Source organism: Adiantum capillus-veneris, chromosome 9 (assembly GCF_014529385.1).
Source record: "Adiantum capillus-veneris isolate H3 chromosome 9, ASM1452938v2, whole genome shotgun sequence".
NCBI classification, from domain to species: Eukaryota; Viridiplantae; Streptophyta; class Polypodiopsida; order Polypodiales; family Pteridaceae; genus Adiantum; species Adiantum capillus-veneris.
In genome coordinates this window covers 94,973,944-95,046,032 of record NC_140939.1, presented here as the reverse complement: position 1 = coordinate 95,046,032, position 72,089 = coordinate 94,973,944, and the positions used below count along the sequence as shown (strand labels likewise).

Sequence of the window (72,089 nt, the reverse complement as noted above, 5' to 3'; positions counted from 1 at the left end):
TCCTCATGAGTGAGGGTTCTCTTTATGACTACCCCTGCTCCATCTTGCTCACCTTTTCCATGTTCTGATGCTGAAAAGTTATGCATCATCCACAGACCTATCAACCGATAATACCTAGTGACAAAGTAGAAAGGTCTTCGTACTTTAAACTGAGACGCTGCACCATCTGACCACACCCAATGACGTCGTAAAGAATGGACTTTTTGTTTCAATCAGTTGTCATGAAGAAGAAAACAATGTTGTACAAATAGAGTGTCATGCAACATATCATCGTAACCAAATTAGACCACCAGTGCATGGATTGTATCTCATTTTGTATTTTGAATCGATAATTCTCGGCAAAGTCAATGACCGAAACAACAACATCTGATGGAAACTTCAGTAAGCACTCTTTAAATTGTTATGCCTGCCACCAAAAAATGTAGTTATGCTTGATGAAGCTCTTAAGATGAGATGAGAATAGGTCAATAAAAGTAGAGCTTCTTATTCGTTGCACTACCAAGTCCTTTCTTTTCTTCTCAGACCCATCTGCATCAACTTGCCCAGTTAAAACATCTGTGAAGATCTTCACAGCAGTGACCTCCCCACTATCCACTGAAATCTCATCAAGACACAATCTCAACCTGTTTATGCCACAGCTAGAGCAATCCCCAAACAAGAATTTTTTTGCATAGTATTCTGCATCATTAGCCTTTGGACATAAAAGTGATTCCCACATATCAGTGATGCTACGACACACTGATTGGTTTGCACTACACTTACCTGAATCATCACTGCAACAAACGGAACATGTCAGGCATGATCTTTTCCATGATTTCCAAACTTGTTTTCTCGCATCTGATTAAATGCCTCTTTAAAATGTATCATCTGGACATGATATACACAGCAACACGTATATTGCTCCTTCAATTTTTGGACAAAGTGAGGCTTTAAAGCCTCAAAACATCTAAGAGAAATTTCCACTTCTGGATGGGCTTTCTTGAATCTTTGGTACAACTCAACCTGTGGCATTAAAACAAAATAGCTTATGAGAGTAAAATATTAGCCATTTTGTATAGTATCATCTGATACAATACAATAGAAAATGTGGGGCTATAAAATATTAGCCATTTTGTACATTACATTTGGTACATTACAATATCATTTGGTATAGAACAGTACCATTTGGTCCTGTATAGTACCAATTTTTGGTCCTATATATAGTACCAATTTTGGTACTATACCAATTTTGTTACATTTGGTAGAGTACAGTAGCAATTGGATTTTGTACAATACCAGATTTGGTATAGTAAGACATTAGCTATTTGGTACTTTACCATTTGGTGCAGTGGAGTACCAATTTGGTATAGGGTGGATGCCATAAAGTACCAATTTGGTGGTGTATAGTAGCAATTTTGGTATTGTAAGGCTTTATCAATGAAAGATATTTTTGTTTTGTACTAGGAAATGTACTATTGGAATACCTTCAAGTACTATAAGTAGAGTACATTACACCTGAGAAAATAAACAGGCACAAAAGACATTAGCAACGGTTTGAATTTACCTGAGAGTCATTGAGAAGATGCACTGGATGTTTGACAACACTGACAGATGTCCTTTTTGTTGGGCGAAACTCGAGTCTCTGAGCTCCAAAAGACATAAACTAGATCTCTTACTTCACCTGTGACAATGTTACCTTGAGGCAATTGTCTTTGGCAAGCACTCAATGGCAAAACTTCCTCATCATCTTTAATCTCAAGATGATAATTGGCTGCAACAATGTTTCTCCAATGAACACCCAAAATTCATGCTATCCTTGTATGGTTCATTTGTGTTGTGCCATCAGTATTATTCATTACCATCATCAAAGGGGCGTCAAAGAAGACCTCTTTAAGAAGAGCTCATCTGTTGAGCGGGGCACCTTGAGCCGTGGTTGCGGGTGTTACGGATGTTAGATAGAAGAGTGCTTTCAGCATTAGTTGTTGATGTTTGTAGATCCGTAAACGTAGGATGAAGCAAGAGTTATTGAAATAACTCTATCTGGATACTTCTTGTAAGCCCTAGTGTCTGCGTGCACCAAATATTTGCCATATCTGAATAAATCTGATTTCTTGATTTGGATTTATCCATTAAAGATGGATCTTGCAACCTGCTGCTTTCTTTTTCTTTCCTTCTCTGTTCTCGTTTCTTAACATCCCAATACTCACGCATAGAAGCATTGTACATGCTGTGAACACTTGCATTCCTCTCCATAGTCCAATCCCTATTTAGGTAGCCTTGCATAGTAGTCCAATCCCTGTTTGGACAGCCTTGCTCATTCACCATGCCAGGAGAAGTAGTTGTGAATGACATGCGTTGAGGATTATCCATGTTTACGCAGCCCTGCATATTCTCTATGCTAGGAAAACCAATTGTATTCTCTGGTCAATCTGTGAATTCCATGCTCGAAAGAGTGTGGGTAGTGTAGAGAGGTAAAGAGCTACAACTACAGAATTGGCTATGTCGTGAACACAGAGGAAGAAAGACAGGAAGAACTTAGAGAGAGAGAGAGAGAGAGAGAGAGAGACCATGACTCGTCTATAATCATTACATAGAACTATGTTGTTACAAACCAAACTTTTTTTTTACATAAAAGAATTTCCCAAAAAAAAGATAGAAACAAATTTCCAAATAAAGTGTATAAAAAAGACTTCCCCAAAAAAGGCTAATTTTCTACCAAAAAAGTAGTGTCCTTGACAAGTCAAAATATTGTACCACCAAACCATGGTTTCAACCATCCCTAAAGATACTCAGAGTGAGAAAGCAGCATCCACAAAACCAACACAAGTGGAACAATTCTTGCAGCACCACTGACAGCCATAGAAGACATGCTCAAAAGGATGAACGAAATGATGAATAATGTACAGAAAGCTCAGAGAGGATCTGGGCAAGGAATACCTCAACAGGGACAACCAATTAGGCCATAGAAATGGTGTGCTATAGAGGGTAAATGGACAAACCATGAGACCAATGAGTGCTATTACTGACCAAAGTACGATGGAAATGTTCAATATGTGCCTATGAGACCACAAGGACAACCCATGTACAGATATCAGCCTAACATGGCCCCAGCACAAAGACCATCGATGAGTGTTGGATCAACAACCTTCATTTCTTGGACAGAGTGCAGTGCCTATAAAGTACATACATTCAAAAATAGTCATAGATGAACAAGCACTAGTGTCCGGTACACCTTATGTTGAGCTAGTCCATCTACAATAATGGTAGAAGGAGAGTGGTATAATTCACATCCACCTTCAATGGAAGAGCCTGTAACTTATGCTACACCGATGTACTTTGTAACTAATCAAGGTGTTAGACCTCCAATGGTAAGACCCATGATTAAGCCAAAGACTAGAAACTGCCATAATTCTGGTGCAAATGATCATTGGAAAAATGAATAAACCTAACAAGAACATTTAGCCAGTTGAAGCTTTTTGTACACAATGTTGCAAGAAGGTTGGATACTTCCTTGAAGACTGTCCAAAGAATCCGATAAACAAAGGAAAAGCAGTGGTGAATGTAGTACAAGTAATACCTAGTAGCTCTTCGGAAAGTGAACCTTTTGTTCCAATCAAGGTGATCACGCACTAGAGCCCAAGCTAAGAAAAAGAAACATAACTTCTTTGATAAATCAAAGAATACTAAAACTTCCTCGCAAAAGACCAAGAAAAGAAGACGTCAAAGATATGAGATGAGAAAACAGAAATAGAAGGAATAAATTCAAAAAGCTATTCCAAAAAAAAGTGAAAGAAACTAAGAGTGAAATTAAAAAAAACCCAATAAAATCTGGAGGATCAATTTTGGTAGACAAAATTTTTGAGCCAATCAATGTAGCCTTGGAAGCTTTCCAAGCGGGGCTTAAGCAGGCCAAAATATGGAAAACAAATGGAAAAACTATCCTTCTCCAGATGTAGAAGCAACTAAGTTTGAAGCTTATCAAAATTTGGTAAGAATTACTCAAGAAATACTGGAAAAACAAAAACCCAAAAAGCCGGAGGAGCTTGTGGTAGAAACAAATAAAGAGACATCCAAAGTGGTGGTGGAACGCCACCTTGAAACTAAAGAGCCATAACTCATAGTGCCTAACAGTGGAGATGCTTTAGATGGAATTCTGTTTGTGGAAGAAGACTAGTCATAACATTTATGGGAAAAAGTGAGAGAGGTTAATGATGGGAGTATAACTTTAAAATTAGCTCCTATAGAGGAAGTTTGGTTAGAAAATTCACCTCTTGATATGGACACGGATATACAATCCTTGTATGGGGATTGCGATTCTGAAGCATCAAGAATGTCTAAGCCATTGAATCTAAAAACACTACCCTCTTACTTAGGAGACAACAAAGATAAGTCCATAGTGTGCAAAACTACTCAGGTAAAAAGAGAGGAACAAACCCTAGAGGTAGAAAACATCCATTCAATCATGTCAACACCCATTCAATGTACTTTTACTTGGGAGAACTGTTAAAAATCATATCATATCTATGGAATGATTTACAGAAAAATCTAGAGGAAGTGAGGATAACAGGGCTAATAAAAAAAAATTGGGTAAATTGAAACATGAATTGGATAACAAGGAGATTAGATCCATCCCTATGAACAAATTAGGAGAATACTACGAGGTTGAAGAAGGAAACACAACCCTTCCGGTGAGAAATAATGATGTAGAAACCATGGCAATACTAGACAATGGTGCAGGCATAGCCATAGCCACAAAAGCAGTATGGGAATCATGGGAAAAACCAGCCACCATTAGACAAACTTAAATGAAGCTACAATTGGCTAATGGACACATAGAAAAACCCCTAGGTCTGCTTGAAAAAGTTATAGTTAGTTCCTGTGGAATTGATTATCAACATACTTTTGCAATAGTGGACTTTGGAAAGAAACTTAATTATGAAATCATCTTGGGAAGGCCATTCATGCGGCAAGTACAGCTCATTCAAGATTGGGAAAACAATTACCTGTACTTGAAGCAAGTGGGAGGGTTAATTTGAAGGATCAAACTTATAGAGATGTAATGAAAACATCCATTCAAGCACTTGACTAGTCACGTCGTGCATGAGACTTGTGAGGAAGAGTGCTCACACACCTCACTGTTATACATGTACGCGCCATAAAAGCTCCACTACTTATCGTTCCTAGAGTTATGTGCGTCGATGGCGATGTGGCACACATGCATTGGCCATTTTGTTCAATAATCTCCTTAATGATTAATCAAGTTGGCCCTTTTCCCCATAGAAACTGGTACTGATTCTGAAACTCCACTGGCTTTGTCTCACTGGCACTGGTTTGTCATACTAAGACTTTACTGGTTCTAATTACTGGGTTGACATGGAAAAGATTTAGAACAGTCGGGTTTGACAATCCCTAGTCATCAGTACCTAGAATACCAGTATCATCACCTCTGGAGGTATCCTTGTCATTAGAATAATGTAACTTGATCTTGGTCCCATTATAAACACCTGGTAGCAGTAATCCAAATAAGTCTTTTAGCCTCACTGTGCCATTTGAAAATACCCAATCAACTTCAAATGGACCAGACCAAGCTATCTTCAAATTTGGTTTCCTAGGGCCCAGTTTGGACTGATATAGAAAAACTAAGTCAGCCTTATGAAACTCCCTAACCTTTGTCCTTCTATCATGCCAGTGCTTTCTACGCTGCTAGAACAATCTCCTGTTCTAGCATGGCTCTTTGTCGTAACTCATCCAGTTGCAATATTTCCTCCAGTCTTTGTTTGAGATTATAATTAAAATCTAATCCATATTCAACTGCCATTTTGAGACTGGGAATTACAAATTCAATAGGCACTACAGCTTCAGTACCATACAACATTCTGAAAGGTGTCATTCTAGTGGTGACTTTATAAGCTGTTATGTAGGCCCATAGAGCAGTCTGGAGCTTGACATCCCACTGGTGTGGCTGCTTCTGAACAATCTTGGTCAAAATATTCTTGGTGGTTTTATTACTGCTCTTTGCTTGACCATTGCACCTGGGATAATACGGAGTCGATTTCCCGTGCTTAACTGAGAGCATCTCCATCAGAATTCCCATTGTTTCATTAATGAAATGTGTCCCTTGATCAGAGACAATTTTAATGGGGCATCCATAGCGACAGATAATGTTTTCAAATAGAAAAACAACAGTGGGCTTGGTAGTATTATCTGGAAGAGCCTTGGCCTCTACCCATTTAGTGACATAACAGGTAGCCATCAAGATGTATCGGTTCTTCCTTGAAGTGACATTCTTGAATGGTCCCATGAAGTTCATACCCCATTTCATGAATACTCCCAGTGGATGTACTGGAGTGAGTGGAGTCATATCAGCTACTATTGGTATGCCCATTCTCTGACATATATCACAAGTCTTGCAGAAAATTCGAACATCCGCTATAAGGGTTTGCCATTATAATCCGGCTTGCAGAATCTTCTTATAAGTGATATCAGTGGAGAAGTGTCCTCTAGAATCCCCATCGTGTGCTTGAGAGATGACTTGCATCCTGCCTTCCATTGGCACACACCTTCGAAGAACGCCATCTATGCCCAATCTATAGAGAAATCCTTCTATTATGGTGAACTTCAGACTCTGAGTCCAATTGTCTTTGAATCCTCCTCTTGAAAGGAACTGATATACATCATACCATTCAGGGTGTGAATTCTCCTCAGCTGTCATCTGAAATAGCTCTGCATCTACTGACTCATCCCTCAAGGATATTTCAGAGTAGTCTTTAGTACTTCTGGAAAGAAAATCAGCACCACAATGAGATTTACCAGGCTTGTGGAATATGCGGAACTCGAACTCCATCAAGAACATCATCCATCTGATTAATCTTCCTTAGATAATAACTTTGTTGATAAAAAATAGTAGTGCTTGATAATCCACATAGAAATGAAATAATTTTCCCAGTAAGTAATGCCAAAACATGGTGGCGTTGAAAACCATTCCCAGTGCTTCTCTCTCCATGGTAGTATATCCTTGTTCAGCTAGATTGAATCTTTGACTGGAAAATAAACTGGATAATCCGTCCTTCCATCTGGTTGAGCCAGTATTGCCCCCATTGCCAGCCATGAAGCATCGACATGCACATGGAATATAACATTCCAATCTAGTTGTCGGAGTACCGGCTTATTGATAATGGCATTTTTAAGACATTGAAAGCTTTCTTCACATTCAGAAGTCCAGATGAACTTATTGGTTTTCTTGGTAAGCTTATATAGAGGTGATGCCTTTGTAGCAAACATGTGAACAAATCTTCTGTAAAAATTTATATAGCCCAAAAATTGTTACCATATACATGTGGTAGTGATGTGTGTGAACACACTAGGACCGCCGGGGCATTTTTTCCCTCTTTAGGAGGTTTTTTCCCCCGTGCATTGTATATACGCCCATCACTCTAGGGCTATCTATCTTTCCATTGCACACTAAGGAAAACACTCTCTATTGTGTGCCTTGAGCTTCCTTCGTCTTCTCCAAGCTGTGTGTGTTTCTCTGCAACCCTAATTCCAACAATTGGTATCAGAGCAGGTCACGTCCTCCCGGGCTTAGTCGCCAGCTGCTCCAGCACACGCCTGCTCACTTTCTCCGATTTCAGTGAGCTTTGGCAAGCGTTCGCAGGTCGAAAAATATTTTGGGAAAGCTCGAGGAGCTTGGTCTGCTCAGAATTTTGATTTGGGCTCATTTCGGCCTCCGTTTCCACTACGGGCAGTACTGCACAGGTTATTTCGTCATTTTGTGCAGATTTTCTGTCAGTGCCGTTTTCTGCATAACAGGTGCCTTATAGTCTTCTACGGTTTGTGCTATACAGCACAAGTTGTTCCCGCTCCATTTCTCCTATTTTCGGGCAGTTTTCACATCAGGTGCAGCATTTACCATGGCTGACAACAACAACACAGATGTGTTCAAGATGTTTGCTGCTGAGGATAGGTTGGATGGGGACAACTACCCTATGTGGGCTTATATGATGCAACACGTTCTTGTGTCAAAAGGTGTCTGGAACATTGTGCAGGGCATTGATGTACGTCCTGGTTCTGAAGATGTAGGCGATATTGAGGATGTTGCAGGTCTTGCTGCAAGGATTGCAGCTGTTAGAGTTGTTTTGCCTACAGCAGAACAAGCTCGTTGGGATGTTAAGGATGCGCAGGCTCATGCATTGATTGCGTTGTCTGTGAAGCACACCATTATTCCTCACATCCGTTCAGCAAAATCTGCAAAACAGGCTTGGGATATTCTAGCAGGTCTTTATGCAAGCCGCAATGAGGCTAAAATTGCTTTGCTGCGTAAAGAGCTAGAGTCGAAGATTATGCATGAGGAAGATGATATGGACACTTTCCTTGCTAGTGTCAAGGATATCAATGAGCAACTCATTTCTGCAGGTGAAGTCATTTCTGACAGTTCCCTTGTGCAGACTGTTCTTGATGCCTTACCAGATTCCTACCAGACTTTTGCTAGTACTTGGAGACTGATGACCCAAGGAAATCCTGAAGTTGTCAAGTTTGATGCATTATGCACATTGCTGTTGCAAGAGTCACTTTCTAGAAAAAACAGGACTAGGCAGCGTGCAGTTGAACAGGCTTTTATTGCTTCTCAAAGAAAGGGTGGTAACAGTAATGCAGCCACTTCTTATGGTTCTGCTGCGAGTGGCAAAAATTCTGTTCCTAATGCTTCTGCTGGCAGCACTTCGTCTGGCAATTCTGGTGATAAGGGCAAAAAGAAGATGCGTTGCCATTATTGTAAAGCCAATGATCACTTCATCAAGTCGTGTCCTAAGTTGAAGGCCAAAGAGGCTAAGAAGAAAGAGGGTGGTTCCACTGCAAATGCTGGTTCCACTACAAATGCAGCCATTGTTGAGTCTTCTGTGAAAGGAGATTTTGATGCTGATGTTGATGCAGAATGGGCTTTTAGCGCAGAGTGCACTTACAATCCTGCTGTCCATGATGCATGCTTGTCAGTTGCTGCAGATTCACATGTGTGGTATTTCGACAGTGGTGCTACAAAGCACATTACCTCACATCGTGAATTGTTTACCTCTCTCGAGTCTGTCCCTCATGGGAATTCAGTCACTTGTGCCAACAACGCCTCTTATCCAGTTCAGGGAGTTGGAAAGATTGTGCTCACTGCTGCTAATGGCAGTTCCTTCACACTTGTTGATGCACTTTATGTACCTGGGATCAAGAAGAATCTATTGTCTGTATCCGCACTTGCTAGACTTGGACTTGTAGTCAAATTTGTGGATGACAGATGTACAGTTCATGATCTCAGTTTTGGTGATGAAATTGTTGCATCTGGGCTTTTGTGCCGTGGGCTGTATAAGCTCACTTTGTATGACAAGTGTGGACAAAATTTTGCAAATGCTGTTGCAGATTCAAGGGCTATTTCAGATGCAAAACTTTGGCATGCACGTTTTGGTCATCTGAATTTTGCCAGTTTGCTGCGTTTGCAGAAATCTGATATGGTTGCTTCTTTGCCGCCTCTTGAAGCACCTATCGAACATGTTTGTGAAGGCTGTATTCTGGGTAAAATGCAGCGTTCTAAGTTTCCAAAGAATGGTTCAGTTAGGGCCACATGCAGGTTGCAGCTTGTGCATAGTGATGTTTGTGGGCCCATGCAAACTCCGTCCTTGGGCAATTACCTGTACTTCGTGACTTTCATTGATGATTACTCCATGCATGCATGGGTATTTCCGCTTAAAGCAAAGTCCGAAGTTTTTATGTGCTTCAAACAATTTTTGGCTATGGCTGAAAATGTCTCAAAATGTAATATGGGCACCCTCCGTTCCGATCGAGGGGGGGAGTATATGTCTCATGAATTTAATGCATTTCTGGCTAGTCGTGGGATAAAACACCAATGTACAGTGCCTTATACACCTCAGCAAAATGGTGTTGCTGAGAGGAAAAACAGGTCACTAACGGAAATGGCACGATGTATGGTCAAAAGTCAAGCTTTGCCGCATTCTTTTTGGCTTGAGGCCATCATGTGTGCCACTTATGTACTTAACAGGTGTCCTACGAAAGCTTTGCAGTCTATTACTCCATATGAAGCATGGCATGATAGAAAACCTTCTATTGAGCACATGCGTGTTTTTGGCTGTTTGGCATATGCTTTGGTGCCACAAGTGCAGCGCAGAAAATTGGATGATAAGGCTGTCAAATGTATTTTTGTTGGTTATAGTGCTGAAAGCAAAGGTTACAGGTTGTATCATCCGCAAACAAAACGTATTTTGGTTTCACGGGATGTAGTGTTTGTGGAAGATTCTGTTCAACCCTTGCTGTCATGTACTAGAGACAGTAATGTAAGCTCACAGGACATTTATGACACTTTGTTGCCTCTTTTCAGTGGTGGAAATACGAATGTAAGTTCCAATGAGGCAAATGTACAGCCTATGGGGGTTTCTGAAAATGTTTTAGAACAGCCTATTACTGATGCAGATGTACATGATGTACTTGATAAGGAAAGGGCTGAAAATGAGCAGGCTAGAGGTATGCCAAAATGGCTGGTGCACACTTTGCGTGACAGTAAATTGGATGCACCTTTATCTAGTCGTACTCGTTCAGGCTCTCGCCATGCATCTTATGCATCAGATTGTTATGCTTTGGCTGTGTCTAGTTTACATGATGTTGAGGAGCCTCTGTCTTTTGATGAAGCACAGAATTCAGAAAATTGGATTGCTGCCATGAAATCAGAATATGATGCACTTATAGAGAATGACACATGGACTTTATGTGATTTGCCTCCTGGCAAAAAGGCCATTGGTACGAAGTGGGTTTACAAGTTGAAACGCAAGCCGGATGGTGAGATCGATCGCCATAAGGCTCGACTTGTTGCAAAGGGTTATGCACAACAAAAAGGCATAGATTATGAAGAGACTTTTGCTCCCACTTGTCGTATGACTACTGTGCGTTTTCTATGTGCATTGGCAGCTCATTTTGGTTGGGATGTACATCAATCAGACATTGTTACTGCTTTCTTGAATGGTGACATATTTGAGGAAGTTTATGTAACGCAGCCTCGCGGTTTTGTCATAAAAGGACAAGAGGACAAAGTGTGCAAATGTAAGAAGGCTTTGTATGGGTTGAAGCAATCTCCTCGTGCTTGGTATGAGAAAGCTGACACTCATTTGGTTAAACGAGGCTTTCGTAACAGTCCAACAGAAAGCACATTGTATGTAAAGCGTGAGGATGATGTATTTCTCATTGTGGTTCTCTATGTTGATGATTTGCTGATCACTGGACCAAATGAGAGACATATTGTTGAATTTAAGGCTGATTTGAATGCTACTTTCAAGATGAAAGATTTGGGGCTGTTGCATCATTACTTGGGTATACAGTTTAAGCAGTGTGATGGTGGTATTGCCTTGTGTCAGAAAAGTTACATAGAGACATTGCTATGTAAGTTTGGACTTGAGGATTGCAAACCTATTGCCACTCCCATGGAAACAGGTTTGAAGTTGAGTCTACATGATGCTGGCGATCCTGCTGATGTCACTCTTTACCAAACTGCTGTTGGCTGCCTCATTTATGTATGCAACACGAGGCCAGATATTCAGTTTGCAGTCTCGCAGGTCAGCACATTTATGCATAGCCCAGGGTCTAAGCATTGGCAGGCTGTCAAGAGGATTTTCCGCTACCTTAGTGGCACTTTACATCTTGGCTTGTTTTATCCCAAGGGGGGATCATTGCCGCCAGACTTACATGCTTTTTCGGACTCAGATTGGGCTGGTTGTTTTGACACGCGAGTGTCCACAAGTGGTTTTTGTTTCATGCTTGGCAGTTCATGTATATCATGGTTGAGCAAGAAGCAACCTAATGTGGCCACTTCGAGTTGTGAGGCTGAGTACAGGGCAGTCTTCACAGCTACGGTTGAGTGTGTATGGCTCAGACGCCTTATGGCTGACTTGGGTGTTGGACAGGACACTGCCAACACTATCTACACTGACAGTCAGAGCGCATTGGCAGTTGCGAGGAACCCAGTTTTTCATGCTCGCACAAAGCACATTGAGGTGCATTACCACTATGTCAGGGAGAGGCTCTCAGCAGGAGAGATCAGCTTGGCTTATGTGCCAACACAGGACAACCTTGCAGATCTTTTCACAAAGGCATTGTCTCGTGAGAAGCTTGAAGCTTTCCGCAAAGCTTTGGGCTTACTCCCCTTTGTGGATTGATCCTGTCCTCAGGGCATGGCACTTCCCTTTACTCATGTGCCAGCTCTCGTTCACCGCATCACTCCAGGGGGGATTTGTTACCATATACATGTGGTAGTGATGTGTGTGAACACACTAGGACCGCCGGGGCATTTTTTCCCTCTTTAGGAGGTTTTTTCCCCCGTGCATTGTATATACGCCCATCACTCTAGGGCTATCTATCTTTCCATTGCACACTAAGGAAAACACTCTCTATTGTGTGCCTCGAGCTTCCTTCGTCTTCTCCAAGCTGTGTGTGTTTCTCTGCAACCCTAATTCCAACAAAAATGAACTCAATTCAAACGTTGTGTGTGGTGCCTTGAAAGCTGGCATGCTGCACACACTTGACTTTATCATTAGCCATCTCTATGCCATTTTCGGACACTATAAGCCCTAGTAATTGTCCCTTCTAGACTAGAAAGACAGACTTGAATGGATTCAAGGCAGATCCTCTTCTCCTAACATTGCTAAAAGACCATTTTCAAAAATAGTAGATGCTTCTCCTCGATTGAGAATACAGTGAAGTCATCCATAAATATAGCTAGAAATCTATGCAAAAATTCACCGAATATCTCCATCATGCAACGCTGGAATGTTGCTGGAGCATTGCAGAGACCAAATGGCATGAATAAAAACATGAATGCACCCCATTCAATAATAAAAGTGGTTTTTCTCCTATCTTCAGGAGCAATCTTTAACTGGTTGTAACCACTGTAGCCATCCATAAAACTATACATATCATGGCCTGCAATATCATCAAGAAGCATATCGATGAAGGATAATGGAAAGGGATCTTTGATAGTTTGAGCATACAATTTCCGGTAGTCCACACAGACTCTGAGTTTCCCATTCTTCTTCGGTACGACCACTATAGGGAATAGCCACTCGCTGCTGGCGACTTCTAGATGAATCCGGCTTTCAAAAGGTTGTCAATTTCCTTTTTGACCTTCTTAGCATAGTTCATATTCATTCTGTACCTTTGCAGACGTACTGGTATGGCATCTGACTTCAGAGGAATTTTGTGATGGCAAACCTCTGGATCTACACCTTTCAAATCAGTATGTTCCCATGCAAATACATCTTTGTATTTTTGGAACATAAATCTGGCTTTTTCCTTCATTTCTGGGTTCAGATGCTTATTCACCTTGATTAATCAAGGACTTTCTTCAGAACCCAAATTCCACTCTTCAATCTCTTGATCATATGGGAGCATCCAATTTGGGCCACCTCCCTTCCTTTTGGCTAGTGACTCCGTAGCATAATCCGCGAACGGATCTGTTAGTTCTGGATTCTCATTCTGAACTCCAATTACCCCTTCCGTGTGCACTGGTGTAGTGGAATCTGAATATCCCTCTTTGGAGTCAGAAGGTTCCTCTGGCCGATTAGTCAACTGAACTGGTCCCTCTCCAGGATTCGGTTCAGTGAACTGATCTGGAAATTGCTTTCTCTGTTTCTTAGCTTGAGCCTTGTCGAATAATACTACATTCAAGTCGATTTCAGCTAACAAAATAATGTTCATGGCTGCAAGCATCCGTTCTTAACCCCATATTTTTGGCAAAGTTCCTCACAAGTCAAAGTGCTTTCTTCCAGCTTCTGGTGTTATTTGTCTGGAGCTGGATTCTCCTAGTGGTTCCCTGAATGGTTATGGTATTATTCGCATAATCATGAACAACCTGCGCCGTCCGAAGCCATGGTCGTCCCAGTAGCATACCATATGCTCCTTGGACATCCAGTACCAGAAAGCTGGTTTTGAATTTCTCTTTACCCACCCTAATCTACATATTCTTGATCATACCAGTTGCCTAAACAACTCTATGATCGGTCATTCTAAGCTTAAAGGGTGCTGGCTTTAAATCAGTGATACCAAGCCTTTGTTGAAGATGAGCCCCTATATTATTCACACCTGCCCCTCCATCCAGTATAAAACCGGATAGCGGCTCCCATTGTTTCTTGAACTTGTAATCCACTTGGATTACTGACACCTCATCATCTCTGACAGCCGACAAATTAACTGCTCTGGCATCATGTGCAACTTTTCTTCGCTGTCTGCTAAAATTTGCTGCTTTAGGCAAAGTCTTCCTGATATCATCTAATTCGACCGTCAATTTTTGGATTCGTTCACAGATTTTGACATAGATCTCTTTTCTCTCCTAGTCAGAATAATCATTAGAACTCGAGGAATCAGGACTATCTTCACATTAGCAATCCTATGTTTTGGTGGCTGTATTGAGCCTTGACTGACACTAAGAAAGACACTGTGCTTTCCTCATTTCAGTGTTTTCTATTACAGCCAAATCTGATTTGACCTGCCCTACATCATCCACTAGTCCTTGAACTGCAGCAAGCATGGTCTCAGAGATTCAAGATCTTGACTGATCTGGCTACCTTTTCTTAAAAGGAAGGGCTGGTATCTTCTGAATAACATGAGCATCAGAACTATTTGGCTGTTCTGGTAGCTTCTTAGCTAGATCCTCTGTGATCGTAGCTGCTAGTTCTCGCTCCTCTTGCCATTCATCAAATACCTTCTCCTTGCCCTTAGCCTTCTAGACTTCTCTCTACTGAGTCCATTTACTAGTTTCACAGGCTCGTTTGAAAGTTCTTCAATAATCACCCTTTACTTTGAATGACTGCCCATATTGGAACTGGTTCTGGCGCTTTTTCCTCAGTAGCCTCAGTACTGGGTGCATCTGGACACTGAGCTGCAAAGTGCCCATATTTCCCACAACTATAGCAGTTAAGACTTCGCTTTCGGAAATTGCCTTTGAAGCCGTCTTCGGCTAGTACCCTCTTGGTATCTGTCGCGCCCAGTAACAGTCCCAGTGGTACCTGAATTTTCCTCTTTAGGTCCACTAGTCGTCTCTACCTTAGCTGATTCGGCATTTGTAAATGCAATTAGAGCCAGATCCTTACCTTTCTTGAAATGATGGATTCAAATGCCACAATTATTCCACAGATGGCCATACGCTTTGCGGTACGTGCACTGTGGGCATTCATTGGAAACATGACCTTTGGATTTGCATTTGGAGCACGAGGTTTCCATCTTCCTAGTGGTATGGTCTGGCTTATTTCAGCAATCTGCCTGGCCATTTCATCGATTTTTCGGGACCAAGACCCTTTCTTAGCCTTGTTCTTGCTCTTTTCCTCTGAACTACTATTAGAACTTTTGGAAGTCTCACTGGAGTTAAAATTCTCCGTAGAAGAGCTGCTACTGCTAGATCTCCGCTTCTTATGGCTTCGCTCCTTCTTGACTTGGTGCTTGAGCTTCAGAGCTCTCTGCACCAAGTCATTAAACTTCTTCGTGGGTGCAGGTATCTCTTGCTCTCTCAAATTCTTGCTACGAAATCCATTCAGAAACCATGCACACAGTCTTTTTTCTGAAGGTGGTTCTTGTAGCTGCCTGGTCAACTCTTTGATCTTTTCCACATAGCTTCTTACAGACAATTTTCCTTGCCTGATCTTGTCCAACTCACAAAGAATGTCTTCATCGCCTCTGTTGTCTGAGTACTCAAGCCTAAAAGCCTTGATCAGTTTATTGTAAGACCTGAGCTGGCAAGCTGGATAGTGGTAATACCATTTTCTTGCCGCATCCTTCAGTGCTTGAGGAAAATACTCTCCCCAGTCATCTTCATCAATATGCCTTGATTTAACATATTGCTCAAAGGCATGAATGTGAACATCAAGATCATCTTTTTTCCCGCCTTTGAAAACTGGAAAAGATATCTTTAAAGAAGCAGTGTAATCATGCCCGTCTGTATCATCTTTGGTTCCTCTGTTCTTGGTAGCCTAATTGCGTTTGGATGACTTCCTATAATGATCAATGTCGGCATCCCAGTGACCTTCCTTTTCAGTTTTAGTCTCAATCTCTACCTTGGCCTTCCTGCTTGTACTACGATGATTGTCTTTGCTACCCTTGGCCTCAGTTGTCTTGTCTGTGTACCTAGAACCTTGAGTCCTGGTTTTGCGTTCCTCACGCTCAGCCCTCCTCCGCCTTGAGTGACTGGAATACTGAGAGTCTCTGGCCTCTTCAGCATTACTTTGCTCCTCCTGAGCCTTAGTCTCGCTCTCGGGGTCCTTCTCAGTATCAGACTCTCTTGCTGACACTTCTGGAATAGGGTCGACTCGTGTGGAATCGGTGCAAAATCGGGTTAATGATTTTCGACCACAACTAACTCTAGGCGACATGTTTGTAGCTAAGAATTTTAATTGGGAGACAGAGCTCCCTGGTCTAAGAGCAATCAACTCTAGCCACCATGATCACCAAACTGGAATGAGAGGTTGCCTCTTCAGACAACTATTCCAGTGTTAGAGCTCAGAGCTACTGATTATCTAGGCAGTTCAGTTAGTGAGAACTGGAATTAAATATTGGACTGAACCAGAGGACTGAACTAGAATAATGTATTGAAATTGAAGACACGAACTGGACGACTGGGAATGGTATTGTAGATTTAGATCAGCAGTACAAAGATAATCTATACAGTGTACAACATGCTTAAGCTCAGATGAAGTCTGAGGATTGATTACAGGAGTAAGTGATTACAAAGTTGAAAGCCAAAAGCTTATGAAGCTAAAAGTCTATAAGCAAAAGACCGTAATCCAAAAGTCCAAAAAGCCCCGGATATAGTGTAGCGGCTGCTATTTATAGGCTTACAGAGTTACTACAGTAATTGATGTAATCACTGTCAGTGTAGCCGTTCCCCCTAGTCGGCCTTCTAAGGAGCAGTTCTCGCTTGCTGGGACTGTCCTCGCCTTCTACAATGGTCCCTTTCAGATTCTTAGGCCAATCAAAGAGATGACCTATCAACTCAAGTTGCCGAGCCATTGGCTCATACACAATGCTTTCCACGTGAGCCTACTAAAGCCTTACAAAGGAGATCCACCTCAAGAAGCAACCATTGAAGACCCACCGAAGATCGAGGACCAAGAAGAAGTGCTACAACCCGAGTCCATTCTATGACATGAAGACAAGGTATTATGAGGCGGTAAGACTATCCGACGATATCAAGTTTAAAAATTATCCTTTTGAAGATGCTAGATGGATGCAAGGCATACAATTAAAGGATAACCTAAACCTTGTCAATGCTTACAATGATTCCCTGGAGTAAGCAAATGTAAATACGTACAAATGAACAAAGTTTTTGTCTTATAAGATGCTCTTTTCTTTACTGTGCACAAATGTTAACAAGTATGCATGCTTAGGATCATGTTTGTGGAGACGACGTCTCCCGAACACCAGGTAGAGTTTATCACTCTACTGTGAAAGATTGATACTGACTAATGTGCAGACATGCTTGCGGTAGCTAAGGCTCTCAAGCACCAAATGGACTAGTTGTTGGGTACAAGCCCTTTGTCCGATACTTTGTCCAACTTTGCGGGAACACACTCTTAAGATGACTCATAGACACCACACCTTTCCTACGTAAAATTAGGCACATGCAACCACCATTTGTCCTATATATGTAAGGTTATTTCACAAACAATCAATGATATAGAGTGTTGTTTTTGCAAGTCGAGTCTCTTCTCTCTCTCCTCTTCTCGCTTTCTCTGTTGTAGCAAGCCTGCACCACCATGGCTCCCTAGCCGCCTTCCCAACACTAGTCATCCATTCTGGAACGGTGTCGTAGGGTAAAATAGGGATCCTCTACCTGCTAGCAAACGGATTAATGACTAGGCTTTATCTTCTCTACCTCATAGTCGAGGACGACTATGATTTCAAGAGAGAGGCAATGTCATAAAAACTAATATCTAATTCTCCCAAATAATTTTCTCATGTTAAACTGATCATTTAATATGGGGAAGTACCAGGGGAGTAAAAGCTAGAATATTGGTAAGGCTACTAGACCAATTTCAGAAAGGATCCAAAGGGGGATAGTCTGCAAAAGAGCAATGTCCTAGGTGTAAATTGCTATGTTGCTTTCTCAAATTAAGTACTCTCTCTATGCTCATTAGGAACTTGTTCTTAATGAAATGCTCACTATGTTATCAATTTCTGCTACACACAAGTTACTAGTGCATTAAAATGTTACAATCTCAGCCTGACAAGCTAAAGAGATTTCCTTTGTGTGACTATCATGTCATCTGTGTCCTCGATTGACATTATGTTGATCTAGGTTGTGTTGCATACACCTTATGGGTGGTGTGATTCGCTCCCGCAACAAGTATCTAATACAAGTGTCAATTATGGGACACTCTATATGCATACAAGAAATTTATCAAACAAAAGCATGCAGTGTGAAAGATGGAGTTGATGGGTGCTTCAAGGAATAAATATAGCACATGTGACATCAAAAGATGTTGCAATAGATTCCATGTTTCCAAAATGGTTTTTGATGTAGAAGCTTCTCTATTCATACCTCATTGTGCTCAATGTATGTCTTTTGGACTTCCTCCTTCATTTAGTGGCTTAGCTTCCCGACTCTCATTCTTATGCCATGTATTTTTAATAGCAACTTGGATGTACTTGTTCAAGGCCAAAAATCCAATTCAATAGGTTCTTGAGGTTTAGGCGTCTTTCATTGTTTTGGACTTTGGATGCCACCATTTTGTTCAGTAGGTTGGCATACTTCTACTCCTCTTGATTTGTTTTTCTTTATGTTGGTACTGCTTTGTAAAATAGGCTCTACTCATTGTCATCTCGCGGTCTTTCAAGAATAAAATCCTCTTTGGCTTAACTTCCACAGTCTGAAGCTCCACACATCCAAAGGTGTGTTTTGGTTTGTAGCCATGCTAGGATTTTTGGTCCGTTTATGGTTGTTGAATCGAACTCCTCAACAGGTGTCTTTGTGACATCTCTACACCTATGGTCTTCTATATTCACAAAATGGGTTACTAGATTGATTACAAGAGGTTTATAGACTAAATACACATAGTTCAAGGAGCTGACATACAAAACAATATCTACTGGGGTTTGCTGAATATTCTGGTATGCATTTTGGGTGGTGTGCGCTTGTAAATCCTATAAGAGCTGAGTCACACCTAGAGTTTATGGGGGGAGTGGGGGAGGAAGGTATCCATCTTTAGAAAATTTGATTTTTTGTGCAGGATTGTAGAAGCTTTGCTAAAAGTGCGTTAATCCCTACGTTTTTCCAAAGTTTAAGCTATCATTCCGGAAAGAAATGCAAAAGCGTTTCTTCTCTCTGGATTTGCCCAATCAGAGTGTTCGTTTTTCATCGATAATTTCTCCTTCTTTGTAGCCAAAATTGTCTTTCTCTGCGTGTGCGACCAAAGGTCCGCCGGACATGGGCTTCTCTCAATTCCGGAGTTTAGCCTTCATGTCGCAGATTTTGACACGTGTATAGGGCTCCCACTTCCGCCATATTTAGACTAGTTTAAATGTAGACATGGTATGTCCTGACGATTTCAAGAAAATCTGAATTAAAGCGAATCTTCAGTAGATGCCGGTTTTGCCAGCGAAGCCAGAGGCGTTAGGCGAGGCAGAGTGCAGGTGAGGAAAGGATGCAACATGTCGGGCTGGGCTTAAGGGTTGTGCGCAGAAGCTACTGCAGAAGTGTTGGTGAACTGCGGAACAATTACTTTTTTATATTTACGCAGCTGCTTCTTGAGCACGGAAATCCCTTGGGTGAGATGGTTACCATGATGAGTTTACGCTACTGGGTGATTCTGTCCGAGCTTGATCTCAACTTGCAAATTTTTTGACTAGCACCCACCTAAGGGTTGGCCGTGCACTCGAAGGGACATCTGCAAAGATTCCCCAATAACATCGAGAATGAACGAGTATAGTATAGTACTAGTACGGTAGGCCGCCTCCGACGGCCTCTCTCTATCTATTTCTCTCTCCCTCTTTATCATGCGCATAAGACTTTTGGACTGTAGCCTTTAGTTCGCAGCTCTCGGCACGTGTAAAGGACACTCTCAGTGCCTTTATAGAATACATATATAGGCCTATGTCACACTGGGACGGGCACAAGCAGGACAAGCTGAGTTGACATGCATCTATTCGCGCATGCCAAAAGCTGTAGGTGGCCGCGAGCGTTGTCAGAGGGACGGCCTATGTTGCCCGTCCCACTTTTGAAGGTTGTGGCCAACTGCATAAAGTGAACGCAAGAAGAGCACCGATAGGTGCTGAACAGTGACATGCAACGTGGAAGCGGGAAAGCCCACCATTTGGCTATCGTCAATTTGATGTCATGTGGCTGTGACAGTTATAATATTACCTTGTGTGACACAAAGCAGCCGGCCTCCTTCCAAAAAAGAGCTTGGGCGCCCGCCCCAGTGTGACATAGGCCATAGATACATATTGATATAGATACATATAGATATAGATGTACGCGTCATTTGAATATGCCCGTGCCGAACTGCTTGTGCTACATGGCCTCTTAGAGAACTGCTTCGAAGGACTGCTTGTGCAGCGACGTGTGTGAGCTTCTCGCAGCGCCCTCTTCTTGGAAGTTTCAACGAAAATCAAGGCCGCTGCTCCCTCCGGTTCGCAACCAAGTACTGCACAGGTTTGCATTCTCCCATGCCGTTTGCAATAATACAAGGCAAACCTTTCTCTGTGTGTATACCATGCCGTTTGCAATAATACAAGGAAAACCTTTCTTACAATTAAAGGCGCTGTGTCTGTGTCTTCTGCCAAATTTAAAGAGTGTGCACCATGTAGAGGAGCAATAATACAAGGCAAACCTTTCTTACAATTAAAGGTGCTGTGTCTGTGTCTTCTGCCAAATTTAAATAGTGTGCACCATGTAGAGGAGAGGAGAGATACAAGTAGGCCTTTGATTTTCATACTGGAGAACATCGCACGCTACTTGTTCTGCTTCTCCTATACAGCAGCGACCTTTGAGAGCTTCTCACAGCACCAATTTCTTGGAAGCCTCAACAACAATCAAGGCCGCTGCTCCCTCCGGTTTGCATTCTCTCTCTCTCTCTCTCTCTCTCTCTCTCTCTCTCTCTCGTAATAATAATAATAGAAGGCGAACATTTCTTTTCATACTTTGCCCAAGAAACAGGAGAACATGAAAATATAGGAACAATTTTGTGTAGATAAGAAGCATGCATTTCGTTTAGATCTGAAATTGAGCTCTTTCCACATCCAACTGGGCCATCTATTGAGATCCCCTTTTGCAATGGTGATAGCCATGTTTTCTAAGACCGCATTGGCTTTTGAATGATCATTCCATGAGAACTTCTGTGAGTTCTCCAGCTGTGACTCAAGGTTCTTGATTTAGATTCAATAGCTCTTGACATCAGCACATTGCTACAATAGCTTCTCCACAAGTTGGAACCCCTATTAGATTTTAGATGCTTAGTGAGCGCTTATATTCCTTCTACACATATCTCAAGGATAAGTGGAACATCAAATTCTATGTTTGACCATAAGGCCTACCATAGGAAGTGTTTGCGAATGTTTGTGCAACAATACTGAACAATGCCAAAACCATTAATGCTTGACTTTGTGGCATGAAGTTACCCTCGTGGAGTACCAAAAATGTTTGAAAAGTTGCCAACGTAGCTAATCACCGAGTCCTGAGCATATCAAGGAAAAATAAGTTCCGTTAGGCCGCCTAAGATTCAGGTTGTTTCTTATTGTTTCAACAATTTTGCTATAGAATTTCCGCTTGTTGGGTGATATCTTGAAGATATTTCTGAGCTCATAGACAAGACGAGGGGCCAAGAGTACCAACTACAAGTGCACTTCTTTAATGTTCAAGTAGCATGATATTGTTCTCGTCTCAAATTTTTGAATGGGCATGTAAAGACACTTGGATGCATTGTAGAACAAAAGGAGCCGTTGACCTCACATAAAACTGTGGCACATTCTTGAGTGTTTTTTGTTTGTAGACCATGACCACAAAAGCATACAAGCCAAATCATGTGAAATATGTCGCATCATGTGAAATATGGTTGTCAATTTTACAATGTGGATCCTCAGCATGTGAGTTTTGCAAGATCTAGTGCACCCTTGCCACTCCTCTCTAAGCGGTTTCGAGAGGTTTGGTCAGTTTCAACTCAACTGTCGGGGCTAGCTTTTTGACTAATCCTTCACTCGATAATTGGAGACTAGCTTCCAAAGCTACCAGCTTGCAGTTTTGGGGTCATCTTGTTCTCTTAGCAGTGAGGGGAAAAGGCTTTGGAATACTATCCTTAACTTGGCCCCCTTTACTCTCAAATAGATAAGGAAATAGACATTCTCTTTGTGCAGAAGAGGATAGTAGCACTTGACCATAGAGAAGGTCTTGAGCTGCCAGACGCAGGCACTTGAGTTCTCTCATTGCTTGAGCAATCTAAGGTTGATAGACTGGCACAAGACTGATGGTCTCCCCTTTGGATGCCGCGTGCATATCTAAATGTCATTATGGATGCTTAGTGCAACCCTTGCTATGTATCTATCCATGAAGTTCCTCGCCTATAGTAAAGGCCTTGTAGATTGCATAGGGATCTGGGTCTTGGAATTTTTCTTTTGGTCCTTTGGCACAACATGACAGGTTACCGAGATGGAGACTACTCTCTAGCAAAGTGAACCTGTAAAGATTCAGCGGTATAGTAGTCTCAATTTTCTTGGGATTCCCATGAGGATCGTCTCATAGCATGTTTAGGGGCTCGAGGAGCGTCGTTTTTTGTAGCATCATGGCTGTTTGCATGTGGAGAACTAGAGACGGGTGATTGGATGGAGCATTGATTTTCTCTTACCCCCACAAGAGCACCATTTATGTGAGTGGCATTTGCAGATGCGATCACTTGTTTGGATCACGATATTCTGAGAGTGACCAGCGGAGAGGGTGTAAGCCACGAGAGAGAGAGAGAGAGAGAGAGAGAGAGAGAGAGAGAGAGAGAGAGAGAGAGAGAGAGAGAGAGAGAGAGAGAGAGAGAGAACACAAGTGCTTTGTAAATGATGCTCTCAATACACAATCTGAATGACTACAAAGCCCTAAGTATTCTATTTATAGAATCTTAGGTTGAGGTAGGGCAAAATGTGTAACTTGTGCAAAAAACATAAAAGCACAGAAAATGGCTAAAAATGTGTGCATCCAGCCAGGCTCCCGGCCAGACACGTGCTAAAGTGTCCGCCCATGCAATCTACTCGATGTGCGATGGGTGGCCAACCCGGGACAATCACTAGCCGTACAAAATGGCGAAGCAACGGTGGTGTAACTAACACCCCCTTTTAGCACTGGATGTTGAGACAACACATATGAGTCGAAGGTGAGAAGCCAAAGTCCGCCGAGGTACAACCTTTGTGAAGATGTATGCTGCATTGTTCGCTGTAGGGACATACTCCAAATGAAGATCTTCAGCCAAAACCCGCTCCCGAACATAGTGGTACTTCACCTCAATGTGCTTTGTTCGAGCGTAAAAGATAGGGTTCTTGGCAATAGCAATGCAACTCTGATTGTTGCACAAAGGCGAGTCGTAGCAGTTTGGGGAAAACACAACTCTCCCAGTAATCTACGTAGCCATATGGCCTCACAAGCAGTATAACAAGCTGCTCTCTACTCCGTCTCTGTAGAAGATAGTGCAACGGTGGGTTGCCGCTTACTGCCTCATGAAATGGGTCTTGAGCCGAGTGTGAAAACTACTCCTATAGTAGAGTGCCGAGTATCTGGATTTCCTGCCCAATATGAATCGCACCAATCAAGTAAGGTGCAACCTTTGGAGCGACCATAGAATACACCATGGTCCAAGGTGCCGCTGATGTACCGCAAAGTACATTGGGCATATTGCCAATGTCGCAAACGAGGTCGAGTGTTGAAGGAACTGAGGATAAAAACTATGTAACAGATGTCTGGTCAGGAATAAGTCAGCCATACGAGGCAGCCAACAACATTCCTGTACTGCTCCAAGTCAATCCGTGGGGAAGGTTCGTGAAGCTATATTTTCTCCCCGGGCTCAAGAGGAGTGCCAATCGGTCTGTAGCCTGTCATCTAGAATCTCTCAGCATAGCCTTCGCATACTTCCGTTGAGAAAAGAAGATGCCCTCTGGTGTTTGAAAGATCTCGAATCCAAGAAAATAGTGAAAAAGCCCAAGATCAGTTATCTCGAAACGTGTCTCCATGTCACAAACTGGTGACGTGGCTGCCCCGTACATAGACACACCCTTGCAGGAATTTCCCCCGCTGAAGTTGCTGACGTGGCACTGCCGTACGGACAGGCCTGCAGAATCCGAAAAATCCGTACTGCTGACGTCGCATCCCGTAAATCGCGGCGCAATTTGTGGCAGCTTGGACTTGCTTTTGGACTTGCTTTTGGCTACGCAATGAGAGAGAGCTTTAAAATTAAGTGCTTTAATTTACAAGCCTTGAGAGAGAGAGAGCCTTGCTTTCTTTTAAAAGCTTTTGATTTTCAGCTTTTGGGGCTTTGTTTTTGGCATCCCTTGTAAATCTTTAAATTAGTAGTTTGGGCTCTCACTTCTCAGAGCATCTGGACGCAGTCTGAGAGTGAGTCCCAACTACTCGCTTGTACTTTGAGTTGCAGATTAATACAAAAAGAAATACCGAAAGGGGCGCCGATCTTTGGGGCCAATATCTCTAGGCACGGAACTCCGTCGGGCCAATGTCAAATCAATTGTGAACTGTGAACTGTGAACTGTTTTGAAGTGATTTATTGTGGTGTCGCGGTAGAACCTCGACTTGGAGTGTCCAAGTCTGTTACAGTGGTATCAAAGCGCGGTCGATTTCTCTTCTACGGGAAATCCGATCCTTTTTACGCGGCATTTATGGCTTCAGACAGAGATCAGTCGACTTCCTCTGCATTCGGAGATGCGAGAAGAGATTACAACGAAGATTCACGCAAGGAGTACGGCCCGCCTCGGCCTACTCAGGCGGAGATCGAAGAGATGGAGCATCGACGATTGACCGGCGATGCAACAAAGATGATGTTAAATTTTGCGAAGGACCCGAAATTTGCAAAATTTATGAGCTAGACCTCCTTCGACGAGGTGCACTCACAGTGGCGGTAGACAGCAGAACCACCCCTCAAACCAGCCCGGAAGAAACCTCCTACTCCAAGGATGTACACAGAGCAAGAATTAGAAGAGGTGGTTGATGCACGAATTGCTCAGCTTTTTGACGCGCAGAACAAAGCTAAAAAGCACGACAAAAAGCAAAAGAAAGGCGTTGACTTCCTGGGTTATTTGGGTCGTCAATCTACATTTGAGTCGGCAAGAAAACAGAAGAAGTGTGTTCGATTTGAAGGAGTACCCAGTTCTTCTTCTTCTGACAGTTCTTCTAGCTCCTTTGACTCGAGCGAAGAAGACAGAAAAGGCAAAAAGCGAAGCAAAAAGCAAAGCTTCGGAAAGGGCAAGCAAAAGGCAAAGAAGCTTAAATCTCGCCGAGCTGTTGACAGTTCTACAGAGGTGTCACGTGACACATCCAACCCTATGTGTCCGTGGACAAGCCACAACACGACAAGGGTTCCGTCAATCCAGTCAGTTTAGATTAGCAAGTGTTCTGACACTTTTTGTGAGTCTGTTCGCAGACCATGCATGACCGGTCACTTAGTGTAGATGCATATCCTCTGGTTGCACACAACATGATCATAAGCATTCCCATCAAAATCCTTCAGGAAAATTTTCAGTGCATTTAACCTATTTTCCCTATTTTTGACATTTTTCACTTATTAATTTAAGTGACTTTTGTTGGAAAGTAGGTAGGGCAAATTGAGTAAGTTTGTATATAAGCAAACCTAGGCTAGCACTAATTGGCAGAAGAGCAAGGAGAACATAGGCCGCAGGCAGCAGGTTCCCCCTCTCTCTCTCGGCAAGATCCCCCCCTTGGTGGCGTTTTTCCTCCAAGCAAGAAACCACAGCATCTAGCGTTTTCAGCCATAGCCTCATCGCCAAGACCTCCCAGCATCCAGCGTTTTTCATCAAGAAGCCTCATCGCCATAGTACTCCCCTTACTGGCGTTCTTCAGCAGACCCTGATCGCCCACAACCCCGGGATTTTCAGTAGTGCATAGCATCAGAATATGAGCATTTTTGCCAGCTTAAACCAGCGTTTTCAGCGAGCAGAAGTCAGCCCAAACAAGCGTTTTTGGTCCCAGCAGATTTCAGCCCATTAGCGTTTTTGGGTCAGCAAGGAAGTAGCATCAGTTTTCAGCCTTCGTGTCGATCTCGTCATCCCCGTCGCCGACCTCGACGTAGCCTAGACTTGCATCAGTTTCATGCATCTACTTTGTACCAGTTTGTGCAATCAATAGTAGACCGCTCTCGCCAACGAGAGTGGGCCTTCGGAGGAGGGTTGTACAACGTCTCTGGTGTCGTATTCTCTTCTCTCTCTATCTCTCAGTCTCATACACTTTCTCGCACAGTGTCCATTCACTTTGTTTGTGATCATTGCACACTCTCATTAAGAACGGAAGGCTCTCCCTTCCATAAGAACAAAAGGAACCTTGAGCACAGTTCGGAGCACTCATCTTGAGAAAAGTACAACATTCATTCCGCTGCACTTACAAGAGGACTCGTCTTCAAATGTTCGGACTCTGACGACAGCAGCTTTCATGCAAAGAAGAATAATTTTTATAAAGCCAACCAGTATGACTTTCTGGAAGACATTAAGGAAGGTGGACAGTCAATTAAATTTGACACGTTTTCTGGTTATAGAGATGCTTCGAAGGCTTTGTCTTTTATACAGCAGTTTGACATAACTTTCTCAGGAGGGCGTTACTCAGAGAAATCCAAGATTCGGAGGGTTGCCTCTTACTTTAAGGGGAATGCTCGAACTTGGTGGTCCACGCTTCTATTAAACAAGACAGCGCTAGTTAAATGGCTGAAATTAAAAAGGATTTTTATTTCTTCTTGGCTGACTTGATCAAGAGTATAAACGCGACATACGAACTGCTTGGAACCATCTTCGGATGACCAAGAAGGATACAATGGACGCTTATTGCGAGAGATTCTGGAGCTCTTTTCTACCCGCCTCTCCATTTAAAAAGATCTCGTTCAAAGAACAGATTGAGCGGTTTACCTTGGATCTTCCTATAGAGATCCGAGATCACTGCTTAGAACAAAAGTCAGCTTCCATTCAGGAGTTGATGAGTCATGCGAAACGGGGTTTTGCCATTCACTCAGGAAGTTTGACCTACCCCACAGATGAGATCATGATGCAAAGGGCCGGACAGACTTCGAGAAATAAAAGTAGAAAGAGAAAGAGCAACCCAGAAAAGAAAGAAAAGGATACACGACCCAAACTCACTCCTCAAAAGAGGACTCTCTACATCAAGGAGGGGAAGTGCTTTGGATGCGGGGAAATTGGGCATATCTCCGCGAAGTGCCCTAAAAAGGCACTGAAAGAACATAACGACAAGGATGCTGAAAGGTCTGAGAGTTCAAGAGCAGCTGAGGAATGTGGACAAAAAGGCAAGATGAAAACAGGACTGGTTCTAGATTGCATGGTACTGATCACAGCACGATGGACGAGAGTACAGAACTTTGCCGAGCTTGGGACAAAGTGAAAGACCAAGAAGCCCTGATCTTCTTTGATGGAGGAGCCAAGGGCAACTTCATTTCACCAGAATTGGAGGCGCGGCTCGAGATCACTCCCGATCGGATGGGACCACTTGCAGAGGCAGTTCTAGCGGCACCCGGCAGGGACGTAGCCATTACACCTGTCATTGGCAAACTTCAGTTGCATTGTCAGGGGTATTTGGGGCATGAGGACTTCTACATAATGCCTTTGGAAGGTTGTTGTCACTAGGAGGTGTATTTTTCCTGTTGCCTTCCGTAAATAAGTATTAGATATATTTATTTTATTTTTACTTGTTTGTCCCAAAACCCTTGAAAAGGTGCAAGTGGACATTGCATGGCCAGTGTGAAACGGCTGCAGCCAAATGGGTTTCTCACATCGGGGATCTAGGTCGGTCAGACAGGGACTGCCCGGGCCAGTTAGCACTGAATTCTGATGAGTATGGAAGCTCGTGTGCGCCAAACTGGAATTTGGGCCACTCGTCAAGTCATTGCAACTTTATAAGTTGAAAGGGGCCAGTAAATTAACCCACATTGTAGATGTTGGTCAAATGGTAGTCTTCAATGATGGTCAGGAGACCGATAGGGACGACATGGAAGCATCTCCTAAAATTTAGGGAACTGCTATTTTTGACTGGAAAATGTGTTCGCGTCATTAGCTCTGGAATGACAAGGGGAACATTTTATTGCTCTGCTGCCAAGTCAACTGACGCACCAGTTGAGATATTTTTAGCAGGGAAAGCCCAAACTCGGAAACTGGGCGACGTGTCAGCTTGTGAGCGATTCTGCCACTCTGGGAGGCAAAAACGAGCTGCATATCAACAAAGGGGACGCCATTTTCAGCCTCAGGTGGATTGTAGCAGGTACAGAAGCTATGGAATGCTTACCTTGCCCTCTATGCACAGTATGGTGACGGGAGTGATGCCCCGCACGCTACATACTGCTCTCTTTCTCCCCTCCGTACAGTATATTATGCCCCACTAGTGGGCTTCTCATTTGACCTATGTACAGTTCTGGGGGTTTATGCGCGTTTGCCAAGGCAAGAGCCTTCTGAACAGGAACCGGATTAGCTAATTGCTAATCCCCCACAGGTACGCACAGTTCCATCACGAAAGATTGCGAGTTTGGAGAGTTTTCTCGTGTGAAAACTTGTCCAATTCACAGCGGAATTGTCCCATTGCGTGCGGGAGCCCTTGGGACACGCGTAGGCGTGTTCGCTCCGCTAAAAACGATCCGAAACAGGGAATTACAGCCTGCTGTGTTTTTCTGCAGGTTTAGGGTTTCGCACCTAAACTGCAAGGGAACATCGGGGGAGCCTCGTGAGAGCCTTGGGATGCGTGTACAGGCTTTTGGGCTCCCGGCAGTGAAAAACAGAGAATTACAGCCCGCTGAATTTCTGTGACAGCTCACCAGAAAGCTTCCAGATATCGAGGGAATCCGTCCTAGACAGGTGTTTTTGACCTACAGGGGTTTTTGCGTCGTTATGCTGCCAAAATCAGGTCGAAAACCTGTGTTTTCAGCCCTCGCCAGGTTTGGACAGCTTTGTGAAAGCTTGTGCGAAGTGGTCGGATCGTCTACTTTAATTTGAATAAAGAAATACCGAAAGGGGCGCCAATCTTTGGGGCCTACAGGGTGTCGGTCTCGTGTGCGCAGTGACATTCTAGTCGCTGGACGCAACTGTGTTCTCTTCCCTTCTCAGTGCTCTGTGTAAAGTTAACAGGTAATTGAAATAGTACCGCCCTCTACGTTGAACAGGTCGGTTATATGGTTCCATCGACGGGATAGTCACTTTTTCTTCAAAAAGTGCAGCGTGGATTGTTGTGGGTGAAAGCAACACAGAGCTTGTCGATATGGCAGAGAAGAGAGACCAAGTACCTGAAGAGGGATCTTCCTCACATGGCACAGAGAAAATTCCTTCAACTCTTCAAGAAGAGGACAGGTTGTTTAGAACTCAACTGCGTTGTTGCATGGACATGTTTCAGCAGTTGGCTAACAACCCAAGGATGCAGGAATTCTTACAGGCTCCGACACAGGGGTTTTCAGCCTCCTACACAGGGCATGACTGAGCCGTTGCAGGAAAAGGAGATTTCCAATGCGCAGAGGACTCATGATGCTCGAGGGAAAGCCCATGTGGTTGAGCAACTAGCGGTGTCCAATGATCCAAAGCAACTTGCTTTAGCTGGACAGGAACCGTTTGTGAATGGTCAAGGGAGCAATGAACAGGCTATGCGTCAGACCCTTCCATTACCTAATACTTATCCTGGTTATTTTGGAGGTGGTTCAGTGTTTCAAGCTATGGTTGGACCTTCCACAGGTTATATGCCAGGGAATGTGTTCGGGACAATGCAAACAGGCATGGGTAACCCTATGTACGCGAACATGGGTGTCCAACCAGGTTTTCAGGGTGCCTATGGTCAGTTTCGAGTGCCTGGAACACAATTTGGTATGGCTGGTTTTTCGCAGCCATACGTACAAAATGCAGATATGACAGGGAAAACAATTGATGCGAGTGCTAGAATGAACACTCATGGAGCACCACTGCTACAGGCACCTGTTTATGATAATGTGGCTCCTTTGAGTCAGCCTAAGGATTACAAGGAAGGTGGGCAGGGAGTGAAGTTTGAAACTTTCAGAGGAACTGAGGACCAATTAAAGGCTTTGACCTTCATGCAGCAGTTCGATGCAGCTTATGCTGGAGGAAACTTCACGGAATCTTCAAAGATACGCAAGGCTGCCACTTTCTTGAAAGGGAATGCGCTCCAATGGTGGACCGCATTGTTGAACCAGGGTCAAGCCCCAACAACGTGGGTCCAATTCAAACAACTCTTTGCGCCTGCATGGTTGACAAACACTTTTGAAGTGGATGTAATGACGGAATGGCACGAGTTGAATGCTAAACAGTGTGCGGATCTGGTACAATAAACAGTTTTGGGCCGCACTGTTGCCAGTCACCTCTTACAGGTTTGTGCCTTTGTCAGAACAAATTGAGAAGTATTGTTGCGGATTGCCCAAGAAAATCAGGGACTACTGCACAAAGACTACTGTCATGAATATGTTTCAATTGATAGAGAATGCAAGAGTGGCCAACAATCTGTCGAAGGGAGATTCCGATGGATTTAATAGCCACAAGAAAGGGGCCCAGGGCAAACAATTTTCAGCCAAGGGCAATGTTGCAGCAAAGCCTTCTGAGTCTCCTGCAAAGAAGCCCTCCACTCAAGAAGCTGATACATCCAAGAAGCAGTCTAAATCTTCTTCGGAACGAGGACAAGGACAAAAAAGGCATTTTTCTGGCAAAACTTTTCAAGAAAGGAAAGCTCTTAGGGAGGCCAAGAAATGCTACATTTGTGAACAAGAAGGACACTTTGCAAATGAGTGCCCACAGAAGAAGTCACAGGATAAGGATGACAAGTCAGACCATAAAGGGAAGAAGCCAAAGCCGAGTGCAGGACTTGTTCCAGATTTGGTTGGAGATCAGCCAAACACAGATGCCACGGAGTTGTGCAGAGCTTGGGGCAAAGTTAGAGACCAGACAGTGCTGGTTTTCTTTGATCCAAGAGCCCGTGCAAATTTCATATCACCAGAATTGGTATCAAAGTTGGGCATTTGTGCAGAGGAGATGGGTATGACAGGCGAAGCAGGTTTGGCATGCCCAGGACATTCAGAGCCTGTTACTCCCATTCTGGGAAAGCTTCGTCTGCACATTCAGAGCTATGTGGATGCGGAAGAATTTCATATTATGCCGCTTGAGGGCTGTGATGTGTTATTGGGTATCCCATGGTGTTACAGGTTGCATGCTATGGTGGATACTTACAACAAAAAGATTACCCTTGTACATAGAGAAAAGACTCATGTCCTTGATGTAAAGCTTAAAGGCGAGTCTGTTCCAGTTGTTTCTGCTTCTGCTATTTCATCTGTAATAAAGAATCATCTTTCTGCGTACTTGATCTTTGCAGAAGAAGTACCTCAAGTTGTATCTAATTTGTCTACCTTAGATAAAGACAGGTCAACTTTTTTGAGTGGTTTCAGTGATTGTTTTTCGGACTCTTTGTCAGGGGAGTTACCTCCTGAGAGACCTGAGGATCATACTATAGATCTTGTGCCAGGTTCTAGTCCACCGAATAGACCACCATACAGGGTTAGTGCAGCCTAGCAGAAAGAGATTATGGGTCAGGTCAACGAGCTTTTAGAGAAGGGGCTGATTCAGCCCAGTTCATCCCCTTTTTGTTCGCCTGTACTCTTAGTGCAGAAGAAGGATGGTTCATGGCGCATGTGCATTGACTATTGCGCCTTGAATAAGAATACTATCAAGAACAGGTCCCCCATACCGAGGATAGATGACATTCTTGATCGGCTTGAGGGAGCGTCATTGTTTACAAGAATAGACCTAAAGAGCGGGTATCATCAGATACGCATTAGACCAGAAGATGTCCATAAGACTGCGTTCAGGACAACATTTGGTCTCTATGACTTTCTTGTCATGCCATTTGGTCTCACAAGTGCTCCTGCCACATTTAATAGAACGATGGACAAGATTTTTAGACCACATAGAAACTTCGTGGGTACCTTCTTTGATGACATGATTGTCTACTCAAAGTCTGAAGAGGAGCATAGGGATCACTTGACCGCAGTTTTCAATGAGCTACGCAAGAATAGGCTACTCATTAATGCGAAGAAAAGTGAGTTCTTTTTGCAAGAGACTCACTTCCTTGGGCACATTGTTTCAAAGGATGGGGTACGCATGGATCCCGCTAAAGTGGAAGCAATTAGGTCATGGCCAGACTTGAAGTCCGTACATGACATTCGAAGCTTTCTAGGCTTATGTTCCTATTACAGGAGGTTCATCCGAAATTTTACTGAGATTGCTTCTCCACTCCATGCACTGCAAGGAAAAGGAGTTACTTTCAAGTGGACAGCCAAGGAAATTTTAGCGTTCAAACACTTGAAAGAGAAGCTGACTTCAGATCCGGTAATTATTTTGCCAGATCTTTCTAAACCTTTTGTGGTTCAATGTGATGCGTGTGGCCATAGTCTTGGTGCAGCTCTAATGCAGAATGGCCGAGTAGTCACATATGAGAGCAGAATTCTTTTGAAGACTGAAAGGAACTTGCAAGTCTATGAGAAAGAATTGCTGGCAGTAATTCATGCTCTCACTAGTTGGAAACACTATCTGCTAGGGGCTGATTTTGTTGTCCAAACGGATCATCAAACCTTGCGATATTTTCTCACACAGACGAAGTTGTCTGAGAAGCACATGCGATGGGCAAACATCTTGTCAATGTTCCATTTTCAGATTGTGCATGTGCAAGGGAAAAAGAACGTGGTGGCTGATGCGTTGTCACGAAAGCCCCAAATTTCAGCAGTGTCAATTCCGTACCATTGTGAACTAGACGAAATGAAGACACAATATGCTGAAGATTCAGATTTTGCAAGGATCTATGACCAGCTTGTTGATGGGCAACATCATGAGCACTATATGCTTAAGAATGACTTTCTCATGATGCATGGAAAGTTATGCGTTACTAAACAGTTACGGCCAAAGATTTTGATGGAAAGTCATGCTCCACCTTATGCTGGGCATCGTGGAATTGATGCGACAGTGAAAGGGGTTGAGGCATTCTTCTATTGGCCAGCTTTGCGTCAAGATGTTGACACATTTGTAAGATCATGCTTAGTATACCAAAAAGTCAAATTTGACAGACAAAAGCAACCGGGATTGTTGCAGCCATTGCTGATCCCAGATAGGCCATGGGAAAGCATAGCAATGGACTTTATCTTTGATCTTCCAAGGACGCAAACAGGAAATGATGGGATTTGGACTATCATTTGTAGGTTCAGTAAGCAGGCCCATTTCATTCCTGTTAGGAAGAAGATAAAGCCAGAACACATGGTCAAGATATTCATGAGCAATATCTTTAAATATCATGGGATGCCTCGGGCAATTGTGAGTGATAGGGATCCACGTATGACGAGTCTTTTCTGGAAGGCATTGTTTGAGAACATGGGCACTACGCTCAAGTTCTCTTCTTCGTTTCATCCGCAAACTGATGGACAGTCAGAAGAGGCAAATTCTACTGTCTTGGACCTACTCAAATGTTATGTCTCAGAGCACAAGGCAACTTGGGAACACCATCTCCCATTGGTTGAATATGCTTACAATAACACTGTGCATACATCAACAGGTAAGGCACCATTTGAGATAGTGGAAGGAGGAAAGAAAGTCCCACCCATTTTGCAGAATAAGGACAAGATATTTGAGGCAGACAAGTATGTGCAAGATATGGATGAAACATACAGGAAGATAAAGATTGCTCTTGAGAAGACTCAGGCTAAGCAAAAGAAAGTTGCTGATCGTCACCGTCGTGAACTTGTGTTTTCACTTGGCGATTGGGTACTTTTGCGCTTTGAAAAGTCCAGGTTAAGGAAAAGGAAAGGCAAGGAACGCTTGTTTCCTAAGCTTAGTATGCGATATTATGGTCCTTTTCAGATTTCAGAAAAGATCAGCGATGTAGCTTACAGGTTAAAGCTACCCGAAGGCTGGAAAATACATAATGCTTTTCATGTCAGCCTTCTAAGGCCCTTTGTTGGTGATGTGCCAGAGAATATGCTTGATGAGGAACAACCCGAAGTGGAAGAATTTGATGAAATCCTTGTTCCTGAACAGATATTGGCACATAAAGAAAGAAAGGTTAGAGGAAAGGTTGCAAGACGCTATTTGGTGAAGTTCAAGAACTATCCATCATTAGATGCCAAATGGATGGAAGAGTGTGAATTGCTTGATTCACCTCAGCTATTGCAATTGTATCTTGAAGCCTTTCAAATGGAACCCACAGTGACTTGATGCAGCTTTTTTGGAGCAAGGCAAGAGCATGGTTCATGATGCTCAAGAGAGTAGTTAAGCAATTGTATCTACTCTTTCCATACAGAATTTAGCTAGAGAAGTTTGTGCTCAAGAGTACACTAGAAGACTTCTATGCTTGATATATGTGTCGTAGCCAGGTTGGTGGGATTGTTTAATCGTCCAACGCTACATTTCCGGAAGCATGTATATCTTGGATTCCCATCATAGAATATATGTGATATCAGGAGATATCTGCATGTATTATTGGCATGCAAGCGAGGTCGCTTGCAGTATTTCAAGGGTGGGGTGTGTCATCAGGAGGTGTATTTTTCCTGTTGCCTTCCGTAAATAAGTATTAGATATATTTATTTTATTTTTACTTGTTTGTCCCAAAACCCTTGAAAAGGTGTAAGTGGACATTGCATGGCTAGTGTGAAACGGCTGCAGCCAAATGGGTTTCTCACATCGGGGATCTAGGTCGGTCAGACAGGGACTGCCCGGGCCAGTTAGCACTGAATTCTGATGAGTATGGAAGCTCGTGTGCGCCAAATTGGAATTTGGGCCACTCGTCAAGTCATTGCAACTTTATAAGTTGAAAGGGGCTAGTAAATTAACCCACATTGTAGATGTTGGTCAAATGGTAGTCTTCAATGATGGTCAGGAGACCGATAGGGACGCCATGGAAGCATCTCCTAAAATTTAGAGAACTGCTATTTTTGAATGGAAAATGTGTTCGCGTCATTAGCTCTGGAATGACAAGGGGAACATTTTATTGCTCTGTTGCCAAGTCAACTGACGCACCAGTCGAGATATTTTTAGCATAGAAAGCCCAAACTCGGAAACTAGGCGACGTGTCAGCTTGTGATCGATTCTGCCACTCTGGGAGGCAAAAACGAGCTGCATATCAACAAAGGGGGCGCCATTTTCAGCCTCAGGTGGATTGTAGCAGGTACAGAAGCTATGGAATGCTTACCTTGCCCTCTATGCACAGTATGGTGACGGGAGTGATGCCCCGCACGCTACATACTGCTCTCTTTCTCCCCTTCGTACAGTATATTATGCCCCACTAGTGGGCTTCTCATTTGACCTATGTACAGTTCTGGGGTTTTATGCGCGTTTGCCAAGGCAAGAGCCTTCTGAACAGGAACCGGATTAGCTAATTGCTAATCCCCCACAGGTACGCACAGTTCCATCACGAAAGATTGCGAGTTTGGAGAGTTTTCTCGCGTGAAAACTTGTCCAATTCACAGGGGAACTGTCCCATTGCGTGCGGGAGCCCTTGGGACACGCGTAGGCGTGTTCGCTCCGCTAAAAACGATCCGAAACAGGGAATTACAGCCTGCTGTGTTTTTTTGCAGGTTTAGGGTTTCGCACCTAAACTGCAAGGGAACATCGGGGGAGCCTCGTGAGAGCCTTGGGATGCGTGTACAGGCTTTTGGGCTCCCGGCAGTGAAAAACAAAGAATTACAGCCCGCTGAATTTCTGTGACAGCTCACCAGAAAGCTTCCAGATATCGAGGGAATCCGTCCTAGACAGGTGTTTTTGACCTACAAGGGTTTTTGCGCCGTTATGTTGCCAAAATCAGGTCGAAAACCTGCGTTTTCAGCCCTCGCCAGGTTTGGACAGCTTTGTGAAAGCTTGTGCGAAGTGGTCGGATCGTCTACTTTAATTTGAATAAAGAAATACCGAAAGGGGCGCCAATCTTTGGGGCCTACAGGGTGTCGGTCTCGTGTGCGTAGTGACATTCTAGTCGCTGGACGCAACTGTGTTCTCTTCCCTTCTCAGTGCTCTGTGTAAAGTTAACAGGTAATTGAAATAGTACCGCCCTCTACGTTGTACAGGCCGGTTATAGTTGTGATGTTCTCTTGGGAATTCCCTGGTACCACAAGAATAACACCGTGGTCGACTATCGAGCGAGGAAAGCAACTTTGACCACAGAGAAGTGCAGAACCATTCTACTCGATGTAAAAGTTAAGGGCGAGTCCGTCCCTATTGTATCGGCTTTGGCCATTTCAAAATTAATGAAATCCAGTCTGTTTGTTTACTCGATCTTTTTGAAAGAGTTGAATGATGAGGATAGGACAAATATGTTTGACTTGATAAAGAACGCCAAGATTTTCTCCACACTCATGCCGATTGCTTCTCAGAGGGCCTGCCAGGCAAGTTACCACTCGCTCTTCGTGAAGATCATACTATTGATCTGATACTTGGAAGCACACCACCGAACTGCCCACTTGCCGAGCCTAGAACGAAGAAATTATGAACCAAGTGAGAGACTTCTGGGGAAAGGGTCTTGTCCAACCTAGTACTTCACCGTACTGCTCTCTAGTGTTGTTGGTTTTGAAGAAAGACGGATCTTGAAAAATGTGCATCGATTATAGAGCTCTCAACAAAATCACCATCAAGAACAGATTGCCGATTCCCAGGATCGATGATATTTTTGACCGACTACAGGGATCCTCGTGTTTTAGCGGGATCGATTTGAAGAGCGGATATCATCAGATCCGAATTGCGCTGGGAGATGTCTACAAGACCTCTTTTCGGATGACTTTTGGGTTATTTGAGTTTTTGGTGATGCCTTTTGGCCTAACCAATGCTCCTGCGACATTTAATCGGATGATGGACACGATTTTTCGAGAGTACAGACTATTTGTTGGCACTTTCTTTGACGACATCATTGTTTTCTCCAAGGATGAGGTAGAACATAGAGAACATCTGCTACAGGTCTTTCAGGCAGTACGAGATCACAAGTTAGTGATTAATGCGAAGAAAAGTGAAATTTTCCTACCCGAGATACACTTTTTGGGATACATTGTCTCAGCAGCAGGAGTGCAGATGGACCCGGCCAAGATAGAGACTATCTGTGATTTGCCTATTAGAAGAATGTCCATGAAGTTAGAAGCTTCTTGGGCTTGTGTTCGTACTACAGGCGGTTCATTAGAAAGTTGCAGAGGTTGCTTCCCCTTTCCATATCTTGACACAGAAAGGAGTCCCTTTCTCGTGGGGACCCACAGAGGTGACTGCCTTTGAGACATTGAAAGAGAAATTGACTACAGGACCAGTTTTGACTTTGCCGGACTTGCAGAAGTCATTTGAAGTATATTGTGATGCTTGTGGTCTTAGTCTGGGTGTGGTCTTAATGCAAGAAGGCCATGTCATTGCCTACGAAAGCCGATTGTTTTCAAGGCCGGAATTGACAACACATATTTATGAGAAAGATCTTTTGGCGGTTATCCATGCTCTTACTCAGTGGTGACATTACCTACTCGGAGCCGATTTTACTGTCTTCACAGACCATCAGAGTTTACGCTACGTCTTGTCACAGAAGCAGCTATCGGAAAAGCAGATGCGGTGGGCGAACATCTTGTCACAGTTTCACTTCCACATTGTCCATGTGCAGGGATAGAAGAATTTGGTGACGGATGCTTTGTCCCGGAAGCTGTTTGTTCTGGCTATTTCTGCGATACATCATAGGAGCTTCGAGGATATGGTCGATCAGTATGCCACAGATTCAAATTTTACAGATATTTTCACTCGGATACGGAATGGGGAGATAGTAGCGGGATATTCCATTCGAGATGGCTACTTGATGAGGAAAACCATGTTGTGCGTTACAGAGCCGTTGACAGAAAAGGTTATGACCAAATGCCACTGTCCACCTTTTACGGGTCAACGCGGCATTGCTACCACCTTGAAAGGGGTAGAGAGATACTTCTTTTGGCCGAGACTCAAGAAGGATGTGGACAATTTCGTGCGTAGTTGCTTGGTATGCCCGAAGGTCAAGTTTGACGGGCATAAAGCACAGGGATTGTTATATCCTTTGCCCATACCCACCTGCCCCTGGGAAAGTATTGCAATGGATTTCATTTTTGATCTCCCGAGAACACAGAGTGGTTAGATGGTATTTGAACTGTTATTGACAGATTTAGCAAGCAAGCTCATTTCATTCCAGTGAAGAAAACAGTCAAGCCGGATCACTTAGCGAGACTGTTTGTGGCCAAATTTTCAGATTACATGGCAATTGTCTCCAACAGGGACACCAGATTCACGAGTTTGTTTTGGAAGGCTATTTGGGAGAACATTGACACGCGGTTGCAGTTCTCGTCATCTTTCCACCCTCAGATTGACGGCAATCTGAGATTGCCAATTTAGTGGTATTAGATTTATTGAAGTCTTACATCTCGGATTGGAAGACTCAATGGGAAAAGTATTTACCTTCGGTGGAATTTGCCTACAATAACACGATACGCTCTTCGACGGGGAAGACGCCATTTGAGATTATTGAAGGTGCTACGAAGGTTCCACCCTTCCTAAGCACGAAAGAGAAGATTTTTGAAGCCGATGAGTGCACGTGTGACTTGGACACGGCTTTTGCCAAAGTCCCCGAGGCTTTGCAGAAATCTCAAGAAAGACAGAAAAAGGAAGTAGATCGCCATCATCGCGATTTGAAATTGAAGGAGAACGATTGGGTGCTCTTATGTTTTGAGAAGGCACGCCTGAAAAAAAAAAAAGAGAAAGGAGAGGTTTTTTCCAAAGCTTAGTATGCGATACTACGGACCTTTCAAGATCTCCGAAAAGATAAATGATGTCTCCTTTAGACTGAAGCTGCCCGATACTTGGAGAATTCACAATGCTTTTCATCTGAGTCTCTTGAAGCCTTTTAAAGGCGATGTGCCCAAAGATGGGGAGCCTGATGAGCAATTCGAAGTGGAAGAAAACGAGGAGATCCTTGTTCCAGAACAGGTATTGGCACATAAAGACAAAAAGATTAAGGATAAAGTGATAAGGCGGTTCTTGGTTAAATTCAAGAACTATCCTGCATTGGATGCGAAGTGGATGGAGGAGAAGGACCTAGCAGATACTCCTCAGATTGTGAATCTTTACCTTGAAGCATTTGGATTAGCATAGTCTATTCTAAATGGAACCCCGAACTCAGCTTGGGCGGAATTTGGTGCAGTGGGTATGCACAAGAGGGGAGTTGCTCCGCTCCTTTGTCAACAAATTGCCTTGATTTTTGATATTAAAGTCACTGATGTCTCTTTGAGTTTTAGGGATACTGTGAGCTGACAATATTCTGTTGTATGACTTTATGAACTGGAATTCCCGATAATATGATATTGACTTGTTCTTGACTTGTTTAAGTGCAGGAACTGATAGACGAAATGACTGCAGCATTTCGGTCTGAAAGATTTCGATAGACGTGACTGTAATAAGGATTAGTTAATCGGATATCTATCAGGTCCTGAGTGGATCTAGATGTGATTGCTAAATACGTTGCCGATTAATCATGGTATGAGATCCGAATGAATTTTGAATGTGATTTGTCAAGTGATGTCTTGTGATGTCGTGTCATGTGACTGTCGATTGGTACATGTGCTAGATGTGTGTTCCTAGTGCGTCGGTACTAACAGTCAGTGTCTGCTAAGCAAGGTGGAAAGGTACGGAGTGTACGGTACGTAATCAGTACATAAGGTACGTACTTCTGTACTGATCGGCCTTTAAGGTACGTGACTAGTACTTAACATCTGTAACAACAAAAAGAATAGTGACTTTAGCCTTTTTCAGCCTATACATACTAGGAACTACATAGAGTCTAGACATAGATACTACTTCAAACATCCATTAGATACTGCTTCAATCTGGTTCCTAAAAACAATCTCAACGGCTGTGTAACGCACAACAACGTTTTCTTCATCAAGTAGCCATCTCAAATGGAATATCCCACTACTACCTCCCCATTCTGTATTCGATTGAATACGTCTAAAATCTAGATACTAATGGCAAGATGTCCCTTTAAAAAAAAAAGGTAAAAAAAAAACGTACACTACCTATCCGTACGTACGGAACCGTACCGTACGGCTGTACCGTACTGTACAGATCGGTACGTACGTACGGATGCAACCTTGTTGCTAAGACAGTTTATGGCCTCTGTTTGTTTTGCAGGCGTAATCGAGGGCGATTACAATGCTTTCAAGAGGGGGGTATGTCACAAACTGGTGACGTGACTGCCTTGTACAGTTGGTGACGTGGCTGCCCTGTACACACTCCCCCCCCTCGGGAAAGCGGGCCGAAATGGTGACGTGGCAGATTTCACGCTGTAGGCTGACGTGGCATTGCCGTACGGACCCTCGTAAATCACGCCGCAAAAAGCGATGGTGGCAGGCAGTACGGAAATTCCAGCTTTTTGCGATGAGAAAAAGCAGGGAAATTGCTATGCAAAGCTTGATGGGAAAAATTCTACGCAAGTTGCTTTATTTTGCAAAGCTTGTGAGATAAAATTGCTTTATTTTAGGCTTTTGATTTTGAAGCTTTTAGGGCTCTGCTTTTAGCATCCCTTGTAACCTTTATAATGAACCCAAGGGAGCTCCCTCTGCAGAGCATTTGGACGCAGAGTTTGAGAGTGAGAGCCTCCCACTCCCTTGTACTTTGAGTTGTAGATTAATACAAAAAGAAATACCAAAAGGGGCGCTAGTCTTTGGGGCCAATATCTCTAGGCACGGAACTCCGTCGGGCCGTGTCGAATCAATTGTGAACTGTGAACTGTTTTGAAGTGATTTCTTGTCGTGTCGCGATAGAATCTTGACTTGGAGTGTTCAAGTCTGTTGTAAGGTGCAGCGGAAGTGAATGTTGAACTTTGCTGAAGATGAGTGCTCCGAACTGTGCTCAAGGTTCCTTTTGCTTATGGAAGGGAGAGCCTTCCGTTCTTAATGAGAAAGTGCAATGGACAGTGTGAATGGAAGTGCATGAGACTGAGAGATAGAGAGAGAATACGACACCAGAGATGTTGTCAAACCCTCCTCCGAAGGCCCCACTCTCTATGGAGAGAGCGGTCTACTATTGATTGTGCAAATCTCTACAATGCTTGGACTTGCCGACGATGTCGACGACGATGAGGACGACAATGAGACGGGCTGAAAACTAAAAATGCTCAGGGCTGAAATCTGCAAATCTTTATCTGCTGAATTCTGACTCTATGTCGATTATGATTCGATGGCGACGATGCGACGACGACGCGCTGAAAACGCAGAAGCTGAAATCTGCGTTTTCCGGGCTGAAACTGTAAACCTTGCAGAAATTGACCGTGTGGCGAGGAACTGCTGTGGGAAGGTGAGATCTGCGAGGTTCGGGGGTTCTTCTGCGAGTGCTAAGGGCTGAAAACTGAAAATGCTGATGCTTCTTGGTGTTCCATCGTGGTGAAACTATGCTGATGCAAAAACGCTAGGGCTGAAAATGATCTTGCTGCTGCCGGTTGTCGTGTAAATGCAAAATGCTAGGCTTCTTGGCTGGTCTTGCTGCTGCCGGGGCTGATTAGCTGTGCAACAAACGCGAGGCTGCCTGTAGATGAAAACGCTAGGTCCTTGTAGATGCAAAAACGTTAGCCTTGTTGATGTGGGGTGCCTTGCTGAGAAGCTGTCTGTTGAGCAAGGTGCTCCTGCTGCCTCTTCTGCCAGAAAGTGCTAGCGCTAGGTTTCTATTTATACAAACTTAGCAAAATTGCCCTACCTACTTTTCAACAAAAGTTACTTAAAAATAATAAGTGAAAACACATGTCAAAAAATATGGAAAATGGGTTTAATGCACTGGAAAATTCCCCTGATGGATTCTGATGGAGTCTGATGGAGTCTGATGGGAATGCTTATGATCATGTTGTGTGCAACCAGAGGATATGCATCTAATCTAAGTGTCTGGACATGCACGGTTTGCGAACAGACTCACAAAAGTGCCAGATCACTTCCTATTCTAGATTGACTTGACTGAACTGAACCCTGATCATGTTGTAGCTTGTCCACGGACACATAGGGTTGGATGTGTCACGTGACATCTGTTACAGAAAGAAAGGGGTGTGCCTTCCTTGGCTTCCTCTAGGTGTGCGGCAATTTGCTCCTCTTGCCACGCTTGATACCAATTAATGGCATCATCGGCAAGATACATGGCTGCCGTCAAAACTTTGCTATTTCGTGTCTTCTTAGTTGTCGTAAAATAAGCATTAAATTCATGCAACCAAGAATGAATAGCATTAGCATCCATCTTACGGTCATACTTACTGAATGTGATCTTCTCTGTGACGGGGTTGTTGGAGTTCGAGTCTTTGCTACTTGATGAACTACCAGTATCTTTGACCGACTCGGATTTCGAGGTGAGTACATGTAGGACCAACTCTTGCATGCGTTGGTTTCTCTGCGCCTCACACTCTAACTCCAAGGCTGCTCGTTTGTCTTCGGCTGCCAATCGCGCTTGCTCGCCCTCACGCTCCAAGGCTAACCGTCTTTCTTCGTGCTCGCGATCCAATTTTTCCTTTCTTCCCTCGGCCGCCAAGCGCGTTGGCTAATGCTCACGCTCTAGGTTGCCATTCTTTCTTTGCGCTTGCGCTCCAAGGCTGTGCGTTGCGCTTCTTGTCGTATCATCATGTCGATCGTCGTCTTGACCAAAGCCTCCATAGGATTTGGTGCAAACCGTGGCGTAGATGGGTAAGGGGGAAGGTCGGAAAAACCTCCTGGTGGGGAAAATTCTTCTTCACCACCTTCATACTCATCACCTTCACGCAAAGTATCCATTCCGCTTCGGGTGATGACCATACCTTGAGATCTTGGGTTCTTAAGTTCACGGAGAACTTGGGGTCTTGGGTTCTTGAGTCCTTGAGTTCTTGAGGTTCTTGAAGTCTTTCTTTAGCTTGCAATCTGTGTTAGAGAAGGATCACCCGAGCTCTACTCTTTCCTGCGGGTGCACCCCTTGGCGGCCTTGTGCTCACACCAAGGTTGCTCTTTCCCACCTCACGTCGATTAGCCGGCCGCTAAGTGTACGGTCCGCTCTCAATGAGTGAAAAGAGGCACAAGGGGAGGCCAGACAAGCCCTTCTTTCTTGGGTTTCCTATCACTCTTCAAAAACACAATTAGGAATTGACACGCCCAAGTGGACTTGGGTTACGTGCGACCGCAACAAGAAAAAAGAAATCTTGTGGTTCTTTCCTTGAGTGATACAGAACACTGCCAAAGCTCTGATACCAATGTAAGGTGCAACGGAAGTGAATGTTGAACTTTGCTCCAGATGAGTGCTCTGAGTTGTGCTCAAGGGTTCCTTTTACTTACGGAAGGGAGAGCCTTCCGTTCCTTTAGTGAGAGAGTGCAAATGATCACAAACAAAGTGGATAAACGCTGTGAACGAAGGTACTGAGACTGAGAGATGGAGAGAGAAGAGAATACGACACTAGAATGTTGTCAAACCCTCCTCCAAGGGCCCCACTCTCTATGGCGAGAGAGGTCAATGCTATTGATTGCACAATTCTGGTACAATGGGCTAAATGCAATGGACTTGCCGACGATGTCGACGACGACGACGAGACGGGTTGAAATTTGAAAACGCTAGGGGCTGAAATCTGCAAACCTTCTATCTGCTAAATTCGGACTCTATGTCGGTGACAACGACGTGACGACGATGCACTGAAAACGCAGATGCTGAAATCTGCAAATAGCGGGCTGAATCTGAAAACGCTGGCTGATCTGGCCGTGCGGCGAGGATTTGTTGCAGGAAGGTGAGATCTGCGAGGTTCGGGACTTGTTTTGCGGTGTCTAAATGCTGAAAACTGAAAACGCTACTTCAATGGAGGTGCTTGTCACCGGGAATTTGCAAAACGCTAGACCTGATCTGCTGCTTGTAAAAACGCCAGGGCTGATCTGCTGTCTGCAAAACGCCATGGCTGATCTGCAAAACGTTAGTCTTGATCTGCTGTTGGCTGGAAACGCTAGGCCTCTTGCCGGTCTTGCTGAGAAGGTGCCTGTGAGTTGGTGGACTCCTGCTGCCTCTTCTGTCAGAAAGTGCTAGCGCTAGCTTTTCTTATATATTAACTTACCAACTTTGCCCTACCCAATTTCTCAACAAAGTCACTTATTAATAATAATTGAAAAATGGCTAAAATAGGGAAAATGGGTTCTGTGCATAGTAAAATACTCCTGATGGCTACTGATTGTAATGCTGATGATCATGCTGTGTGCAACGAGAGGAAATGCAACTACTCTAAGTGCCTCGACATGCATGGCCTGCGAACAGACTCACAAAGGTGTCAGAACACTTCCTAAGCTGACTTGAACCCTAGACCTGAAGTAGCTTGTCCACATGCACATAGGGTTAGATGTGCACGTGACAATGGTGGTGTCTTCTCTGGGAATGTCGGAATCCCATATGCCATGAGCATGGCCATATCTTGTGTGAACTCCTTTGATGAGTGCCTAGGTGTGTCCATAGCAAACCACAAGTCACCACCCCCTCTGGAGTGCGCAACCGCCGAATGATGGCTGGAATGAATGGATCTCCCAAGGATCGTATGCCCGTAGATGATCAAGCCGATGTCGAAGATACCGTGTACGGCAGCAGTCACTGAGAGACCGCACGAACCACCATCGGATGGTGTCTTGGTAGGAGGTAACCTCATCCTCTATGAAAAACTAAAACCATGTGGCTGCTGTCCAACAAAAAACGCAACTGCGAGGTGATGAAAACGCTGCTGTCCAGCGATTTTCAACGTGCTCGTACGCTCCCGACAAGGTCCGGAGCTGTGCAGCGGAGTATGGGAAGGGTGGTGATTCACTGTCACTGCCCCAGATGGGCTGAAATCAGAGAAAACTCTGTTTGATGCCGTTGCTCGCGTTTTGCTGAAAACGCAGCAGCAAGGCAAAAACGCAAGGCTGCTAGAAAAATGCAGATCAAGCCTTGAAAAACGCAAGGCTGATTTGATGCTGGTTGGTTAGTTTTTCTGCAGGGATGGGGCGCCAAGAGATGGAGCAGCAGATCACAGCAAGCAGGGCCAAAAAACACAGCCTGAACCAAAAATGCTGATGGTTCGGAAAAACGCTAGGCAACTCTGCACTTTTCCCGTGACGAAAACTTGCAGAAAGCTAGCGCTTGGCCTTGCAGAAGGAGATCGCTGGCTGATCGTCTGGTTTTGCCAAAACCGTTGTGAGAGAGGAGACAGGAAACCACAAACGGTAGATGTAGGAAGAGGGGGCGATCAACCTCCCATGACTACCAGAACAAGAGAACTTCAATATAACAAATGTATATCTATGACTGAGAAGTGGGTACCCCCCTGGCCCCATATATAGGTGCCCAAGGGGAGGTAGGGCAATGCCAATGAAAGCCCTCACGACCTAGCAAGGAAAAATAAGGATGGGTGCCCATACAAGGTGGGCGGCCAGACAATGCAGTGGGTGGCCTGGCCGGAGACATGCTAGCCGTACTTGTATGCCCTAGACCTGAGTGTACTAGCAGAGGTGTAAATCTAACACTTTCGCGGCATCCTCAGTAGAATCTTCCAATGCGGCAAAGTTTTCAACAATGTTTGAATTACATGTTACCCCCTCCGATGCCTCAGGTGGTACCTCCCCCTCCAGCACCAGAAAGTACGAGAGCTTCCAACTGGCAACCTTCCCAGTCGTCTGTTCTGATCAAGGTAATCTTTAGGAATATGGTGCAACCATCTGACCCTGATGCAGTGCAACCGCCTTTGCCACTACCGTTGCCCCCACCTTCCCCACCACCACCGTCACTAGGCTACAATGATTGGAGCCCATATAGATACCCTTATTATCCGTACCCAAGATATGCGCCTAACCAACCCAAAGATTTCAAGGATGGCGTCACGACAATCAAATTTTTCACTTTTTCCGGGGTGAAAGATTGGAAGAAAGTATTGCAGTTCCTACAACAATTCGACAACTTCTATTCTTTGGGGAACTATACAGAAAAATCCAAGATTTCTTGTGCAACGGGATTTCTTAAAGATAATGCTATGCAATGGTGGAGTTCAATCGCGAGACAACCGCATGCTCGAAGGACCTGGCAAGCTTTCAAGACACTTTTTGCACATAGCTACATGACTTCTGTGTTTGAAGTCCGGATTTTGGCAAAGTGGGGCACCTTGAAAATGCTTGCCACAGACCATGGAGGACTATAACCAAAGGTTTCTCGGCGTCTACCTTCCGGTGTCCTTCTTTAAGTTCATTCCCTTGGAGGACCAGTGCGAGCGCTACACCATTGGACTAGCATCACCATTGCAGGAATATTGCAAGTCTCTACTATGCAAGAGCTTATGGACCATGCCGCGGTCGGCTACAAATTGATGAAGGGAAAGCTAGAGTTTACCACAAAAGAACCTCCGGCCACTAACCACAACTCTCGCCAACAAAGAACAGATTCTAGAGAGTCTCGAGAAAGTCAACCGCAAATGCATCGTTTGACGCTTCAACAACGAGACACCTAACTACAAGAAGGCCGATGTTTTGGATGCTTTCAAACAGGACATAACTATTTTCGTTGTCCCCAACGCATTGGCAAACGAGCGGAGCCGACGCTCGTGCCGACGGTCGATAGAAACCCAGGACCATCTTCAACCAAACGAGCTAAACCGGCCATTGGATTAGTACCTGTCATTTATGGCATACGCCTTGAAAGTACAAATGAATTGTGTCAAGCATATGGAAAAGTCAACGGTTTGAAAGCCCTAATTTTCTTTGACCGAGGAGCTACAAAGAACTTCATCCATCTATTATTCTTGAAGCAGATGCACTTTGATTATGATACTGATGGTGGAGAAATTGAAGCTGAGCTAGCCACAGGGCAAACTTGGAAAGTGGTACGGCTTATTGGTGCTCTTCTCTTGGGCATAACTTGGCATGACAAGAATGATGCGACTTTCTAGGTTCGGACCCGAACCATCAGCGTGATGCAGAAGGACAAGCTAGTCATCCTCAAAGTTCGTTGTGTGAATAAAACCTTGAATGAACTTTCTAGTTGCTATATAGTTAGATATTTTTGAACTCTGTTTGAGAAAGTACTGTTTGAAAATTTGTTTGAAATGGATGGTATCTGTTTTAAACCTGTCTTGGTACCGATTTGAATTGTCTGACTCTGGTTTTAATGCTAGCTTCATTGATTGGTGATTTTTACTCCCAGTTGGAGTGGTGAGAAATGATGTTTGAGAATGCTTGTTCATACTCATGGCTCGGACCCTTGTGGTTATTTGCGGGGGGAGTATTGAATGATTGAAAAGTGTTGTTTTTACTCATGTCCCGGACCTGAATGGTTATATGGGAGGAGTATTAAGAAGGTTGAGCAATGGTTACTCTCAGCACCTCCAAACGAGTATTTAGAAGGCTGAGCAGTGGTTACTCTTAGCACCTCCAAACGACGCAAGCTGCGGTCTGGGGGGCATTTGGTTGTAAAAGGCCTCTATATCTCATGGCCCGGACCTTTTTAGGTTATTTGCGGGAGGAGTGATGAGGGAGTCGTTGAACAGCTCATGGCCCGGACCAGGATGGTTATTTTTGGAGGGGGGAGGGAGGGGGGTGTTCATCGGCGACCTTATGTTTCTATGTCTTGTAACATGCATATGTGAGCATTTGTGTTGCATTGTGATGTGCCAACCACTGAATATTCCTAATTGGATGAGATTGCCTGGGTATGTAATTTCAGTGCATCAAGACACTCGTGGAAGGTCAATGCAGTCTGGGTGTGATGGCTAATTTCACTACGCTGGAATATCAAGAGTTCCGATCTGGCCGAAAGGAGAAGCCAACTCCTTAACAAAAAGAGCAAACTGATTGTCCCTCAGAATGATCCTCGGTAATTTTTGAGCTAACTTGCAGAAATGTTGTAATCGTGGACGATTACTTTTTTTTAAGAAGGGGGGATGTCACTAACTGCTGACGTGTCAAGCCATTGAAGAACAGAGCAACTGTGCAGATCCCGGCTGAGGGGAATTGCAGGAAATTGTCAAGGGAGCATCGGAAAGGCCTTGTGATGCGTGTACAGGGCAGTATGCACCAAATAGTGGCAAAACAGTAAATTACAGCACGCTGAAGTTGACCTACACCTCACTGGAAAGCTTCCATACCGCAAGGGAAAGTGTCCTTGATGTGTACTTTTGACCTACAGGGATATTTGTGCCGTTATGTTGGCGAAATTGGGTCTAAAACCTGCAATTACAGCCATGGACAGGTTTGGACAGCTTGGTGAGGGCTAGGTGCAAGAGTTCTGATCGTTTATTTGTCAGGGGAGTCTCGGGAAAGCATTGGGTGCTTGTAAAGGCCATTTTGGAGAGATTTCCCGCGAGGAATCTCGTCTAATTCAAGGGGCAAGTGACCCTACAGGTGCAAGAGCTCGAGGGCTACCCAGAAAAGTGATCGGCACGCAGATCGGAGCACAAAAGCAGAGAATTCAACGAGCTGCAATTTCTCGCCAGGTTTTGCAAAGCGCTCTAAAGTGCGTGGAAAGTCAATGTTTGCTTGGGATTTTGTCCTTGGAGACTTCTACTGTGGTTATGTTGCCAAAATCGGGTTGGAGTAGAGGAATTTCAGACCGATAAAAGTGGGACATCTTGTGGAAGTTTACAGATTTTTCTCAAGTATAATAAGAATAAAGAAATACCGAAAGGGGCGCCAGTCTTTGGGGCCAACATGGTGTCATTGTTTGCTTGGTAGCACTCCAGCTGCTAGGCCGTGGTTTGTCTTGAAGTGTTGAATTCCAGTCACAAGCTTATTCGTGAAGTTCCTTTGTGTCATAAAGTCTGAAGGAAAGAATTTCGGGTGAAAGCCAATGCTTACCGCCCCACGGGCCGGTTTCGTGGTTCCATTGCTGGGATATCAATCACTTTTTCCTCAAGAAGTGAGCCTCGGTTCTTTGGGGTAAAGACACAAAGTACATGAACTTGGAATTGCACTATGGTTGACAGGACAGATGACACCAAGGAAGAGGGTTCCTCTTCACAGGACACACAGGAAATTCCGCATGTTCTCCCTGTCAAAAATTGGTCAAATTAGGGCTGATTTTCTGCTGCGTTTTTAGGGTTTGCAAGTATGAACCAAGATGAGATAGAGAGAGGTCTCACGATGGTAGATTGGCCACTTGATCTCCTGCGGGAGTGATGTGGGTCTATCAAGTGACACGCTGCTTGCCGATTCTTTGAGGCGATTGCTTGGATTCTTTGACGCATTGGTAAATCATCTTGAAATTTGAGCTTACTTGGTCATGGGTGGTACGTCGGTGTTGTGGAATTATGCTCGTTTGCAGAGGCAAGAGCCTCTTGCACACGTAAAGGCCAAGGGATAGGTTGCAAAGATGCTACTTGGTGAAGTTCAAGAACTATCCGCCTATGAATGCAAAGTGGATGGAAAAGCATGAACTGTCAGAGTCACCAAATATATTGTAGCTTTACATTGAGGCCATTGGGTTACAGCCTACGTATGCCCCAACCCAATGTCTGCAAAGGAGGGGTAATGATAGAGCTAGCACATCAAATGTACTCATGGATTCAATGCAATAGCATTGTACAGTTTGACAAAAGTATGAAGGTTTCATTAAGTCATTTGTACACAAGTTTTGACAACCTTTCTTGCGGATACATGCGATGATAAAAGAGTACTAACAACACAAGATCATCAGTGGCGTGTATGTATGGTACGCAATCGAGGACGTTTGCGATTTTAAGAGGGTGGTATGTCACGAGGACGTGGCAATTGCTAACTTGAGTTGTTGGTTTCTTTCCGATGATTTTTGTTTAATCTTTGGGACCCTCTTTTTGAAGTTGCAAATGACCGGACATTGCGTGGCCAGTGTGAAATGACCGATGACCGAGAGTTTCACTCGCAGTCGGGAAGGACAGGTCACCACGAGTTGGTCGGGCTAATTGGCAATGGAATCCGAGCAGTAAAAGGGTGTCTAGGCTCAGTTCAAAGTCATTTAGGCCCCTCGCGACACTTATAAGTTGGTGGGTACTAGGAAATTAACTCAAAAGTGGCAAACTGAACACTTGGCGGCTTTTGATGCTTTTGCCAGATTTGCATGAACAAGGGGCGCCCAATTTGAGAGAGGGGGTTGATTTCAGCCCATTAGTGGTTGCCACAGTGTGTGTGAGTAGTGGGTGCAGGGGATCACAACTTTAATGGAAAGCTTGCCTTCTCCCTTGCTCTATGTAGCACGATGATTTGCTCTCGCGCATCTCTCTCCCCCCTTTGCACATATGGTAATGCCCCACTAGTTGGGCTTCTTAGATGACCATGTACAGTTTTGGGGTTTTATGCGCGTTTGCCAAGGCAAGAGCCTTCTGCACCGGAACCGGATTAGCTAATTGCTAATCCCCTTCAAGTACGCACAGTTCCATCGCGAAGGAATGCGAAAACGGTGAGTTTTCTCGCGTGAAAACTCGTCCGATTTACAGGGGAACTGTCCCATTGTGTGCGGGAGCACATGAGACACGTGTAGGCGTGCTCGCTCCGCTCGAAATGGTCCAAAACAGAGAATTATAGCCTGCTGTGTTTTTCAGTAGGTTTAGGTTTTTGCATCTAAACTGCAGGGAATTGTCAGGGGAGCCTCGGAAAGGCCTTGTGATGCGTGTACAAGGTAGTAGGCACCAAATAGTGGCAAAACAGTAAATTACAGCATGTTGAAATTGACCTACAGCTCACTGGAAAGCTTCCATACCGCAAGGGAAAGTGTCCTTGACGAGTACTTATGACCTACAGAGATATTTGCGTCGTTATGCTTGCGAAATTGGAACAAAAGCCTGCAATTACAGCCATGGACAGGTTTGGACAGCTTGGTGAGGGCTAGGTGCAAGAGTTCGGATCGTTTATTTGTCAGGGGCGTCTCGGGAAAGCATTGGGTGCTTGTACAGGCCATTTTGGAGAGATTTCCCGCGAGGAATCTCGTCTAATTCAAGGGGCAAGTGACCCTACAGGTGCGAGAGCTCGAGGGCTACCCAGAAAAGTGATCGGCACGTAGATCGGAGCACAAAAACTGAGAATTCAGTGAGCTGCAATTTCTTGCTAGGTTTTGCAAAGCGCTCTAAAGTGCATGGAAAGTCAATGTTTGCTTGGGATTTTGTTCGTGGAGACTTTTACTGTGGTTATGTTGCCAAAATCGGGTTAGAGTAGAGGAATTTCAGCCCAATAAAAGTGAAACATCTTGTGGAAGTTTACAGGTTTTTGTCAAGTATAATAAGAATAAAGAAATACCGAAAGGGGCTCCAGTCTTTTGGGGCCAACAGGGTGTCGTTGTCTGCTTGGTAGCACTCTAGCTGCTAGGCCGTGGTTTGTCTTGAAGTGTTGAATTCCAATCACATGCTTATTCGTGAAGTTCCTTTGTGTCGTAAAGTCTAAAGTAAAGAATTTTGGGTGAAAGCCAACGCCTACCGCCCCACGGGCCGGTTTCAATGGTAGTGCTTTTTGCACAAGTGAATGAACACTCCCTTTATGAGGGAAGGAGCAAGAGACGACTATGGCCCGTGCTCAAGGAATTTCAGATTTGAAATCTCAGTTTATTTGATGAGCAGGTTTGCTCTAGAACCAAGTTAAGGGATCATCTGGTTGAGCGAGTTAGCTCTAAGAATCTTCAGATGGGAAGAAAATCTTCCGAGTTCACCGATGATCTAATACAACTTGAGTATTATGTACACTTTTGGGTACATGGGTAACATATGAAGATGTAGACCTTGTTGTCGAGGTGAGTCAGACTACTTGTCGAATTTTTTTTCTACTAACCACATTGAGATGAGCCAACTTCCTTTTCAGGAAGTGGAATGGCATTTGAGATACCTCTTTTGAGCGCTCTTCTGCGCGCCATGATATTTAGACACGAGAATCTCTATGAGAGATGTGTTCGGTCGCTCTGTGTTTCTCTACTGAGAAGGGATTTTTTGATGGTCATTTTCGCTATGTACTAAAGTAGCAAGTTGTGGTTGCAGTACACTCCTCTCCGTAAGCGAGTCAAGTAATGAACTCTTATGTTCGTGAGTTCCACGGACCACACATGGGATCCAAAGAAGGTTCGCTCTATTGTGGACCGAGTTTGAACATATATTCAAAGAATGCTATGGTTAGAATCTTATCTGCTTAAGATTTTGCAAGCCGTCATTGATGCTTGCAAGGTGAAACGTGTCAGGAAAACACTGTTGGTGGTAACATCCGCAGGAGGAAAATGTGGAAAGAGGTGTTGCAATGCACAAGGGATCTTCGGATCGGAAGAATCGGTCTACATTGAGCAAAGGCCAAGAACAAGAACTTTCTCTAGTGAGGTGGTAGACTATTTAGCAAAGAAAGCCATGGTCACATGAGATGAATGCTCTATGGTTTGGACATTCCCTTTGCGGAAGGAATACAAGAGGTTTAATACCCTTAGGACTAATAGCTCACGATTAGGCGCAAGAACATATATCTAGATTGATTTGTAGGAAGATTATTCTTCTCGAGCTTGAGAAGAAGAAATTGAGTTAACAGATTCTTTGATAAGGGAACTTATGATCTGTTGGAAAGACACTAATGACGAGTTCTTACGTGGCTCGTAGGTTTGATGATTGGTGAAGGATATCCTCGAGGTACATAAGTTAAGTATTGAATTATTGAGTTTTTGTTTATAAGTTTTCTTTTAAGAAAAAACCAACTCAACTCATCGTTGAGGCAGATTTGGGGTTTTTCCGGTTTCTCCTTGGGCATTTCAGTTAGACCTTTACAGTTCGAGAGGGATGTTACTAAATTAGTTTTATCTGACAGAAAAATAATTCTAAATGAATTATTGGATTTATACGAGAAAAAAATAATTTATTTATAATTCTAAATGAATTATTGGAATTTTAAGCGAGAGGGTTTTGCTCACTGGAGACATCCGAGTACAGATATTGAGAGAGAGAGAGAGAGAGAGAGAGAGAGAGAGAGAGAGAGAGAGAGAGAGAGAGATTATGCTCGCAACAGTACAACTCCTGAGGGTTATCTACTCTGAGACTCTGCATCCGGATGCTCTGCAGAATGAGGCCCCAAGGGTTCTTTATAAACAGTACAAGGGTTGCCTAAAAGAAGATCCCCAAAAGCAATTAGTTCAAAAGCATTTCTTTCCAAAAGCATCTGCTCTCAAAAGCTAACGCTAGCATAATTTGCGGAAATCCGTACAGCTTGCTACGTGGCACCAACAACACAAAACGTGGAATTTTTGTGCTGTCATGCCACATCATCATCCGTACGGACTGCCACATCAACATGTCAACACATTTTACAGAAATCCTCCTCAAAGCTCAAGCTTTGGGATTTTTAGGGTTAGGCCCCTCCGCCGGTCCTTAGAAGTTCTTTAAGTTGGTCGGTTCAATCTCTCTTGTCCACTTGGCCATATCTCTTGGAGTAGTGCATGCCACGTAATCACTCTGTGACATTCCCCTCTCTTGAAAGAATTGTAATCGTCTTCGATTACGCCAAAAACAGCAAAAGGATAGGAACTTCCTTCAGTAGACATTGACTCTATATACTCATGCAACCAATCCAAAACTTCTACAAAGACATCAATCAATGATCAATCACATTTCTGTCGAGGGTCTCATATACAAATCTTGATCATTGTAACCATTTAGCAATCGCATCCAAACCACACTGATCTTTTCACGGATGTCTTGATCTACTAAATTACATCCACATAGCATGTAGCTCACAAAATCACACACTTAATTCACATGAACACTTGTGTTTCAATCATTCAATCTAGCCATCTCATTTAGTCAAGAACTCTTGATGCACCTGATGCACTCGCAACAGTATCTAATCATCTCATCCATATAGACATCTTGATGCACTAGAATCTCATTCAATTCACACACTTGATTACATCTAGATCTCATTGATCTCTAACAGACACTACAAGAAAAACAAGTGTCTTCAACGCAGATTTCGACGCGAGACGTCGAAAACTGCGTCGAAATCTTCGTCCCTGTGATATCGTCGAAATACACGTCGATATATGTGTCGAAAGGCACAATTTTCGACGCGTATTTCGACGCCCCTATCGACGCGTATTTCGACGACCATATCAGATTTTTTTCTCTTGGGCAGAGGACAGGCAGCTTGGCCTGTGCCCAGTGAAAAGATGGACAAAGCCACAGCCAGACTGCCTATCCTCTGCCCAAGAAAGCGAGTGAGTACCAAAATCGACCGTGCTCCCGTAAAAATTTCGGCAAAGTTCCCTTCGTTTTAACATAAACTTTAAAAAAAAAACCATATATGTACGCCTCCTATATGATATCCATGTAGGATCTCACATGAGATTTAAGGCACAACTTGATAGAAGAAATGAAACGAACTTTGTGCAAAACCATAACCAAATTAAAACCATAACTATAACGAACTTCATATATAACGAACTTTGTGCAAAACCATAACCATAACCATATTGATCAAAACCATAACGATAATTATAACTATAAACAAAACAATAACCATAACCATAAAGTTAAAAATAACCATAAACAAAACAATAACCATAACTATAACGTCCATAAACAATAAACAATTATCATAACCATACAAGAAAGAAACACAGAGATGTGTCTGTTGTCTCACAAAATATATATAGAAATCCACTAATGACTCGCGCGTCACAACTTGCACATAAAAGGACAAGTCACAAAATTAGTATGATATTACTTCACATATACTTAATTAATTAAATCAACTCACACATATTAACGTCTCACCTCAATCGATCAGCGAGACTCTAAGGCCTCCCAATCTATAGGCTCTCCTGCGGCAACAAGATCATTCAATACTTCATAAATGCCTCTCCGATATCTATCTGTCTCCTCGTAGCGTGTTGGGGCTCGATGCATTGCAAGATTCTACGTTTATACAAAAACCAAAGTAATTAAGAATACATGATTCATCGCGTTTTAAAAAAAACGCCATAGCTAGGATTGGATTGGAAACTCACAAACTCATAGCGAAAGGTGTCGAAGCCTCCGCTGTCAAGATGAGATGTGCCCTTGGTCATCTGTCGTACCTCCGCGGTCTGACGCTGCTGTCTGAACCGCGTGTCCGCTGTCTGCTCATACTCCCTGATCTGCTGTCACGTCTCGTGTGAGATGTCTGAAGGCTTCGGCGAGCCCTGCCTGGAAGCCTAACGAGCTACATCTCGACGATGTTTCACGGTGTCCCGTGCAACATTCGTGATTCACCTCCTCGGAAGCTCCTCTGAATCCGGAGCAGGTTGATACTCTCTCATGATGGTCTCCACTATATAATTGACTTTGCTGCGATCCTGATCAGGCCAAGACGTCATAATGGTGATAGAAAACTGCAGCTCTGCGAGCTCGCAAACTCGCTGTCTCATCTCAGTCCCGACTTTATCCATGTCAACCTGTCCATCTGTCCGTACAGTATAGACCTTGGAGGCACTAGGATCGTGTGCCTCCCAAGGTCTTCGAGGTGTGCGTGGGTAGGACGGGGGTCGTGAGCGAGGAGGGGTCGAAGCATCTGTGGACCCTCCTCCACAACAACCACCACCTCCACCTGACGATCGTCGAGATCGGCGAGTGCGTATGTGCTGCGGAGATGATGACGTACCCGTCTCTGCCGTACCCCTAGGTGTCGAAGCGGCCGTGATGAGAGACCTCGCAGGCGTCGTACCCATATGCGTCCCCCCCCCATAGACGTCCCCGACATAGACGTCTCCTCCATAGGCGTCGGATCCTCGGGTGTGAATCCCGGAGGCGTGGTACCCGTGTCTCTGGCTATCCAATACTGAGACGCATCTGCCATTTGACTGGGCGTCATCTGTGTGATGAAGCCCATAAATGCATCAGCACTCATAGAAGCGGGATCTGGCGACTGGTCTGCCATACTAAAGTTGAAACCGGCCTGTTCAATCCAAAAAGGGCGGTAGACTTTACTTTAAACCTTGATTTAGCTTTCACCCATTATTAGTCGTCTATTTTACCTGTACTTCCAAGACACAACAAAGGGGAGAGGGATACAGGCTGCTAGATTGCACCTGTATGAGTAGACAGACACCAGATTGGCCCCTAACTTAGGCGCCCCTTTCGGTATTTCTTTATTGTTCAAAAGAGGGAATAAACGTTGTGGTTCCCTACAAGCTGCCCCGCACAAACTCGGCTGAATTTCCACTGTTCCAGCCCAATTTCGGCAGCATAACTGTACTAGAACCCTTCACAGTCAGTATTCCCACGCATTGGCTGACTTTCTCGACGCATACGGGCACTTTGCAAAACCTGGCGAGAATCTGCAGCATGCTGAATTCTCTGTTTTCAGCCCTGAAAATGCACCAGATCACCTGTACAGCGGTCCCCTTGCGTCCCCGAACCTCCTGGGGGTATTAGGGTCCATTTAGGGCCAAAACCCTAAACCTGCAAAAATACACAGCAGGCTGTAATTTACTGTTTCGGGCTCCGTTTCGCGTGCCGGTCGCATCCGTAGCAAGTCCTTGAGCTCCCGCACCTGTAGGGCTACTTGCCCTCTGAATCGGACGAGATTTCTGGCGTGAAACCTCTCCGAATTCACCTGTACCTGCGGGGGGATTAGCCGCTAGCTAATCCAGTACCTGTGCAAGAGGCTCTTGCCTCGGCAATCGCGCATGAACCCACACAACTGTACATTGGTCAAATGAAGAGCCCACTAGAGGGGCATAACATACTGCCAAAGGGGAGAGAGAGGGCAGTGCGTAGCGTGCAGGACATCACTCCTGGCACCGCACTGTGCATAAGAGGGAAAGCAAGCACTCCATAGCTCTTAACCTGTGACAAAAACTGAAAATGAGGCTCTCCCCCTCCTAAATTCAGCGCCACTTCTTGTTGCATGAGGCAAGTGCACCAGAAGGTGCCACTTGGCACATTTATAAGCATTTTCCCGTTTCGGGGTTGCCGTCTAAAAATATCTCAACCGGTTGCCCAGTTGACTTCACGGCAGAGTAAGAAAATGTTCCCCTTGTCATTCCGGAGGTAATGACGTCAACACCTTTTCAGGTCCCAAAATAGCAGTTCCCTAAATTTTAGGAGATACTGCCATTGTATCTGTCTAGGTCATCCGACCCTCTTTGTACACTGCGGCCACATCCAGAACTGAAATGTAGCCTCTGTAGCAAAGGATTCCACTTTGGCTAGTCAATGACCCCACTTGGCTAACCATAGTCCTTGTCCAACCTTAGTGCTCTCTTGCCCTCTGGCCTGGACTCCCTCTGGACAGTTCCACACTAGCTATGCAATGCAGGGCAGTTAGATTTCCCGAGGGGTGTTTCCAAAAAGTGAAAGTAAATAGATAATAAGAAAGAAATCAACAAAAAGGATAGATAGTAGTCACACACTGGTGACAAAAGTCCTGCACAAAGAAAGTAAAAGAACGCGTCAGAACACCTTTGTTTAAATTAAGAAAGAGCTTAATTTTAAATCAACGTCTTTACACAAACACTTACAGGCCTCGACTAGTGAGGCATCATCGATAAGATCTTGCACCGTATCATCGTCTATCTTTAACTGCAGACATAACTTTGCCCCAACTCGTTCTGGCGGATTGTCTTCATCCATTGCATCTTCATCTACAAGTGTCATATCTGCCTCGTCTGCGTCATCCCTCGTATATCTGTCAGCTTCCTCTGCCATACGTTCGTCCATCTCATCTAATGTCACAGTAGTATCTGCGTCGTCTGGCCGACTTTCCTCTAGGAGCTCTTGCCCTTCAAATACTTGTTTATTTCTTGGAGCAACGTGAACATGTTACGCGTTTTTCGAGAATCAGCCTGCTCCGGGTTCAGAGGAGCTTTCGAGGAGGTGGATCACGAATGTTGCATAGGACACCGTGAAACATCGTCGAGATGTAGCTCGTCGGTCTTTCAGGTAGGGCTCGCCGAAGCCTTCTGGCATCTCACACGAGACGTGATAGCAGATTAGGGAGGATGAGCAGGTAGCGGACACGCGGTTCAGACAGCAGCGTCAGGCCGCGGAGGTACGACGGTTGACCAGGGACACATCTCATCTTGACAGCGGAGGCTTCGACACTTTTCGCTATGAGTTTATGAGTTTCCAATCTAATCCTAACTATGACGTTTTGTATTCTTAATTACTTTGGTTTTTGTATAAACGTAGAATCTTGCAATGCATCGAGCCCGATACGCTAGGAGGAGACAGATAGATATCGGAGAGGTATTTATGAAGTATTGAATGATCTTGCTGTCGCAGGAGAGTCTATAGACTGGGAGGTCTTAGAGTCTCGCTGATCGATTGAGGTGAAACGTTAATATGTGTGAGTTGATTTAATTAATTAAGTAGATGTGAAGTAATATCATACTAATTTTGTGACTTGTCCTTTTATGTGCAGATTGTGACGCGCGAGTCATCAGTGGATTTCTATATATGTTTTGTGAAACACAGACACATCTCTGTGTTTCTTTTTTGTATAGACATGGTTATGGTTATTGTTTATTGTTTATGGACGTTATGGTTATGGTTATTGTTTTGTTTATGGTTATGGTTATCGTTATGGTTTTGATCAATATGGTTATGGTTATGGTTTTAACTTGGTTATGGTTTTGCACAAAGCTCGTTATATATGAAGTTCGTTATGGTTATGGTTTTAATTTGGTTATGGTTTTGCACAAAGTTCGTTTCATTTCTTCTATCAAGTTGTGCCTTAAATCTCATGTGAGATCCTACATGGATATCATGTATGAGGCGTATATATATGGTTTTTTTTGAAAAGTTTATGTTAAAACGAAGAGAACTTTGCCGAAATTTTTACGGGAGCACGATCGATTTTGGTACTGCTCGCTTTCTTGGCCATAGGACAGACAGTCTGGTTGTGGCTGTGTCCATCTTTTCACTGGGCACAGGCTAGGCTGCTTGTCCTCTGTCCAAGATTTTTTTTTCCTGATATGGTCGTCGAAATACGCCTCGATAGGGGCGTCGAAATACGCGTCGAAAACTTCGCCTTTCGACACATATATCGACGATATCACAGGGACGAAGATTTCGACGCAGTTTTCTACGTCTCGCGTCGAAATCTGCGTCGAAGGCACCTGTTTTTGTTGTAGTGTTTCAAATCACATTCATTCTTCATTCATTTAGCCATCACATCAAGATCTCGCTTATCTCTAACAGATGTCTAGATGCACTAAGTTCAAACCATTCATCAGACAAAATGTTGTAGACATTTCATTTTTCTCTACATGTCTCTAACAATACATACATGAAAGAGTACATGTTTTCAGTTCAATCAAGAAAATTTCCATTTCAATGCACACAGTTCATAAAGTCATTCCACATAATACTGTCAGCCTGTCAATATCCTAAAATATGAAAGAGAAACTAGTGAGTTTACTCAATCTTGGCAATCTGTGACAAAGGAGTGTCACGGCTCCCCTCTTGTGCAGTCGGCATTGCACTAGATTCAACTTGCTGATTCATTGGTAACTTTAGACACTGCTAATGATCCAAAAGCTTCAAGATACAACTCTCTTTGAAGTTGCATCGAGGGCCAAAAAGTACCCTTGACCAAATTACCCGACGGACCTAGCTATTTTTTTTTTCTTTTCTTGTGCCGTCGGACCTATTGGTAGCCCTGTCGGCCTCCCTATCCTTGGCACCTCAATTTGAACCTGTGGAATTCTCTCATCTATCAGCTAATTCCCTTTTCTTTCTTTCCTTGTGCCCTAGGACCTGTGGATAGCCTCCCTAGCCTCCCCTATCCATTGCCACGTCAGTTTCAATAATAGCAACCTTGAGACGCATTATCATATGATCCCCTTTCTTCTCCGAAATCCTCTGATGAACTTGCATTTGGTTCCCTTAGTTTGTCGGAACCCTTAGATGCGCTACCATCTAATTCTCTTACTGCTCCGGAATCCTGTGTCGAGTTGTCATCCGGTTCCCCTGATTCATTTTCTTCGTTGGAAGACTCTTGCCCTGTTGAAGTGGATACTATCGTGTGCGTAGGATAAGTCAATGAGTTGGCATGCATTCCAAATCCTTGCTTAGCATGTCCCCTAAGTCTTTGAATAGAGTCAGACTTTTGTTCTAGACAATACCCTCAAATCTCTTTTGGCAAACCACAACAAAACCGCTCAATCTAGTCCCTTAAAGTAATCTTCGGAAACTAAGACACTGGTAAATAAGTATCCCAAAATCTATGGCAGTAGTCATTCTCGGATAATGCCAAGCCGTAATGATCTCTCTTTCATATTCATCTGAATCCAAGTCGACGTGAAAATCTTCTTGAATTCCATCCACGTCGCAAGTGCTTCTCTACGTAACAACGAAGTAGACCACCATGTCTGTATTTTTGTTTTAAATAAGATGCCACCCTTCGCACCTTCGAGTGTTTCGAGAACCAACCTTGGGATCAGATCCTCCGTAGAAGAAGAATCTTTCTGAGCTCTGATACCATTGTTATAGGCTTGGACACTCTAAGCGAGAAATCAATAGCAACACACGAACAAAAACTTCAAAATTGTTGAACTTTTCTATATATATATATATATATATAGAGAGAGAGAGAGAGAGAGAGAGAGAGAGAGAGAGAGAGAGAGAGAGAGAGAGAGAGAGAGAGAGAGATGGCACAGCGGAGTTCCGTGCCTAGAAGCACTGGCCCCAAAGTCTGGTGCCCCTTTCAGTATTTCTTTGTTATTGCTCACAACAAAGCACAACTCCCGAGGATCCTTTGCTCTCAGACTCTGCATTCAGATGCTCTGAAGAGTGAGGCCCCAAGGGTTCTTCATAAACAGTACAAGGGTTGCCTAAAAGCAAAGCCCCAAAAGCAATCACTTCAAAAGCACTTCTTCCCAAAAGCACCTACTATCAAAAGCTAGCGCTAGGATCTCCCAAAAGCAGCCAGCGTAATTTGTGGAAATCCGTACAGCCTGCCACGTGGCACCAGCAACGCAAAGCGCGGAAATTCTATAGTATCTTGTCACGTCATCATCATCCGTACAGACTGCCACGTCAGCATGTCAACACATTTTACGAAAATCCTCCTCAAAGTTCAAGCGTTGGGATTGTTAGGGCTCTTTCATTTGGGCATGCCACGTCATCACTTTGTGACATGCAAACTCTACCGACTCGAATGGGGAATGTCACCGCGGTAATTCTTCAAAAATAAAGCACCTCCGGGGCTGATTAGATGCACCTTTGGATCCGGCTCGATGAGGGGTTGCTAATGGCCACCAAGGGGTAGATTTGGGGCTGATTCCCGGTCTGAGAGGAATCAAGGAATCAAAAGCTGAAAGCTGGCTGAAAAAACGCAGCTGATCCGTCGTGCACAGCAAGGCTGAAAACGCAGGTGATGGTGGAGCCAATGATGGACAGCAATGGGAGCACTCGATGCTGAGAGGGAATGGCCGAGAAGAGGCTCAATGGGCTGCCGAATTAACGGGCTGCAGCAGGGAACGCAGCATTATCGAATCCAAGCCATTTCCAGCGACAAAAAGGGCTGAAAACTGAAAACGCTCGCTGCTGGCTGATCCGGCTCCCGATGATGAAGCAAAACGCCAGGGTTTGCAGCAGGCTAAAACGCTAGGCTGATTTGGCGCTCCACACTCATGCAAAAACGCTATGCCAGATGCTCCTTATATACCGACTTTTGAGGTGCCAGGTTGGGAAACTGTGCCTCCGGACCTGTGCCAAGTTGGGAGAACGTGCAAATGTGCACACAGAGGAGTTCTCTGATAATAACTCATTGTTTTGTGACCCATTCGACGAACGAACTTGATCGACACAATTCCCTAACCTAGATCTTCCGGTAGCACCACCCATATACTCGAATGGGGGCCAGCTCGTGTACTTCCTCGACCCCAAAGAGATGTGTCAAAGAGTAGTTGAAGACAGCTGAGCGCTACCGGATATCATCACTAACCAGCCGACACTGAACAGAGGTAAGAAGCTGGGATCGGTTTGCCGCTCTCTCTGCCACACCTTGAGTGAAGTCGCGGCCTAAAGATCTATGAACTGTAGGAGAGTGCTAGGAGACTACCAGCATCTCGAAGGGGGACTGGGGGGTGGAGGGGATCGAGGGTGGTGAGGAGAGGGAGGCATGTGGAGGGAGAATGGATGTGTGAGAGGTGAGGGCAGCGGCGCCTCCCCTCTGCTGAGGAAGGTGGGAGAGACGGCCCTGGTACTAGGCGGGGCCCTGGTACTAAGCGGGTGGGGTGGGTGTGTGAGGATGTTGACATCTCCTGGTCAACTGTCTGTCCCAGAGGCTCCTGCTGTAGGGACTCAAAAGCGGTTCCTCACAGGAACCCACTACTGCTTCAGCTGACGCGGAGCCTATCGTGGGGCAGGCTGTGGAGGCTGCCGCCTCCTACGGCGACTTGGACAGGCTGCCACTCTGGGGCCTCCTAGCTGAGGAGAAATAAATGGCAACTTATGTGTTATTATGTCCAATTCTATGATAACATGCCATGTTCTGAAAGGTGAGATTGGACTTGTTTTTGGATTTGTGTAGGTTATATAATTACTACGTTCTTTGGTATTGGTAAGATTTTCCCGATCAAGAGGTTGGTAAGTGGCCCATTTAAAGGCCTTGGTCTGTCACACTTGTATTGTCTCGATTGCAGCTATCTCTAATGTATAGTCGGTGGAGCATATGGTCAACCATTGTAAGCACAAATGCTATATATATGATGTACAGATATTCCGTACAATCAGGTAACGGTTTATTATGATCAGACTGGAATGATATTACTTTAATCAGTTTCCTTAAAGTTCTCAGACTATTTGAGCCGTGGCCCTTGTGTGCTTTTGGTATTCAAGGAGCCTATCACTCAATTGCCAGTCATCTCATGTTTGGAACTATGTTGTTTACGCTGGTTTCAAATTTGTGTTTGACACCTTTGCTATGTATTTCCTCTCCATTGTACTTACAACTTACGCACACTCAATTTATACATCTGATTAGTACCCCACTAAGATAAGTGTACATAGTACGCTGTCCGTTTGTGAACCTTGGTAATCAATTGGCTGCATTAATCAAAAGAAGCCTTGCCTCATGTTGTAGTACACATCGTTTTTTGTTCCATATCCTGCATCAAGCTGACTGCATGTGGTTTTATTATTTTGCACCGTACTGCATGTGACAACCCATAGTTTAATGTTGACGATGCGCTCATGGCGGCATCATGCTCAAAAGGGTGGCAGATGCAGGCAAAGTTGATGTCTACTGAGGGAATGATAAACAAGGAAAATGTTGAAATGTATGCTTGATTCAGAGAGTAAAATGGCTCATTGCAGGGTGGGCTTAATTATATCTGATGATAACTTATTGTGAGAGGAAGTGATCTGTTTTAAGTGAAGAGAATCTGAGGCATTTTATAAAGTGGGGCAGGGCTCATAGTTCTTGGAAAGATGTCACACACAAAAATATTTATTTCCAAGGTAGGATTAATAATCATGGGAAGGTATGTTACTATTGAGTATTGCAAGTATGGTGGATGGCTCAATGTGCAACAAGGTATGGTTGGGCGAGTGGCATGCAAAGACAATTAGTCTGCAATCATTGGGACGAAAGGATTGCATGGAAACCTAAAAGCTCTATCCCCCTTGCTTTTGATTGCAAAAGTTTGCACCAAAGGATTGTGTGAGAAGCTTAAATTTTAAGTACCTAGTCAGGAGCATGGTTTGCCTTTCATGGCTGAGTTCCTGGTCACTTTTGCAAGAGCTCCTCGGTGGCTGAATTGTACGTGCTAGTTAGGTACGCTCCTGGATATCTTGGCCAATATATTTGATCTATACTTCATCATTAGGTTTACTAGAAGAGCTCTTTGTTTGCACACAAACATGCAATTTACTGCAAGGTTCTTGTATGTCTAGGCACTTATTTTTCACTTGTAATTGCTATGGTTAAGTAGAACATAATCTTGGTCAAGATGAGAATCGGAAGATTATCGAATAGATCATATTTTTTATGCATTTCAACCAAAGTAATTGCAACAATGTGTATGTATGTGTGTGGTCAATGGCAACCAAGTGTTGTCAACCTTCATTTTGTATAGCTCTTTTAACTTTCATTTGGATTTATACCTTTTTGGTGAATGGGAAAAAAAAAAAGCGAGTTTGAAACTCACCTGAAGGCGCTTTTATGACTTTCCACCAAATGTTTAAATTCAAATAAAAGTTAAATAGAGCTATACAAGATAAATGTTGGCAACACTTGATTGCCATTGACCTAACTCATCTAAATATGGATGAGAACATCCCTTAAGCATTTATCTTGAAGGCCAGAATAGGTTGGTGAATCCAATAGTGTATCAATTGTTGGTGAAATTAAACTGTATAGTGCTTCTGTTGTAGCGGAAAATCCTTGAGCGATTGCTCCATTCACCAACATAAGGACGAGGGGTTGTGAAAAGTTATTGGTTGAAATTTGAAGGTGAATACTCAAGTCATTGAGTTGTTCAATCATCCGTTCTTGCCCTTGATACATCTGTTGCAATGAAGGTTGTCAACGCTTGATTTCCATCGACCTAATTCATCTAAACATAAATGAGAAGCCCCTTGAGCATTCATCTTGAATGTGTTACTCACAGAGCTTGCCTTGCAGACCACTTAGACTTAAACTAGCATAGGTGATCCCTATATGATTAGGTTCCCAAGAAGAGACATTCATTTCATATTTGTGATCGTGTACTTTGTCATCTTTTTTAAAAAAGGTCTCTGAGGAAAAGGGAAGTCGTGTTTGCTGTTCTATTTGTCAGGATGTGAGGCATGGAGCTCTCTCTCTCTCTCTCTCTCTCTCTCTCTCTCATAATAGGGCTAGCAAGGTCCTTCCCTCAGATGCACCTAGCTAGTTGTGTGGAACTCTAGAGAGAAAAAGCAAGGAGGGGACTCTTCTTTCCCAAAATGGAAACGGTCAAAAGATTCTATAAAAAGTCTTGTTGGATTCCAATGATTGTAGTAAACCTTTCTTGTTTTAACTCGGCTTAGGCTCGAACAAAGTTTTGATTATCCAAATTTAGCTCATTAATGAGTGATGTTGGAGTTGACTTGGAAAAACAATTATTAACTTTATTTAGGTAGTTCTTTTTATTTCTTTAAAATAAGCATAATGAGTTTTTTTTTCACGTGCATGATTTAAAGTTGGAACCCCTTTCTATTCCATTTGATTTCATTCCATGTTACACACCTATGAGCCAAGTAAACGAAGTTCCCTCTTGGGATAGTTTCCTACGACAAATAAATACTCATCTCTCTCTCTCTCTCTCTCTCTCTCTTTCTCTCTCTTTCTTTATTATTTAGGAAACGTCTTCTTCTATATTACTGTGATGTCATATAGTACAAGAGGCATGAGTCGAACCTTTAGCCTCCCTATCACTTGAAGAACTTTGTCCTTGAATGACCTATCCAGAATTGCCAGTGCATCTTCCAATAGCCTATCCCGTATGATAGACAAGGGGATTGAGTGATTTATAGATTGAGTACCATCCATGGTAACTTGGTTCTGCAATGACCAAATAAACCGATGAAACCAAATCCGAAAGGAGTGTAGCACAAAGCTAAGGGCAGCATCCTCCTGTGTATTGACCTTGAAAAAAGTGATGCTGAATCTAGAAATGGTGATCCCCAAGATCCAACCACATAGCAGTAGTAGCCCAACTCCACCACTCTCACAATTTTGTAGTTACAAAATATATGTCTAACCGTTTCAGCTCTCTCTCTCTCTCTCTCTCTCTCTCTCTCTCTCTCTCTCTCTCTCTCTTTGTGCGTGCTTGCATGCGTTGTTGCTCTTTTAAAGTCTTTGCACACTTTGATATGGTGCCAATTGTTAGCTAATCATCATACAATTAATTGTATATAATTAGTATTAGCACCTTGATTGTTAGCTAATTATCATAGGAATTGTTAGCTAAACAATTGAATCCGACATAATTAGTATTAGCACCCTGATTGTTAGCTAATCATCAGAGGATTTGTTAGCTAATGTCACATTTAACTTTTACAAGTTTGTGCTAGATTGAGAGATCTAGCTTAACAAGAGCAACAAATAATTGATGGACTAAGTAATTCCGCAAATTGCACTCACACTTAATTTGAATCACCATTTAATGTTAGCAATGACAGGCAATGATGCTCATAATCCTATAAAAATTTACTAATCAAGAATGCACACACAAAGAAAGACTTACTAGAGAACAAGCAAGGACTAATCTTGCACTACTCTACTCTAAGTGCACGCTAATCGCACACAAAAGGATGATTCACCTTGATTGTAGAACCATTTAGATTACAAGCATCAAAATCATTAACCATCCTATCAATTAAGAAACACACAAAATACACAAAATAGGGCAGAAAGTCTTTTGGGGGGGGCTTGTGTGGGGGGGGGGGGGGTCTAGACACTAACACCCATCACTAAACGAGGAGTGGTGAGGGGATCGATGGTCGGGATGAGCATACAGGATCTTGAGGCAAGGTAAACTCGGATAGCACAAAAAAAGAGGATGTAGTAAGGCTCCCCCAAACCCCCCAATGGGATAAACCCACGACCTGACGGACCAGGTTTCAAATCACGTGGGCTAAAATACCTCACTCCTGCGCACATTGTGTAGCCCATTTCAATTTTATAATGTTATATTGTGAGCCAACATGCGTTGCCTGGGTTTTTGGGGTTTAATTAGTGTTCCAGTTTCGTTTTAATATGACACTCATGGTTGCAATGGGTTGCTCTGTGACGGGTCTATTCCATTTAATCTTACCATGATTTTCAAAAACAATGGAGAGAGAGAGAGAGAGAGAGAGAGAGAGAGAGCGCATGAGGCCCGTTATTAGCATTGTCAAGAACAATGTGTACCGATAATGGCGGGATTCAGTTGAATTTCTCACTTTGGGCAAACTTTTGAGAGAGACGGAGGGAACGCGAGAGAGATTTTCTTGTCGGAGGCGAGAGTGTGTTGGGCGATGATGAAGAGAGGCTGCTGTATCTGTTGCAAGCAGTAGGAGCCTTCTCTTCCTGCTATGGTGGTGTCCAAGAAGGCGCCAAAGCGCAGGTAAGGTTGGTGGGGCGCCCAACGTAGCAGGAGAGACTGCCCGGGGGCTAGGGTGAAACGGGTACCCTCCCACACGTCCCGGTACTTGCTACGCAGCACAAGACGACAGCCTGTCTTGTTCACTACTGTGGTCTCATGGAGAGGCTTCAGCAGCGAAGCCGCTTTACTTATCCAGCCGCTCATGACCCTCTGCTTGGAGTATTGAAGCTTGGCGCCCATCGTCATATTGGTAGCCCAGAGAGACACAGAGAGAGAGAGAGAGAGAGAGAGAGAGAGAGAGAGAGAGATGAATCAAAGCTGCCTTGCAACCTCTTTTATATCTACGTTTTACACGTTCGCAGCTGGGACTCAAAGCTTCCTTGCAGGCTTTTCTATTTTTGCGCTCCACGCATTCGCCGCATTGAACCCACAGCGCCGTTATTTAGAGGCAGTTTCCTGGCACCGTCTCCACTGGCACCTTCTCCACAAATTCGGTCAAAATTTAGAGGCAGTTTCCTGGCACCTTCTCCACTGGCACCTTCTCCACAAATTCGGTGAAAGGTCTCCCTCGCTCTCTTCTTTGAAGTTTGTATAGACCTTTGAAGTCTATTCTTAGTTGATTTAGCCTCCCATGAGTTACCTAAACCCTTTGTTCTCTATTGGCATAGCACACGTATTCAAGGGAACTTTACGGTCATATTTTACGGTCAGAGAGAAAATGGTTTGCATTTCATAAAATAAAAAGAAAACAATTATGAGCCTAGATAATCAAGGTGAATCTCTAGCATTTAGGATTGGGCTTGCCCCACTTTAACATCCAATGAGTGTCAATTTCAAACATGGTCCAACTTTCTTGAATAAAAATTCTCCCTCTCACTCCCATAGGCCTCTCCAAGTTAAAGATATGGATCACCATATGGTGGAATCCAAGGCTATGTAGCATGGTTGTATGGCCCATCACCTTGCATATGCATTTTGTCCCCATTTATTAGCTTTTTCACCTAATGTAGCATGTTCTAGTTGAGATGGTCCATTTATTAGCTTTTAACTCCGCTTGTCATTAATTTGATGATGGGCTAGATTTATTAGAGCATGTAATTAGCCCTAAACAGGTATGGTGCTTTGGGCTATCTTACTCGTAAATAAGTGACCCTTTCCCTTCAGTCTCGTTATCCACTTGTACTAGCATTCTCTAGAGTTGTTGATATATTAATATTGGATCTGTGTGTGTGTGTGTGTGTGTGTGTGTGTGTGGGGGGTTGTCTCCTCTATCAACTCTCTGTGTGCATTAATATACTAATATTGGATCTCTCTCTCTCTCTCTCTATGTGTGTGTGTGTGTGTGTGTGTGTGTGTGTCTCCTCTATCAACTCTCCTTTCTTAACTCCTTCATGTTATCAAAGCAAAAAGGTTGAGGATGGATTGGAGACGCTATGCTACACTATCTGAGGCCTCTTTAATGAACTTCATCACAATAGATTCTTTCAATTTGTTGTATTTTTGCATCAACACTTTGTTTTTAGGGCATTTGTCACAAAAAGCTTGTCTTCATGGTATATCACCTTTAATCGAAACCCTTTTGATTAGGGTTATGTTTGTGGAGTTTTGTCTTCTTGGAAACACATCAAGTCTTTACTTTTTTTGAACCATTGTGAAGCTACATTCTTGAAACATTGGAGAGATTTTTTGTACCGTATAAAAAGAAACTTTCCTAGGGTAGAATAGATCGACCCCTCTTGCCCCCTTCTATCACCCTTTGTGGTGCAATCTAGTCTAGATATGTTGTAAGTTTGCAATGTTTTTCATATTTGTCCCATCATTTATGTTTTTTCATCTCTCTTGCAGCTTCAACTCTCTATGATGCTAAAAAAATCATAATTCTCAAAGTTGGTCTTGTTTTATGCAATTTCTCTTGTGAAGTTCACAAGTGTGGCCATCGGTGAGAAGCCACACACAATCCGAACAATCTAAAGAGTCTCGCAATGGAGGCTCGAGCTATCACACTCTTTGTACATGAGATGTCTCTGTTTGTCTCCTCTCAATCTGTCGCCACAACCACTCATCACCTTTGGCATGCTCAATATGCTTTTCATTTACCATTTTTAACACCAAGCTTACGCAGCTTGAGAAGAAATTTGATCAGAGAACTATTTTAGAGAATGATAAAATCCTTGAGAATATTGAAGAGTTCTAACAGATCAAGCGGTAGTTGTAGTATTGTGGTTCTAGAGTGACAATCTGGTTCTAAACCTCCTTGGTAAGCTTCCTTCAAGAACTTTTGTGACCCCATCACTCTCTAGATTCTTTATTGAATGAAAAATGTATGAATAGTAGAAAGAACAATGGAATTAGTGCTCTTGTTGCTCAAAATAAATGTAGTAATTAAGGAAAAAGAGAATTTTCAAGAAAATTTTAACAAAATAAAGCACTCACACCCACCAAAGATTCCAAACACTTTGTCATTGCAAATTCTATTGAGGCCTCTCCAAGAACTTGATTGCTAAGAGTAAAGCCAATTTTAGGAATGAATGAGTAGCTAAATAGATATTAGAGTGGTTAATGAAGATAGATAATTCACACACAAGAGAGAGAGAGAGAGAGAGAGAGAGAGAGAGAGAGAGAGAGAGAGCACGATATATGGGTTCATCCAAGTGTGTGCTATGTCCACAAGAAAGAAAACACTCCATAGCTTTGCAAAAGTAATTACAAAGGGATTAGAAACCCTTAATGGTCCTCCCGCCTTGCTTCAGTGTTTTTCACCAACTCTACAGCCTTTGCCCTCTACCACACACCTACCGCCATTTTGTGTGTAGAAGAGGTCTCCTTTTATAAGCCAAAAGGAGCCTCAATGGGTTATCCTCTCCTCACATGGGAGACAACCGTGTGTAGCCGACTTGTGTAGACAAGTCCAAGTAGAACTTGCCCATGCGCCTATGTATAGCCGCCCTTGGGTAGACAAGTCCACCTAGAAATTGGACATTGATCGTTGAACACCGGACACTGGCCATAGTTGGCCAATTGGCCATTGACCATCAGCCACCAGCCAACCAACCATTGACTACCGGCCACCGGCCAATAAATTATGGACTATCGGCCACCGATCGATTATTTTTCCATCACTTTTATGTGATTAATTTGGTATAAAATTTTGTTCTAATGTTTTTATAAATGTATTTTCTAAATTTTAAAGTGTGCTAATTGTCATCAATGATTAGAGTGTTTTTGGGCCCAAACTACGTTAAGCCCCTCCAAAACATACTCAAGTTCTTGTAGAACATAGGCTTATTACAAATCAACCAAGTCACCTTACCACAATATTCTTGTCCAAAAACACCTACCATCCTTGCCCGATGTGGTTTGAATACTGTATCTAATATTGCATTTGCTTTACCTTGCATGTTGGTGCTCCATATGTACACATGGAAAAACTGAAGGCACCAATCCAAAAATTGGTGGTTGTCTTTGCAACAAAATACATACTACCTATCTTGTATACGTACATTATCATTTACCCTACATATTCAGGGGGAACTTCACCATGCTTTGACTCTACAACTTTAATTAGCATGCCATTCAAATCAAGAACCAGAGTGTGCTTCTCGTCAGCCAATAGATTGGGCACCTATATTGGGTCTAGTGGTGGATACCACTCGGAAAAAATAACTTCCTCCAAGAGATGAACAAAATTCAAGCACTCATCAATTTTCCTACGGTGTTTAAGGTAGCGGTCCAGACGCTTCTCAATCTTATCTTTTTCTCTACTTAGTTGTCTGGATTTGGCGATACCCCTGTTGCATTCTTTTTCAATGTACTGGCCATTCATATCATGCAAGGCAATTAATCGTAGCTTCTCTTTCCTTGCAACAAAGTGAAGGTATCGAATGAAGACATCATAAATGATAAGCAAAAACTATTGAACTGTTGTACATATACATAATTATATATTTTAGGCCATCTTTCCTCTTCAGTTTCACTTTGTTTACAAAACCTAGGAGAGGGCTGTCATCATCAACGTCTTGCAAGTTTTGCCCGCTCTTAGTCCTCACAGCTTCCTCTTGCGCACTTTTGACTGTTTCCTCTGAAGCAATTATCTCATTTACTGCAGCGAGCTTGGGTTTGGGATGAGTAATCCTGATTAAGTCATCATCGCCATCCGTTTCTTTACCGTCTACAACACCTCGGGCGATTTTACTTGATGCAGTGTCACATTTACCCCTCCATGCATTCTATCCAGCTTGACATGCTTCTTGTCATTCACGCTTCCCATATCATTGATTCTTGTGTATTCCTTTTAGACATTAATTATCATATTCAAAGTGCTAGTTAAAATGCAAAGTTGGATTGTTAACAGAACAATTAGCATACTAAAAATACTGGTAAGTAAGGGATGTGTGGTACTTAACATAGTGACTATGTACATATATACAATATGCTGGATAGAATACCATTATGATTGCTTTATGCGTAGTATGCCAATATGCATTCCATGTACTCGGAATGCTAACTAGCATAATTGGGTATGCTAACTAGCATACTGTGTCTACTTGCCACCATACCCACTAGGCTAACTAGCATATAGACTAAGCTACCTAGCATAAATAGCATGCTTTTAGTCTCTCAGAGTATGCCAACTAGCATACAATGTCATGACTAACATAACTGGGTATTCTAATTAGCATACCCAAAGCACCCAACATAACACGTATGATAACTAGCATAACTGGGTATGCTAGCCAACACACACACTATGCTAACTAGCATAAAGGCTATGCTAAAACTCATACATAGAATAACTAGCATGTATGGTAACTAGCATACCTGGGTATGCTAGCCATCACACCCACTATGCTAACTAGCATACATACTATGCTGACTAGCATACA

General features: G+C 43.6%; 1 protein-coding gene across 1 annotated transcript; it reads left to right on the top strand.

Annotated features, from left to right (window-relative positions):
- The first annotated feature begins 19,585 nt into the window (after positions 1-19,585).
- Positions 19,586-62,953, top strand: LOC147450836 (uncharacterized). The gene is made up of 5 exons (XM_086520537.1): positions 19,586-19,635; positions 19,743-19,770; positions 20,532-20,656; positions 20,887-21,057; positions 62,691-62,953. Exons 1-5 carry the CDS (start codon positions 19,586-19,588, stop codon positions 62,722-62,724), a joined length of 408 nt encoding a protein of 135 aa, XP_086376663.1. The 3' UTR covers positions 62,725-62,953.
- The last annotated feature ends 9,136 nt before the right edge of the window (positions 62,954-72,089 follow it).

Bases quoted from the DNA above. Each gene is read 5' to 3' on its own strand.
- LOC147450836 (XM_086520537.1), top strand. From the start codon at position 19,586: ATGCCGGTTTTGCCAGCGAAGCCAGAGGCGTTAGGCGAGGCAGAGTGC. The intron at 19,636-19,742 runs GTGAGGAAAGGA...ATATTTACGCAG, and splicing joins TTAGGCGAGGCAGAGTGCAG to CTGCTTCTTGAGCACGGAAA. The intron at 19,771-20,531 runs GTGAGATGGTTA...ATGGCCTCTTAG, and splicing joins TGAGCACGGAAATCCCTTGG to AGAACTGCTTCGAAGGACTG.